This window comes from Miscanthus floridulus, chromosome 8 (assembly GCF_019320115.1).
Source record: "Miscanthus floridulus cultivar M001 chromosome 8, ASM1932011v1, whole genome shotgun sequence".
Lineage (NCBI taxonomy): Eukaryota > Viridiplantae > Streptophyta > Magnoliopsida > Poales > Poaceae > Miscanthus > Miscanthus floridulus.
The window spans coordinates 181114423-181184804 of NC_089587.1; the positions used below are offsets into that span (position 1 = coordinate 181114423).

General features: G+C 46.0%; 5 protein-coding genes and 1 pseudogene across 7 annotated transcripts; 2 read left to right on the forward strand and 4 right to left on the reverse strand.

The window, feature by feature from the left end:
• Nucleotides 1-12154: 12154 nt before the first annotated feature.
• Nucleotides 12155-13683, reverse strand: LOC136470266 (acetylajmalan esterase-like; annotated as a pseudogene).
• Nucleotides 13684-29055: 15372 nt separating this feature from the next.
• Nucleotides 29056-31790, forward strand: LOC136474184 (uncharacterized). Its single transcript, XM_066471782.1, has 4 exons — nt 29056-29233; nt 29323-29395; nt 31300-31389; nt 31496-31790. The coding sequence occupies exons 1-4, from the start codon at nt 29072-29074 to the stop codon at nt 31558-31560; spliced, it is 390 nt and encodes a 129-aa protein (XP_066327879.1). The 5' UTR covers nt 29056-29071; the 3' UTR covers nt 31561-31790.
• Nucleotides 31791-34401: 2611 nt separating this feature from the next.
• Nucleotides 34402-35611, forward strand: LOC136477650 (GDSL esterase/lipase At5g03980-like). The gene has a single exon (XM_066475882.1). It carries the CDS (start codon nt 34403-34405, stop codon nt 35600-35602), a length of 1200 nt encoding a protein of 399 aa, XP_066331979.1. The 5' UTR covers nt 34402; the 3' UTR covers nt 35603-35611.
• A 167-nt stretch (nt 35612-35778) lies between these two features.
• LOC136477649 (CMP-sialic acid transporter 5) lies at nt 35779-40774 on the reverse strand. The gene is made up of 16 exons (XM_066475881.1): nt 40504-40774; nt 40148-40406; nt 39805-39921; nt 39197-39253; nt 39010-39087; nt 38858-38902; nt 38700-38759; nt 38238-38360; nt 38033-38110; nt 37785-37853; nt 37313-37421; nt 37104-37237; nt 36946-37022; nt 36660-36708; nt 36521-36585; nt 35779-36070 (listed from the first exon to the last, which is right to left on the reverse strand). The coding sequence occupies exons 2-15, from the start codon at nt 40316-40318 to the stop codon at nt 36535-36537; spliced, it is 1218 nt and encodes a 405-aa protein (XP_066331978.1). The 5' UTR covers nt 40319-40406; nt 40504-40774; the 3' UTR covers nt 35779-36070; nt 36521-36534.
• A 6466-nt stretch (nt 40775-47240) lies between these two features.
• LOC136474185 (nicotinamidase 1-like) lies at nt 47241-51366 on the reverse strand. 2 transcript variants are annotated; one of them, XM_066471784.1, is made up of 5 exons: nt 51083-51366; nt 50265-50448; nt 49760-49893; nt 49493-49582; nt 47241-48068 (listed from the first exon to the last, which is right to left on the reverse strand). In XM_066471784.1, exons 1-5 carry the CDS (start codon nt 51233-51235, stop codon nt 47994-47996), a joined length of 636 nt encoding a protein of 211 aa, XP_066327881.1. In that variant the 5' UTR covers nt 51236-51366; the 3' UTR covers nt 47241-47993. The 2 variants fall into 2 exon arrangements, with proteins under 2 accessions (XP_066327881.1, XP_066327880.1); XM_066471783.1 differs by having other exon boundaries at nt 49493-49678; nt 51083-51358.
• A 330-nt stretch (nt 51367-51696) lies between these two features.
• LOC136474186 (uncharacterized) lies at nt 51697-55098 on the reverse strand. Of its 2 annotated transcripts, none has more exons than XM_066471786.1 (6): nt 54859-55098; nt 54006-54119; nt 53544-53924; nt 53385-53470; nt 52285-52375; nt 51697-52105 (listed from the first exon to the last, which is right to left on the reverse strand). In XM_066471786.1, the coding sequence occupies exons 2-6, from the start codon at nt 54061-54063 to the stop codon at nt 51975-51977; spliced, it is 747 nt and encodes a 248-aa protein (XP_066327883.1). In that variant the 5' UTR covers nt 54064-54119; nt 54859-55098; the 3' UTR covers nt 51697-51974. The 2 variants fall into 2 exon arrangements, with proteins under 2 accessions (XP_066327883.1, XP_066327882.1); XM_066471785.1 differs by having other exon boundaries at nt 51697-52123.
• Nucleotides 55099-70382: the final 15284 nt, after the last annotated feature.

Genomic DNA, 70382 nt, shown 5'->3' on the forward strand with positions numbered 1-70382 from the left:
CCAATTCTCTCTCTATAATACTACCATTTTTCTCTCTCCCCCATGAAACACTTGGTCTAGTTTTGAATCAAATTTATAATGGAGAATCAACTATGACAGGTGCACCACTATAATCCAAACCTTCTAAAATACCATGTATTGAAATCCTAAACAAAAATCTACTACCACTCTCTCTATCTCTCTCTCAAAACACAAGCATGAAACACTCTCTGTATCTAGCTAGATCTAGTTTTAGATCAAATTGAGAAGTTGTCGGCCCCTCAATTTGAGAGTCCTCAGTGCTTCTGTATTTGCGCCAGGATCACGCACAAATACACACTAATCATAGGGATAGTACACATATATATTATAAAAGGTTCTAAGCATTATTGATATCTAAAATAAGGTCTACAATAGTGGCCCGAAGGGCATTGTCATAGGCTATAGAGTTGGTGTTGGTGGAAAGCTAAGCCCGTGAAACGACATTATTGCTGGTGTCTAAAGCAGGATTATTATGCAACGAAACAGCATCCTATTCCACAGGCAACTAGAGCACGGACAAAACCCTAGCCTCGATGTCACATTCCTATGACCAAATCTCCTAACGGGAACCCTATTCCTCAAGGTGCGTTTCATCTTCGAAGTCATAATCTTCTTCTGTGCCGAGGTCTATGAGTTGACAATGGGTGAGTACATACGTACTCAACAAGTCCCAACCATGGGTAGAAATAGAAGTGTAGTGGTGATTATAATTTAAGGGTGGGTCCTAGCGGAGTATTGCCATTCCCACTATTGTCTGGGTTAATCATCAATTAATTACTAGTTTCATTGCACATAAAAGTAAAGCTAATCATAGTATCCCATCCTAGCATTTGCCCATTCCAAGGACGTGGCTATTCGAATAGATTTAATAAAACTCTACAGAGGTGTACAAATTTCCCCACACGATAGGTGCAACCTCATCCATGATCAGTGGACAAAATAGATCTAACAAGATCTCGTACTCGCTTGGAAAGCTAACCTAGATTTCTATATAATCTCTACCATGGTTTCATAGGGGTTGGAACACAAAACCAGGAAGATACCAAATCCTCCCAAGCGTGATGATACCAAATCATCACAAAAGAAAAACATGGCTAGAACATGGCCAAGAAAATAGTGGCTCGAACAGTGGCCTAAAACCTAAAGCTTAACGTGGAAGATCACATAGCATCCACGCCAACTAGACACGGAAGAAAGCCTACCCCCGTGCTGGCTCCTGATATTCTATTGCCTACATCGGCCTTCCTAGTAGAAACTATACTTCTATCTAACGGGGTATGGGATCAAGCCCACCCATATAGACATGTGGCTATATGAAAAGACTCACTAGGCAAGAGGGACTATGAACCAGTCATTATGTGACCGAGGCGAGTATCTCCCACAGGAACCCTATCCAGGCATTCCTTGTCATGATAAACTACCTCCATAGTTTACCACCACTCGCCCCATGTTGGGGTTTAGTTCAGGTTTAACAAATTTTAAGTTCAATTATTATCCCTAATTCTAATTGTGATGTGGAGCTCATAGAATAATAAGATAACCATTTATCTTAACTATATCGCATCAACCGAGCTCATTTTCTAGGGTGATAGTCTCATAGTCAAGTTTTAGCATTTTAGGGTTTTTAAAGCAAGATGGTAGGGAGCGGAGCTAGGACTTTCCTTCGTCGTCGTCATCTTCCTAGCACGTCTATGAAATTTGGGTCTTCGTCCTCCTAACGATTATTGTCGTCTGTCGGACGTATCGGTCGCATAAGACTGCCACTATCTGCAAAAGAAAAGTGACCCAAGAAAACATAGAACTATATGGTGGCACTAAGTGCATATGATAGGGCTTGATTTTAGATTATTTTTAGAAGTGGTTTCAGGCCAATCGGAGTTATGGTTTAAATGTTATGAATTTTAGAAGTTTACCCTATAGCTAATTAATCTAGATGGAATTTTATATGTATTCTCTAGTGCATGAAAATATGTGCGAACTACATAATTAATTTTCTTATTTCATCTAGTTTATTTACAAATTTTCTAGGAATTTTTCTAACCTAGGAAAATGTATTTATAGCACTTTGTGTACACTAGCCGGGTGTACCCAGCATTTTCTTAAGCATACCCCGCGTTGTGTGTGTTGTGTGTGTGTGACAGGTGGGTCCCATGCTGGCGTCAGCAGTGACAGTGGCGTCGGCGTTAAGGTCGTGGGCCCATGTGTCAGTGAGAGAAGGAGGGAGAAAGAGAAGACGGAAGAGGACGGAGGGGGATGGTGACGTCGTTCCCTTCCGGTCCCATGTGTCATGAAAGACACAGAGAAGAGGGGAAGAGGGAGATGGTGACGGTCGAATGGTGACCGTGTTGGCGATGAAACAATGGAGGGGGAGTAGGGCTTGCCGGAGCGGCTTACGCCGATGGCGTTGGCCCTTAGGAGAGGTGGTTAAGGGGTGGACAGGGTCCGCTAGGGCAAGCTGCGGCCGATGGCGGGGTCGCTGTCGGCAGCGAGTGCCTATGGTGGCGGTGGCGGCTCACCGGGGTGGTTGCGGTGGCGCCGTGCTCTAAACTTGGCCCTAGTGGCCCTATCCTAACTATCTATCTACGTGTACATGAAAAGGGACGAGAGGGGAGTGGAGTGGGGGTGACGGGGTGCTCCAGGGTGGCTTCGTCGATGATGGCCGATGGCCATGGTGGCTCAGTAGAGCAGGCTCACGCGGGCAGCGCTACACAGAGGACTACACTACCTAATACCTAATGCAAAAGAAAAAGGGAAGCTCAGGGGCTCACCGGTCACTCCAATCGGCTAGAGATGTAGCGGAGAGGAAGGAAGGAGTAGGTGTCGCTAATGGCGCCGGCGAACTCCCGAAAGGGGAAAATGAGAAAGGAGGGGAAAGAGGAGGGGAAAGGGGAAGAAGAGAGGGAGATGGGGTGTTCCTGCCCACGACGGAGCTAATGGTGGAGAGGGCGAGGCGAGAGCGTTGTCGGCCAGGCCTGTTTATAGGCCAGCTAGGCCAGTGTCCTGACGGAGAGATATTTCACGCGACCGTCCTTATCCATCACGTGGCCACGCTGTTGACCTCATGTGGTCACATCGCCATGGCTGGCGCTTGCCCGTGCGCATGCCGGAGTTTCCTTGGTGGCTACTCCGGTGGCTCTGCACGGCGGCGACCACGGCGCTATCATTGACGCGTTCATAGTGCGGCAGAAGAGGGAGGAGAGGAGAAGAGAGGGGCGTCGTGGGGTCCCGATGTCGCTGTGCCTCCGCTGACCTTCGCTGGCACTGGGGTGGCGCTGGCGAGCATTGACGATGCGACGGGGCCATGTACGGCTTGCCGGCTCGGGGTGGACGATGAAGCTGACAAGCGAGCCCGGGGCGTCGGTGGTAGCGAAGGGGAGAAGGGGAGAGCGGGCGAGGTCGGGCTGACCTGGGCCGTGGCTTGCTAGGTCGGCTCGTGCGCGGGAGAGAGGAGGGGGGAGAGGAAGGGTTAGGCTACGGCTGCGGGCCGAAAAGGAGGGAGGGGAGGAAATGAGCCCAAGTGGCTTTTTCTATTTTCTAATTCCCTTTTCTATTACCTATCTCTTATATGTATATGTTTGAATGATTTAAAATTCAAATTTGAATGCATGAGTGTGTAAAAGGGTGCCTACCATAAGTTCAACAAGCCAAACAAACATTCACAAACAAAGTTGCACACCTAAGGTTTTATGTTCCTATGTGGTTTTATTTGTAAAAAATTGTTTAGGTTGGTTATATATATTATTTCCTATGCAAATTTTAAAAAGTTCAAAATTTTAGTGGTTTTTAAAACTAGGCCAAATTTTAGGGTGTTACAGAAGCACTAATGCAAAATGAGCTATGAGAGGCATTAATTAACCTTCTTAAGCCACCTCCTCCAAAGAAATGAAGAGCAAAACCCCCCCCCCCCTCTCTCAAAACACAAGCATGAAACTCTCTTTCTCTAGCTAGATCTAGTTTAAGCTCAAAGTGAGAAGCACTAATGCAAAAAGAGCTATGAGAGGCATTAACTAACCTTCTTAAGCCACCTCATCCGAATAAATGAAGAGCAAAACCTCCTCCTTGTATTTTGCGATTTTTGGACCTCCAAGTTCGCCACCAATGGAAGGTGGCTCGGCTGAACAGTGCTGGTCGGGGGAGGAAGAAGCAGTATTTATAGCAGATGTATTAGTGGCGGTTCACATAAAAACGCCACTGAAAATAAGTATCACATGCGGTTCACATAGTTCAACCGCCAATGTAAATGTCTATTTACACTAACCGTTTATGTAAACAAGCCACCAGTGTAAATGGGCTTTACACTGGCAGTTGGCTAATGCAAACCGCCAGTGTAAATAGTCCGTTAACACTGGGCGATTTTCTTACACAAACCGCCAGTGTAAAGGCTTGTACACAGGCGGTCCTTGAGGCTGGCCCACACATTTCTCTCTATTGGCGCCACCTCTTTCTCATCCGCCGGTGAAAAAAAGGTGGCGGCAAGAAAAATCACAAGTGTACCAGTGGTACGTCAGTCATTCCCATTTTCTTTTCCTGTTTAACCGTACAAGTTCCTCTCCATTTCAGATGCACGCTAATCACTGTCCTTATTTGCAGTCCCTAAATGATCTTCATGTTGTTTTAGTTTCCTTTTGCTGCTGAAGAGTGAAGACTGAAAAACTCACACATGTGGGTCTTCCTTTCGAGGCCGTCGGGGTTCAATTTATTTATGTAAATCCTATAGCTACCTCCTGTCGGGCACCTACAGTGCCTTAGTATTACGAACATGGCACTATATATGTTTAAATACGGACTGCAATATGCATATGTGAACTATGAGATCTGTGTGTTTTCTTCTGGCTTAATTATTTATTCATTCGTCATGTTATCTTGCTGATAAATCATACCTACCATCATCTGTTTGCTGGTTTAACCGCACATTGTAATAATGTTTTTTTTACTGTCCTCTGTACTATATACAGAAAAGCCCATCAAAACTGTAGACAAATCCATAGACTGTGATTCAAAATCCAGAGATTAAAAAACAATTATAAGTACATTATGTTGCGGGCACGGCGGAGCGCGCCTACCAACCTAGTTTAAACCACCCATGAAAAAGATCAAGGATATCCCCAAGAGTTCTTAGTCAGCGTGTAAAATTGATGAGTTTTGTCTAACCAAATAAGCTTAAGGCATGTTTGGTCAGAATACTAACAAGATAAAAGACACTTTTGTAGTATCCACATATATAAGTCTGATTACCCAAGTAAACGAGCTAGATTATGCTATCTTTAGTTAATATATGAAGTTACTAAAATATATCTTCTATCGTTTGGTCAGCATCCCGAGCCGCGAGCTCGACCACCCGGGTTTGAACCCGGTGCCCCGTGTATTTCCGCTCAAAATGAGTGCGAATGGGGAAGCTCCCCGGTTCAAAAAAAATCCGGAATAGGATCATACTCCCTCCATTCTTTTTTATAAGACACAACTTGATATGACACGGTACCCCAAATCACACTTTGATCATCTATTTATTTTATTTTATATTATTTGCACTTATTATAAACTTATGATACTTGGATAGTAGATTTAATTACAAATCCAACCATATCAAGTTTGTGTTATAATAATTAAAAAAAATAGTCAAGTTAATAATCAAAGGTTTTAAAGTTTGAATCTTGATATGTGTGCGCGGCTAAAAATGAGATAGTAATAAAAAATATGTAAAAATTACTAACTCATCCTCCAAGCGCAGCAGTCATCGCCGCCACTAGTGAAGGGCTTAGTGAGATTTGTGGTTGCTTTGACAGCTGGTGGCAAGAAGCGGATCTGATTGGGCTCGAAACGTGACCTTTGTGTTAGGAGTACTGGTCCTTGGGCCGTCTCTTGTGTTGGGCCTCGTGTATATGGGCTAGAGCGGTGTGCGTGTGTCGGTGCGACCGTTGAGTATAAACGGCGCCCGCCTCCTCTGTAAATCCCCTTACCCACGGAATCCTGCCCGTGTTTCCGTCTGTTCTTCTCAAATTCTTGCTACGTTTCCCTCCCAAACTCTATTCAATTATCTCGGTTCGTAACATTTGGTAATCGGAGCAGGTTGATTTGGGGGGGGTGGCGGGGCGCGGGGAGGGGGGAATTTCCGAATCCCTGGCGCCGAAGAAGCGTAATCCTCCGAATTATCAGCTTGAGATGGCGGCCTCGGTGGACGAGTTGAAGACGATGTCCACATCTCTGGACAAGTTGAGCTCGCTCGAGTCCTGGCGTATCACCGCGGAAGCATCCATGGAGACGTTGCTGAAGCAGGCCACCGACACGACAGCACGGATCGACGAGACAGCGGCGCGGATCCAACGGTTGGAGTTCCGACCACCGCCCCCGCCTCCTCCAGTGCCGCCCAAGCAGTGGCAGTTTCATGACCCGCCTCCACCGCCGCATCCATCGGTGGCGGGGATCGACCTCAACATCGCGCCTGGCGCTTCGTCAAGTACGGCGCCATCGCGTGTTGACTCGCCCATGGGGCACGGCGCGGGTGGAAGCCTCCTTGGAGCGCTTCCGCCTCGCAACGACCACGGTACGCTCACGGGTCCTGCCTTACAGCTCCATTCATCCGATGAATCATCGCATCACTCCCCTCCATTTCCTAAAATGGACTTTCCCAAATTCGATGGATCTGACCCGCGTCTCTGGCGTGAACAATGCGAGCTGTACTTCAACGTCTACGTCGTGCAAGAGCCGATGAAGACAAGATTCGCGGCGCTCAATTTCAAGGGAGCGGCTGCCGCGTGGCTCCAGACCGTACAGCGCCGAGGACGAATTGTGGAACGGGAGAAGCTTGCGGAGATGGTACTCGCCAAGTTTGACAAGGATCGCTATCAGGTGCTGCTGCGTCAATTGGATGCTCTGAAGCAAACCTCATCTGTGCTTGAGTACCATACTGAGTTCGAGAAGCTGGCACACGGGATTCTGCTGTACAACCCGGTGATTGATGATACTATCCTCGTCACACGGTTCATCAGCTGTCTCCGTGAAGATATCAGGTCTGCAATCTTGCTCCATCGGTCGAGGATGTAGATACTGCGAGTGCGCTTGCTTTGATTCAGGAGCAGGAGGCTGAGAGTTGTCGTGCTAAGACCTCTGGGCGGGATTTCACCAGAGGGGTGCCTCGGGCCAAGCAAGATAGTGCCAAATCTCGTAATACTAAACAGAAGTCTGAGGGTGATGACAAGTTGGCAAGCCTGAAATCTTTCAGACGCCGCAACGTCTTATGTTTCAAGTGTGGCGAGAAATGGAGTCCAGCCCACAAGTGCCCCGCTCATATCTCTCTGCATGTCCTAGAAGAGATACTGGATGCATTGGATATTGTCGATCCACAGGAAGATGACACCAGTGATGAAGACGTGTCTGAATCCACTCAAGAAGTGTTGGCAGTTCAGTCAGTACCTGCAGCTCAGCGTACTAATAGACAAACTCTGAAGTTGTTGGCACAAATTGGCAAACATCAGGTGCTGATTCTTGTTGATTCAGGCAGCGTGGGTACTTTTGTCAGTGAAACCCTGGCTAACCATCTTCAGCTACATACAGTACCATGTGAGGCTACTACTTTTAGAGCTGCTGATGAGGGTGTCATGCTGTGTGATCAGAGGGTGACACATCTCCAGTGGTTTGTCCAGGGCCATACTTTTGAGTCTGATGCCAGAGTGCTACCACTCAAGTGCTATGACCTCATCCTTGGTGAAGATTGGTTAGAGGATTTCAGTCCATTGTTGATTGATTACAAGCTCAAAACTCTGCAATTTTCTGTGGAAGGCAAACCAGTCAAGCTACAAGGAGTGACTGATAATACCAAGGAATGCAAACCTGTCAGTGCTCATAAGCTCAAAGGTCTATTAAAACATGGAGCTGTGTCACATTGTATCCAGATGATTGTACCGGGTGCCTCTTCTGTACATTCAGTGGATTCAGAGCAGTCACAGAATGATTCTGCAGAGAAGATACCTGACAGTGTGGCTGAACTATTAACTAAATATGATGCCTTGTTTGCTGAACCTTCAGGCTTACCACCACCAAGAAGTGCTGATCATAAAATCCCACTCATACCTGGAGCTCAACCTGTGAAAGTCAGACCATATAGATATTCCCCAATCCAGAAAACAGAAATTGAGAAGCAGTTGAAACAAATGCTTTCACAGGGAGTGATCAAACCCAGTACTAGTTCTTTTGCTTCTCCTGTTCTGCTGGTCAGGAAAAAGGATGGTACATGGAGATTTTGTATAGACTATAGGCATTTGAATGCAATCACTGTCAAACACAAACATCCAATGCCTGTAGTAGATGAACTGTTAGATGAGTTGGCTGGCTCTAGATGGTTTACCAAACTGGACTTCAGATCTGGGTATCACCAAATATGTATGGCTGCTGGTGAGGAATACAAAATTGCATTCAGGACACATAATGGGCTATTTGAGTTTCTGGTGATGCCATTTGGGCTTACTAATGCACCAGCTACCTTCCAGAGTTTTATGAATGTCATCTTTGCTGAATTACTAAGGAAGGGGGTTCTTGTATTCATGAATGATATTCTCATATATTCCAAGTCTTTGGATGAGCATGTATCCTTGCTTATGAAGGTGTTTGAAATACTGAAGCAACACCAGTTTTTTATTAAGAAATCTAAATGCTCATTTGCCACCAACACTATGGAATACTTGGGACATGTAATATTTGCAGAGGGTGTGGCAACTGATCAGTCAAAGATTCAGACAGTGAGCATTTGGCCAACTCCAAAAACAGTTAAGCAGTTGAGGGGTTTTTTGGGGCTCACTGGTTATTACAGAAAATTCATCAAGAACTATGGGTTAATAAGCAGGCCACTCACTGACCTTCTGAAGAAAAATGCACAGTTCACTTGGACAACAACAGCTGATGAGGCTTTCAGGACACTCAAGCACCAGTTGATTACAGCTCCTGTGTTGGCAGTCCCAGACTTCTCCAAACAATTTGTTGCTGAAACAGATGCTAGTGACCTTGGCATTGGAGCAGTACTCATGCAGGAGCAACATCCTATAGCTTATTTCAGCAAAGCCTTGGGTCCAAGAAATCAGGCATTATCAGTGTATGAGAAAGAATGTATGGCTATACTGCTTGCAATTGATAAATGGAGATCCTATCTTCAACATCAGCCCTTCATCATTAGGACAGATCATAGGAGTCTGCAGCACCTTACTGAACAAAGATTGGCAACTAAACTGCAACAGAAGGCAATGATTAAGTTGATGGACCTGCAATACACTATTTAGTATAAGAAGGGTACCAACAATGCTGCTGCTGATGCTCTGTCCAGAGTAGACCATGAGGATGAGATCCAAGCTGTCTCTGAATGCATTCCAACCTGGGTGCAAAAGCTCAAGGAAGGCTATGAAGATGATGAGCAAGCCAAACAGTTAGTGAGGGAGTTAGCTCTTGCTCCTGATAGTCACCCTGATTATACATTGCAAAATGGGGTACTGAGATATAAAGGCAGGATTTGGGTTGGAAACAATAGCACAGCTCAAAAGCACATATTAATTGCTCTCCATGACAGTGGTGTGGGAGGCCACTCAGGGATCAGTGCTACTTATGCTAGAGTGAGACAGTTATTTGCTTGGCCAAATTTGAAGCAAACAGTTCAAGATTTTGTCAGACAAGTGTCAAATATGTCAGCAAGTGAAACTGAAAGAATCAAAACCCCTGGACTGTTACAACCATTGCCAATACCTCAACAGGCATGGGAAATTGTCAGCCTTGACTTTGTGGAGGGATTGCCCCAGTCTGATCAGTACAATGCCTTACTTGTGGTCATTGACAAATCTACAAAATATGGCCTACTTCATCTCCATCAAGCACCCATACACTGCCCTGCATATTGCTCAGATCTTTATGAACAATGTGTACAAGCTTCATGGTCTGCCCAAGACAATTATATCAGATAGAGACCCTGTGTTCACTAGTGCAGTTTGGCAACAACTGTTCAAACTGTCAGATACCAAGTTAATGATGAGCTCTTCCTACCATCCGCAGACAAATGGTCAAACTGAACGTCTGAATCAATGTGTTGAAGGGTTCCTTCGATGCACGGTTCACTCCTGTCCTCGGCAGTGGAGTAAGTGGATCTCTGTTGCGGAGTTTTGGTATAATACCTCTGTCCATTCAGCTCTTGGCAAGTCACCCTTTGAAGTGTTATATGGATATACCCCTAGACAACTGGGTGTGGCAAATCTTCAGCTATGCAGTGTGCCGGATTTGGAACAGTGGCTCACTAATCGGGAACTCCTTTCTCAGTTGATCAAGCAGCAGTTGTTGAGAGCACAACAGGCGAATGAAATCGCAGGCTGACAAGCACAGAACTGAGCGGGAATTCAAAGTGGGTGATTCTGTGTTCCTTAAGCTTCAGCCGTTTGTTCAGTCATCGGTTGCCAGCAGATCCAATCACAAATTGTCATTCAGATTCTATGGCCCGTTCAAGATATTACAGCGAGTGGGGCAAGTTGCATACAAGCTGGACTTACCTGCAGGCTCTAAAATCCATCCCGTCGTTCATGTGTCACAGCTCAAGATGCAGGTACCTCCAGCTACTTCAGTAAGTGCCGATTTAGCCTCTGTATGCTCTGATCCTACACAGGCCGGGCTACCTCAAAAGGTCCTCGAGCGCCGCTCCATTCTACGCGGTGCCAAGATTGTTCCATAGCTGCTCATTCAGTGGGATGGATTTCCATCCGAGTTGGCAACCTGGGAGGATGCGTCGCTTATTCCCAGCGGCCTCCAGCTTCAGGAAGTGTGATATGCTGATCAAAGCTTGAGGACAAGCTTTCGCTTAAGCAGGGGGGAATGTTAGGAGTACTGGGCCTTGGGCCGTCTCTTTGTTGGGCCTCGTGTATATGGGCTAGAGCGGTGTATGTGTGTCGGTGCGACCGTCGAGTATAAACGGCGCCCGCCCCCTCTGTAACGAACCATCGAGGAACAGAATTCATAACCGAATCCCAAATCCCCTTACCCACGGAATCCTGCCGTGTTTCCGTCTGTTCTCCTCAATTCTTGCTACGTTTCCCTCCCAAATTCTATTCAGTTATCTCGGTTCGTAACACTTTGCTTATGATGGGCAGAAATTTTACGGTAGGTCAAACTTTAGCTTGGCTTCTATTGGCATAGAATCATACAGGCCCTTGCTTACCAAATGGTCAGACATCAACGCAAGACGTTCAATGTGGGATTTAGGGCAGTCCCAATGGTGCATTGATGATGGTTTCTATCATCATTAAATGACTTGCCACGTAGGCAAAATGCTGATATGGCAACGTAATTAATGAAGAAAGAGAGCAAAAATCATAGAAATGGTTTCTTCATGAAGAAACCAGGTCTACTCTTGACCCAATGCACCAAGAAACCATGAAATTGCCATTGGGGAGAAACCACTAGTTTCTAGGGAGCTCGTGTCACACTCCCATTGGAGGAAAAGATAGAGTTGGAAGAGAGAAAGAGAAAATAGTTATTACTCATAGAAACCATGGGTTGGAAAGCAGTACTTTTTTGGTGCGGTATCCTATGTTATAGAAACTACTAATTTCTTTCATTGGGACTGCCCTTATACGGCTGCTTAGCGGAGCTCCAAGGCAAGGACTCGAAAGTCGAAAAAAAAAGATCCAACGTCGCGTTTGGTTGACGCCTCCGCTCGCCAAGCCGCATCGCAGGCGGCACCAAAACTACGGCGCTCGATGTGGTCGCCACACATTTGGCATGCTCTGGCGCGCAAACTAAACTGGCATGCAGTTGCGAGGCCACGGCAATGCCGGCCGGAGCGATCCAAACGTGCGTCAATTCTGCGGCGCGGTTCGGATGCCAACCAAACGCGGCTCGACCAATCCTGGCACCCTCCATGAGCCCTAACCAAAGCCCTTCGAAATGCGACAAAGGAGAACGAGATTCCAGTTCCGGCAGTCCCGGAACCTGTATATATAGGAGTATCCCGTAACTGCGTTTTGTATTGAAGGACACCAGCATAACATTTGCACCAAACACGACTAGATTATCGAAGCAAACACACACACACACACACGACTAGATTATCGAAGCACGCGCGCGAGCGCGCGCGCACACACACACAAACGGTACACACCACGAACGCATGCCATCAATTCAAGGGCACGCTCGTCGACCCCGTCATCTTCTGCCCCGCCGGCCACTTGATCGGCGGCGGGTACGCGAGCCCCCCCGCGGTAGAGCAGCTCGGCCATCTCCCCGTACGCGTGCTGCGTCGGGTGCACGCCGTCCCAGCTCACGTACCGGTCCCGGTCCGCGCACACGGCCGTCCCGGGCGCCCCGCAGAACCTGCTCTCGTCGAAGCCGTACGCGGCGTCCGCGGCCCCGCAGCACGCCGTGCGCGTCCTCGCCGGGTCGAACCCGCGCGCGCGCGCCTCGCGGAGCACCCAGGCGTACGCCGCGAAGTAGTCCGCGTACGCGACCACGGCGCGCGGGTGCGCCCGCTGAAGCGCCGCGACGGCGCCCCGCAGCCGCGCGTTGTACAGCTCCGCGAACGCGTTGAGGACGGCCAGGCAGCCGTCCGCGTCGTACGCGGCCGGCTCCGTCACGTTCGCCCCGGCGATGTACACCGGCACGCACCCGATCGGGAAGTTGCCGGCGATCACCACCCGGACCGCGCCCATCTCCAGCAGCTCCTGATCAAGTGAGGTGATTGGGAGTTTGGGACGTACACGAGAATTGGTGAAAAATGTTCGAAAATTTGGAACTTAACAGAGCATCAAGTTTAGTTTTGTAATTGAGATGCGTACGTACCTCTGCTGCGTTCGAAATGGATTGCACGACTGGAGGCACAAGCGCCCCGGCCTGTTGTAGAGTTTCCACTATACGGGTGACGTTGCCGAGGCCATATCCGCTGTCGGGTGGCCGGGTCTGTTGCTGTTGGAAGGCGTAGTTGAAGTCGTTTCCACCAATCTCCAGCATCACCAGTGAGCTCGCTAGCTTCCTTCGGATCTCTATATATGCATGGATCGGATCACAGGAATTGACGGATGTGACGCATGCAAACCGTTACTACAAAAAGAGCTGATCAATGACGTGCCTTGACTGGAGTTCGTGGCGAAGGCCATGAAGTCCTTGAACCACGCGAGCTGGACGTCGAGGGAGCTGTTGGTGATGGTGATGGTGACCCCTCTCTCGGCGAGCGTCGTCGTGTCGAGCGCGGTGGCTCCGGCGACGGCGAAGTTCATGCCGTGCGTGAAGTCCGCCGCCTTGTCGAGGTATGGGTTGAGGAGAGGAAGGCCAACATATTTCGCTGCACATACGATCGAATCATTGAAATCACGATAGTATCATGCAACAAAAAAAAAAAGACCAAACCAAACCGGCCGGCGGCGTACCTAGGAAATCGATCATGAGGTATCCGTTGGAGCAGCGGCCGGTCGGGCCGTGCAAATCGATGCCGTAGGGAAGCCTGCCGATGTAGCGCAGCATGCCGGTGGCGCCTTCGCGGATGAGGTTGCCCGTGTCCGTTATCGAGTCCCCGAAGTTGTAGATGGCCGTGATGCCGTCCACCATCGTGTCCACCACCGCGTCTCCACGCCAGCAGGAGGAGGAGCACGCGACGAGGAGGAAGAGGAACGCCACCACGAGCACGCGTCGACGCAGGAGAAGACGAGCCATGGCCACTCTATCGTCTCGTCGGTCACAGGAGGCTCACAACGCAACGGTGCAGGTGACTTAAGTACCCGGCCCGGCCGGACGCTAACGTAAGCGATTGTGTTTAATTCGGTTCCAAGAATTGGGCGAGAACTTAATTGCCATTCCTCTAGCTTAACATCTCGCGCAAAATCCCGTTTACCTTTTGTTTCCTTTTTTCCTTGAATTCCCGAAATCAGGAGGTATTCCATCCCTACATTTGAGGGGATCAAGGTACCAAGATTGTAAAGATTCCGGCCATTGTTTCATCGTTTGGTTGTACCGGAGCCCGGACCAGTCGTTTGAAGACTGCGACTGTAATGCGATGCACTGCACGCTGTTAGATTGATCTCTAATACCAAACTGGGCCCAACGGTCTAGTTGGGCCTTTAATCTGCGCCCTGATCGGGGGCGCCCAGCCCACTATGGCTGGAGGGTCACACTGCGCTATATATAGAGGTGGGGGCCGGCGGCTCTGAGTACGAGGTTCGCCTGAGCCGAGCTCCCCACCGAAACCTAAACCCTAATCCCGATCAGAGAGGGGCGCAGCCAGTGACGGGAAGCCACCAGCCACGCCGCCCCGCCCCACCGACGTCGATGACTTCATTGACCTCTTCCCCGAACGTCGCTGCCCGTGCGTAGACTTCATCGACGAACAAGATGGCGGCTTCTGGACCATCTCCCTCTGCGGTGTCAGGTTCGACACGTTCTTCTTCTATTCCTCTCTGTCTCTCTACTCTCGATATCACATTCACAGTAGAGAGAACCCACTAGACTTAACCCTAGATGATCCTTTCGATCTCAACAATGGTATCGGAGCTCGGTCTTCTAGGGCTTTTAGATCTAGATCGGGTGAATGAAAAACGAATCGGGTTAATTCTAACCCTAACCCTAATCCCCAATCGGCAAAGAACCGAGAAGAACATAGCAAGATCTAAAGACAGAGAAGGGGAAAGGGGAAAGGGCAGGGAGGCGGCTCGTCGGAGCTAGACTGACGGCTGCCGATAGCTAACCCTAATCGGGTGAAGTACAAAGAAGAGAACGGGTGTCGGTTTTTTGGAAAGGATCTCAAAGCCGAACACTAACCCATGAAATCATCTCAGGGAAGAAGAACAGTAACCCTAACCCTAACCCCAACCCCAAATCGGTTCAACTCCGAAAAGAAAAGAAAGAAAATCCAAAAGAGAAGAAGGGGAAAGGGGAAGAGCTAGCAAGGCAGCTTACCTAACGAAACCCTATCCCTAACTCACGATGAGAAAGGGGAAGAGAGTGAACAGACAAGGGTCAGGAGCTCCTACCTAGGGTTCGCTCGCTCCATCTCCACCGCCAAACGTCACGAGGACACCGCGCGCAAAGTCAACCTCGGCCGCCGAGGCTGGAGAAGCGCCGCCGCACGATCTCCGCCTCGGGCTCAGGCCAAAGGGCACCACCGTGGTGCCGCTTGACGGTGCCGCGTGTGGCTCCGACCGCACGCCTGCACCGGCGAGGGGTGCCACGGTGGAGCCACCATCCCTGCGTCGCATTCGCTTTGAGCTCTCGGCTGCGCTCTATCGCTCGCTGGACTGAGAGAGAGAAAGGGCGAAGAGAAGTGAGCTAGGGTTTTGGGAGCCGGCGTCGCGTCGTCGTTTTTAATCCTCCGAAGCGTGTGCTCGGCCGTCCGATCTGCATCGACGGTGCAGAATCCACGGGCCGGAGACTGGCCCAGGCGGGCACGAGCGGGCAAGCCGCTTTCCCGGCCCAGGCCCAGGTTGTGGCCTGGGAGGGAGCCGTGCGCGCGCACGGCAGGCTGGGCCGATTTCTTGGTCGAGCCGAAGGAACAGTGTTGATTTGAGTCCATTTTTCCTTTTCTTTTTCTAGTAAATCGTTATTTCCTTGAAAATGATTAATGGCTCAAAGAAAATTAGTAAAAGAGAATTTCTCTGTGGGTAAAATTCACAAATTAAGTTTAAGTTTTTCGCTGCTAAAGAAATAGTTTATTCTCTAGTTATTTTGAACCAACGTGATATTTAATTGGAGAAAAAGGGATTTTGAGATGATTATGATGTTGCTATTTTCTGACAATATCGTGTATTTTTAATGATTTTATGCATTATTTTTATTTTTGCCCAACGGTGATGTAGATTTAATATATAAACAGTTGTATGTTTAATTTTGATCAACATTGAATCAAGGCATGCAATTATTGTTATTATTTATGTTCTCACTCTATATGAATTGTATTTTTAGGCGGATACAACTTGATGGGTTGTATCAAAGAGATCTCCACTCTCAAAGGTGACAACTACACGGAGTGAAAAAAAAAGATTGACCTAGCCTTCATCTTGGCTGAGGTGGACTGGGTAGTCATCTCACCATGTCTCACTAAGCCTGTGGCACCGATGAGGGAGACAAACGAGGCTAATGCCGCTTGAGCAACTAGAGAGAGGGATTTTGAATCCTAAAAGATGTCCTATGACCTTGAGCATAGGAAGTGGGTCACTGCCAACAAGAAATATTTGGCTGTGATAAAGAACACGATTGAGCCTACAATTATGGGCTCAATCACAGACTGTGACACGGTCACCGAGTACCTCGATAGAATAAATAGTCAGTTCGCTGGCTCTTCAAAGACATATGCTATCCAGCTGATAAAGCAGCTGGTGACAGAGAGGTACTCTGGAAATGGTGGCATAAGAGAGTACATACTAAGGATGAGTAATTTGGCATCCAAGCTAAAAACCAATGGATCTGGCTCTCAAGGAAGAGTTTCTTATCCATCTGATTTTTACTTCCTTGCCAAAGAAATTTGACATTTTTGTTGTCAACTACAACATACAGCTCGAGAAATAGAACTTAAAGAGGCTCATGGCTATGTGTGTGCAAGAGGAGGAGAGAATGAAAGCTGTCAATGGTGACACTATCAATTATGTGAAAGACAACAAGAAAAAGAATAATAATGGTAACTCCTCCTCAAAGTCAAAGGGAAAGGGTCCCATGCTGTATCAGCCTCAGCAGAACAAGTTCATAGTAGAGAAAGACCAGTGTCTCTATTGCAAAAAGACAGGACAATATAAGAAAGATTATCCCGATTACTTAAAGATGATCATGGCAAAGAAAGGCGAGAACATTATTACGTTCATAAATGAATCCCTGTATGTACAGTATTCAAAATCCACTTGGTGGATTGACTCAGGTGCAACTGTTTATGTTGCTAATTCTTTACAGGGATTCCATTCGACGAGGACTACGTAAAGAAGAGAAAGACACATTAAAGTTGCAAATAGAGTCCGAGCAGATATTGAAGCCATTGGCGATCTTTCTCTAGAGCTTACTGATGGCTTTACACTTTTACTTAGAGATATACTTTATGTTCTCCCTTTACAGAGAAACTTGATTAGTATTTCATGCTTGGACAATGATGGATATGATTGCTATTTTGGAAATGGCAAATGTAAGATAACATTTAATAATGCATGTGTTGGTCTTGCTATCTTACAAAATGAGCTTTATTTGTTATCACTACGTGATGATGTGAATGTTGTATGCGATGATGGGAATGTTGCGTGCGACAATGAGAATGTATCCTCGTCTGCGGATGTAGACAGAAAACGAAAGAGAGCTTACAATGCGTCGTCAAAATTATGGCACTGTCATTTAGGCCATATTTCGAGGGGGAGAATAGAAAGACTAGTTAAGAATGATATTCTTCCTCCATTAGAGTTCTCAGATTTAGAACAATGCAGAGAATGCATAAAAGGAAAGTATGTAAAGAAAATTAAGAAAGATGCCAAACGAAGCGCATGAATTTTACAGATTATTCACACAGACATCTATGGTCTATTTTCTGTAAAGAGTATGGATGGTTATGATTCATTCATAACATTTACAGATGATTACTCCCGTTATGGCTACATTTATCCAATCAAAGAAAGAACAGAAGCATTGGATAAATTTAAGATATTTAAGATAGAAGTTAAAAACCAACACAATTTAAAGATTAAGATAGTCAGGTCTGACCGTGGGGGAGAGTACTACGGTCGGCATACCCCATATGGCTAAGTTCCTGGACCTTTTACAAGGTTCTTACAGGAGAATGGCATAGTAGCCCATTATTCTATACCGGGCGAACCTCGACAGAATGGAGTAGCTGAAAGATGCAATCGTACCCTGATGGATATGGTGCGTAGTATGATAAGTTACTCCACCTTACCGTTGAGCTTGTGGATGGAGGCGTTAAAAACCGTCATTTATATTCTCAATAGAGTACCAAGTAAGTCGGTGCCCAAAATACCATATAAGTTGTGAACAGAAAGAGTACCCTCACTAAACCACTTACGTGTGGGAGGGAGTCCTGCTGAGGCTAAAGTATTTAACCCAAACATTGGGAAGCTAGATCCTAAAATAGTAAGTTGCCATTTCATTGGCTACCCAGAAAAGTCAAAAGGTTTTTATTTCTACTGTCCAGACAAACATACAAAGTTTGTGGAAATAAGACACGTTGTCTTCCTAGAGGATGAAATGATGAGGGGGGCATGGTAGCTCAAGAAATTGACCTTGAAGAGAAATGGGTGTATGCGCCTACTCCGATGATTCATGAGCCATTTTTCTCACTACCTGTTGTCGCTGCACCGATAGTGCAAGATACTGTGGTGCCAACACATATTGTTATTCCGCCTGTGGCAACAATGAATGACCCATAATTCGGGGTTTTCCTTACCGTCGTACTTCTAAAGTTTCTCGAGCTTGAAATTCTTGGGCCATATGACTTGGCAAAGGTGTGGAGTAAACTGCTTCAAACCCGGCGAGCCATGGGTAGTGTCATATTCCATACGGCGATAACTTTCGTGGGATGCTCGATCGTTGGCTCTCTAGTTGATGCGAGCGCGCAGATCACGTCCACCGAGGTAATGGCGGAGATCGTTATTACCATCGCGGTGATCTCGATTGCCATCTGGATTAGGCCTGCGACCGTGGTTATCACGACGATTGTCATGGTTGTCTCGGCGGTTATCGTCTCGGACATCGCGGCGGTTGTCGTCCCGACGGCGGTTGTCATCCTGGCCACCATCATGGCCACCGTTTCCGCCTTGACGGTTGTCTGATGGGTCGTTGTTGCGCGAGCCACGTTGGTTGAGTGGTTGTGAGTGACTTGGGTGCTGGCGGCTGTGGCTTGACTTGACTAAGATGGATGGAGCCCGGGCTTGGTTTACAATCTCTGCAGTCTGGGCCATAGCAGCCGTCAGATAGGCTTGTATTTCATCACAAACTGCTTGGGTTTCCGGGGTGTTGGGTAGCCGTTGCATTGTCGCTATGACGACGGCTACGTTGGCGCTTGGAGTCCTGAAGACCTGTTTGTCCCCCACCCTATCAAAAGCATCGTTGAGGTCACGTGGCTAGACCCTTATGCGTCATGCCTCCTGGTCTGCTTCGGCTTCGATTTGTCGGTGATTAAACCGATCAATATTGCGTGCTTCGCGTGCAGTCCTTTCTTGTTCTGTTTCGTCTTGTTCTGTTTCATCAACTGTTGGCGGCTCGTCATTGCTAACAACATGGATCAAATCCCCTCGTCTTGGCAGGAAAGACGGGAATTATGAGAACCCCGGGGCGTGGTCTGGGATATCCAGATCGTATTTGACGCCTTCATCTTCGTGATGTTGAAGCTTGGTGTGGACAGATGCATTAGATGCGATGCCAGACAAGGAGCTAGAGTCGACCTCTTGGACTATGTGGACGGATCCTTCTTGATAATCTTCAATCCGAATCATGTTGACGAAGTTGCGTGGCTTCGGCCGAGGTCGGTGCATAAAACACAGATCCAAGCGGCGTTGTAGGTTATATGCGTAGCTGGAGGCAGCGTTTCATAGGCCGTAGGGCTGGACCTAGTGGTTCTCCATCGAGGCTTCGTACTCGGAGAGCCGAAGACCCGTCGCGAAGGCTGGCCGACGACGAGCGGAGTGCCCTTCAGGAGTAGATATGACCACGAGATCTGTACAAGTCATGCAGGACGACTGGTCTGAGCTGGTCGGATAGATCTATTGTGGGGAGCGGTTACCTGCTTATTAGGTTGACTTTGAATCGTACTTATCAGAGCTAGGGTTTCAGCGAGTTTGGTGCCGACCCGATCGATGGAGTCGAGCAGGTCGGTGTTGTCGATCTGCTTCCCTTTATAGTGGGGAAGCGGATGACGAGTTGTCGGCGTGGCTGAAGATGATGCAGGTGTGGTCGAAGCCAGATGTACCATGGTTGGAGCCGTATCCATCGTGGTCGGAGCCGTATCCACCATGGTCGGAGCCGTATCTACTATGGTCGGAGCCGTAGCTGATGCAAGTGAAGCAATGATCGGCGCAGACTGAATCCACGCCTTCTCCAGGGTCATGACGATGAAGTCATCGGAGCCGGTGGTCTAGGTGATCTGGCCAACGGTGAGGCCGTTCGGCGTAGCCATGGAGCCGGAGATGATGACCATCTTGTTTGCTTAGAGAGCAGTACGCACACCCCCTACCTGGCGCGCCAGTGTCGATGAAATATGGTCGGCAGTCTACCTAGGGGTATGCCCAAGGTAGTAGATTGTCGGCAGACAGATGCGTAAGCCACAAATAAGACGATGACGCAAGACAGACACGAGGTTTTATCCAGGTTCGGCCGCCAAAAAGGCATAATACCTACGTCCTGCGTCTGATTTATATTGTTGTATGTCAATGAGAGATGTTTTTTAGAGGGGTCCCCTGCTCGCCTTATATAGTCCGGGGGGCAGGGTTACAGATCTGGAAACTAATCCTAGCCAGTTACAATTGCCATATGCAGCCGGATAAGGATTCCTATTCTAACCGACTAGGATCTTGCTTGATCGCTAAATCTGTCTTGACTCCTTGCGCGGGACTCCGAACAGGTTGGCCGGGCCGTGCGTCGTCTTTTGGTGGACCGGACACACTGACCGGGCCGGCCCAAACCTAGCTATAAGGGTATAGGGGTTAATACCCCCATAGAACCTGTTCTTCAGGATCCTGTAGAACCTATTGCCACACATGAGGGGGAGCAACAACAGCCTCAAACAGAAGATGTCCCAAATGTGGAGGCCCCTAAAAGGTCTCAAAGAGTTAGAAAATCAACTATTCCTGCTGACTATGAAGTATACAACACTGAGGAATTTTAAATGGAGGATGATCCCACCTCATTTGAAGAAGCCATGAGAAGTGATCATTCATCAAAGTGGCTTGAGGCTATGGAATATGAAATGAAATCTATGAATGCCAATAAAGTTTGGGACTTAGAAATAATTCCTAAAGCAGCCAAAACAGTAGGTTATAAATGGGTCTGCAAAACAAAACTTGACTATCAAGTGAATATAGAGAGATATAAAGCGCGACTTGTGGCAAAAGGCTTTACGCAAAGAGAAAAGATTAATTACAATGAGACCTTTTCTTCAGTCTCATGTAAGGATTCCTTCAGAATCATAATGGCATTAGTGGCACATTACGATTTAGAATTACATCAGATGGATGTAAAGACGACATTTCTCAACGGGGACTTGGAGGAAAATGTTTACATGGCACAACCGAAAGGTTTTGTCATGGAAGGAAAAGAACGAATGGGATGCCGCCTAAAGAAATCAATTTATGGATTAAAACAAGCTTCAAGAGAGTGGTACTTGAAGTTTGATCAGACAATAAAAAATTTTGGGTTTAAAGAGAATATAGAGGACAATTGTGTCTATGCAAAGTTTAAGAATGGGAAGTTTATCTTCCTTGTCATGTATGTGGATGATATCTTACTTGCTAGTAGTGATGTCAGTCTACTACTGGAGATAAAGAAGTTTTTGTCCTCAAATTTTGATATGAAAGATCTTGGTGAAGCTTCATTCGTTCTAGGGATTGAGATTCACCGAGATAGAAGCAAAGGAGTATTAGGACTGTCACAAAAGGCATACATAGAAAAGATCTTAAAGAAATTCAATATGCACAAATGTAGTCCATCACCTGCTCCTATAGTCAAGGGCGATAGATATGGGGATTTTCAATGCCCCAGGAATTAGTATGAGATCGATCAAATGAAAACGGTTCCATATGCTTCAGCTGTCGGAAGCTTGCAATATGCTCAAGTATGTACGCGCCCTGACTTGGCATTTGTTACCGGGTTACTTGGCAGATTCCAGAGCAATCCTAGAACGGAACACTGGAAATTAGTAAAGAAAGTCTTACGTTATTTGCAAGGAACGAAAAGCCTCATGATGACGTATAGAAGATCAAATTCACTCCATATAGTGGGATATTCAGATTCTGATTATGTAGGAGATGGTAGAAAATCTATGTCTGGATATGTATTCACTCTCGTAGGGGAAGCTATTTCATAGAAAAGCTCAAAGCAAACCATCACTACATCGTCCACAATGTATGCCGAGTTTGTAGCGTGTTATGAGGCAGCGGGGCAGGTGAACTGGCTAAAGAAGTTCATACCCGGTTTGAAGGTAGTTGACGACATCTATAGACTACTTAAGTTATACTGCGATAATAATCCAGCAGTACAGTATGCTCACAACAATAAGTCAGGTGGTGCTGCCAAACACATTGACATAAAGTATTTTGTTGTGAAAGATAAAGTCCGGGATCATGTCATAAGTCTTAAGCATATAAGTACCGAAAAGATGCTCGCGGATCCGCTTACAAAAGGCTTACCACCCAACGTGTTCAGAGAACATGTAGCCGGCATGGGTTTAAGGGAAAGCCTATAATTCCTAGACAAAAGAAGGCCCAAAGTTAAGTATCTATTTCAGAACAGAGTGGTGTGTTGTAGTTGTTAAATCTATCGGCAATTGACCGTGACGATAAAACATGCTCTATGCACTAATCTGTAATGGAATGAACAAAAGTAAATGATATAAAATTGAAAGATGGTAGGAGATCAAGGGGGGATTGTTAGATTGATCTCTAATCCCAAACTGGGCCCAATGGCTCAATTGGGCCTTTGATCTGCGCTCTGATCGGGGGCGCCCAGCCCACTATGACTGGAGGGCCCCTGTCACACTGCGCTATATATAGAGGTGGGGGCTGGCGGCTCTGAGGACGAGGTTCGCCTGAGCCGAGCTCCCCACCGAAACCTAAACCCTAATCTTGATCAGAGAGAGGTGCAGCTAGTGACGGGAAGCCACCAGTCGCGCCGTCCTGCTCCACCGACATCGACGACTTCATTAACCTCTTCCCCGAACGTCGCTGCCCGTGCACAGACTTCACCGACGAACGAGATGGCGGCTTCTGGACCATCTCCCTCTACGATGTCAGGTTCAACACGTTCTTCTTCTATTCCTCTCTATCTCTCTACTCTCGATATCGTATTCACAGTAAAGAGAACCCGCTAGACTTAACCTTAGATGATCCTTTCCATCTCAACACACGCTTGAAATGTGACTCCAAGGAGTCCAGTAGTACATATCATTAATTCCTTGATCGCCAGTCACATCTTCACGTCACCTTTGGGATACTCGGGTTGTCGATATGCTGGGCGGGAGTTGGCGAGTGGAACACCGCGACCTCGTGGCGCATGCAGGCGACGACACACCGGTGGCGCGTCGGCCGGGCCTCGTAGAGGTGGCGCCGTGTGGCGGGTGGCGGCGGTGGGGAGAGACCGGAGAATCAAGACTTGCAAGCGCCAGAGCCTTAACTTTGGACATGCCGGCCTCGCCCTCGGTGCAACAAGAAGTCAAGCACGGACGAACGAAGCCTGCAGGTGTCGCCCATCCTTGCCCAGTAAAACTATCCTTCCGACGACTGCCTGCGTTGGATAGTGCCTCAAGCCTACGTACCTAGGTGCTATGTGGTGACCAGCTTTTTTCTTGAAACCACAACTTTTATGAACCACGTTGGGCCTGCTCTAAAATGATCGTTTGAACGAAGCACGCTGCGACTGCGTGCTCCTTTGCCGTCTTGTATCTTTTCATTTGATGTGAAGTATGATGTTGCTTTATACTCTCTTCTTCCCTTTTCAAAAATATCATCTAGATTTACGTGCATGTCAAGCTTTCTTAAGTTTAACAAAATTTATAAAAAAAATATTAGTAACATTTGTATCTCCGAATAAAAGTACTATAAAAATATATTTAATGATCAATCTAATGATACTTATTACGTACTATAAATATTAGTAATTTTTCATATATATATTTGATCAATGTCGTTGAGTATTGTTTGTAAGAATGATGTTTAAAAAGGGACGGAGGGAGTAGGTCATAGATCGTATTATTGGCTAACGAAAAATTGCCCTACGACAATATCCGTTCAAACAAGGTTCACTCTTGTAAAGAAAACACACAAAAAAATGCAGAGTGCATCCTCAAAACATAGAACTAGCATACACGGCACAAAGCAGGGGTGGATCGAAGGCAGCCACTAAAGGCACATGAGACAAGTGATAATGATACAATTAGGTCTGTTCCGACGCCTCGCTCCGCGCGCTCCGCGCGCTCCGCACGCTCCCGCCCAAGCCATGTTGCGCTGAAATATGTGCTGCAAACGTATGTTCCAGTTGTTTTCAGATGTTTCAGAGATATGTTTCAAGTATTTCATTTGGAAGTTGCAAAGATAGATCCGGATATTACACATTGCAATGGCTATATACGTATGTTGTAAGAGCTTGATCAAAATATTTCACCTGTTTCAGACGTATATTCCAAGTGTTTTATCTGGACGTTGCATATTTTGCAATGGCTATGTTGCAAGTGTATGTTCCAAATCTCTCATCTGTCTAAGACGTATGTTGTAATTGTTTCATCTAAGTCTTGCAAAAGTAGATCTAGATATAGGTGTGGAGGAAGCCCAAGCTCTCAGTGGCCATGTTGCTGCCGAGCAGTGCCATATAGAAGGCCGACTGTTGTGCCTCACTGGTGTGGCGAAGATGGATGCCGTTGGACGCAGGGAGCGGTGGGGATGGAATGCCGCGGCGGATCGGGCGGGATGGGCGTGGGGCGCGACGCATCAGGCGGGATAGGGAGCGGGATGGGCGCGGGCGATGGGGCCTACGTCGGGTGCGGGAGAAGGAGCTACGTCCAAACAAACGCTGCGTTTGGACATCTGAGCGCTAGTGTCTCCATTCACGTAGAAGGCTGGTCACCGGCACAGTGGGCTCTCTCTTTCACAAAGTTTAGTGGAGCTCATGTGTTTGCATAAAATGAGTGAAGAATTAATCCCAAAAACACTGCGACCGTTCCAAGTTCCTTGCTACGACGAAACGTTGATTCCAAAGCCGCCGGCCTTCACATTGCCTCTCATGCTCCTCGTGTGTGCATGTACGCCTATTGCCACGGCTAGCCATCGGTGTTTTGTCATGCAACGCAGCATGTCTGTCGACTCTAGACACGCGGAAACAACCACCGTACTAACTGAGCACACCTGCGTTGTAGCCGTTTCCCCGGCCGCACCTCTGCCTCCACCACACCGCGTCTCCACCACGCGTCGGGTGCCGCCATCCATTGTTGCGGTCGCGCGCACCATGTTGCGCTGAAAACGCATGTTGCAAACGTATGTTCCAGTTGTTTCAGATGTTTCAGAGGTACGTTGTAAGTGTTTCATATGGATGTTGCAAAGGTAGATCCGGATGTTGCACATGTTGCAATGGCTATAAACCTATGTTGCAATAGTTTGTTCAAAATGTTTGATCCATTTCAGACGTATATTATAAGTGTTTTATTTGGATGTTACATATATTGCAATGGCTATGTTGCAAGTGTATGTTCCAAATGTTTCATCTATTTTAGACGTATGTTGCAATTGTTTCATCTGAGTGTTGCAAAAGTAGATCTGGATGTAGGTGTGGAGAAAGATTTTTTTTTCTTTTTAACCTTTTTTTAAAAACAGTTTTTGAAATTAACACGGTTGCTTTTTTTATTTCCGAATCTAACCTGTTTGGCCACACCTTAGTCCCTGACGCGGCCAAAACACGTTGCCGTGCCGTGCCATATGCATCGGCGCAGAGGTAGTTCTAGTCAAGATGTAGCCCCACAAAGTATCTTCATTTGACACCGTACAAAAAAATCATTTTTCCAAGGCGATAAGAGCTTGTACATGATTAATATGCTGCTGAAAATTTATATTATTTTTTAGCATCTTTATGACCTCAAATGAAAAAAAAACTCAAAACTATAAAGTTGTAGATTCCAACTACAGCTACAACTTACATATAGAAAGTATCTCCATTTGACACTAGATAAGAAAGATATGATTTTACAAAGATGACAAATGCTTATATATGATTAATTAATATACTGCTGAACATTTGTTTTTTTTAGCATCTTAACGATCTCAAATTAAAAAACCTCAAGACTAGAAAGTCGTCGAGAGCTATAATTTTTATATAAACACCATTTTTATCCAAGCCGTATGAAAAAAGATACAATTTTTCTAGTTTGCGCTTGCCATGGCAGTCCGGCGGCACTACAGTGCTGTGAGCCAACAGGAGTGGCGCGGCAAGCTTTTTCAGCTGGGAATCGCTGTCCACTATGGCAGATCGTGACGCGCCGATGCACGTGGCGCGACAGCGTGTTTTGGCCATGCCAGGGACTTAGGCGCGACCAAACGGGCTAATTCAAAAATGAAGAAGAAATAGTGTTAATTTTAAAATTATTTTAAGAAAAGGTTAAAATTAAAAAAATCTAGAGGAAGCCCAAGCCCTCGGTGGTCGTGCTGCAGCCCGAGCGGTGACACGTAAAAGGCCGGCTGCTGCGGCTCCCTCGTGTGGCGAAGATGGAGGCCGCGGATGCGGGAGCGGCGGGGACAGGATCCTGCAGTGGATCGGGCGAGATGCGCGCGGCGCATCCGGGATGGGGAGCGGGATGGGCATGGGCGAGAGAGCTGCGTCGGGTGCGGGAGCTTCGTCCGGACGGACGCCACGTCCGGAGCGACATTGGTGCGGGCATGGGAGCTGCATTGAGCTCGAGCAAGGGAGCTACGTCCGGACGGACGCCGCATCCGGATGTCTAGACGCTAGTGTCTCCATTCACATAGAAGGTTGGTCACCGGCACACTGGACTCTCTTTCGCAAAGTTTGGTAAAATTCATGTGGTTGCATAAAATCAGTGAAGAATTAATCCAAAAACACTGCAACTGTTCCAAGTTCCTTGCTACGACCGAATCGTTGGATCCAAAACCGGCGGCCTTTACATCGCCTCTCACTCTCCTCGTGTGTACGTGTACCCCTATTGCTGCGACTCCCTGAACAGTAGCCATCGGTGTCGTGGCATACAATACAACATGTGTGTCGACTCCAGACAAGCGGAAACAACCACTGTACCGACTGGGCGCGCCCACGTTGTAGCTGTTTCCCTGGCTGCGCGGGGCACCTCCACGCGTGAGTTCGACCCGTCGCCCACGCTATGTTGCGCTGAAAACGCGTGTTACAAATGTATGTTCTAGTTGTTTCAGATATTTCAGAGATATGTTGCAAGTGTTTCATATGGATATTGCAAAGGTACATCCAGATGTTGCACATGTTGCACATGTTGCAATGACTATACACGTATGTTGCAAGAGTTTGTTCAAAATATTTATCTGTTTTAGACGTATGTTGTAAGTGTTTTATCTAGATGTCGTATATGTTGTAATGGTTGTGTTGCAAGTGTATATCCCAAATGTTTTATCGGTTTCAGACGTATGTTACAATTCTTTTTTATCTGAGTGTTGTAAAAGTATATCTGGATGTTGGTGTGGAGGAAGCTCAGGCCTTCGGTCGTCGTGTGGCTGCCCGAGCAGTGACACGAAGAAGGCCGGCTGCTACGGCACCCAGGTGTGACGAAGATGGAGGCCACGGCCGTGGCCGCGGGAGGGACGGGATGCCACGGCGGATCGAGCAGGCTGGGCAGCGGGATGGGCACAGGCGCGGCACATCGGGCGGATTGGGGAGCGTGAATATGGGCGCCGGCGAGGGAACTGCGCCGGGCATGCGCGAGGGAGCTTCGTCCGAACGAACGCAATGTCCAGAGTGGGATTGGCGCTGGTGAGGGAGTTGCGTCGGGCGCGGGCAAGGGAAATGCTACGTTCGGACGCTAGTGTCTCCAGAAGACAAATCATGAGTTATAAACCTATACTAGTTAATGGACAGTTTATATAGCATTCTCAATAATCTATAGGGGTGAGGGTCCGCTGATCCTAATAATGACTATGTAGCTTTGACCCTAGCACAAGCATTAGTCGCGAGACAAAATTGCGCAACATTAGAGAAATATAGAACACAAAATTCGGAACACCCTACCTATCCAGACATTAAGGTCTTGTTTGAATGTATATGTATTCATCTCAATCCACATGTGTTGAAGTGGATTGGAGCGTAATTGAACTAAATTATATTATATTTTACTCCAACACACGTGGATTGATGTAGATACACATGCATCAAACCACCAACGAAGGACGCTTGTCGATCTTCAACTTCAAGTACGCGGGAACTCCACCGGCGCTAGTGACGCGAAGCCCTTGTGCTAGAGCAGGTCGGTCATGACGCTGTTGGCATGCTGCGTCAGGTGCACGCCGTCCCAGCTAATGCGCTCGTCGGGCCTCGCGCACATCGACGCGGAATATTCCCGACGCGCCTGGCGCGCCGCACATCTGGTCCATGTCGAAGTTGTAGGCGCCGCCGTCAGCACCGCAGCACGCCTTGGTGCGCGCCCCCTCGTCCAACCCCGTCTTGCCGGCATCCCTCAGCATCCGCACGTACGCGTAGAAGTAGTCGGCGTAGGAGATGGTCGCGGACGTGTAGGATCGGCGCAGCTCTCGGATGCCCTGCTGCAGCAGCACGTTGTGCATCTGGGCGAACAGGTTCAGCGCCGCCAGGCAGCCGTTGGCGTCGTAGGCTGCCGGCTCCGTCTGACAGGGAGTCGCCGAAGTTGTATATGGCAGTGATGCCGTCCACCACCGCCTTCTCTTCCACTGTCGACGACTTCGCCGTCTGTTCCGGCGCCGGCCTTGCATGGCACGGGCAGACGACGAGCAGCATCGCCACTAAAGCGGCGAGCAGGATGCGAGCCATGGTCGCCATGTCAGTATCTCACGTACTGCAAGTGCGCGCGGTGTTCGTTTTGGAGGCCAGCAGGCGCCTTTTATGAGCGCGCCGTGAGCCCCATTTGCTTGCCGGGTTCGGACTAGGAAACGCGGGAGCATGTCCGAGCCGGGGAGAGCTGACGCGCATGTCCGAGCAAACCGAGTCGGAGTCGCCACGTCACCACGCCTTTCTCGCACGAATCTCCAGGCGACCAGGGGTGAGGGGTTAGGAGAAAGCCGCGTGTCCTTGCACGGATCTTGAGGCAGGGTGGGGGAAGCCTCAAGGGTTAAAGCCCAGGCCGAAGGGTTTGCTCATCTTCCTCTCTCTCCCCTCCTCTCCCGCGGCGGCGCGTGCGAGACCCATCCGCCGCCACGCCATGGCCAAGTACAACGTGGTGCAGAAGAACAAGCGCCAGTGGAAGCAGGACCGCAAGCGCGCCGCGCATGGGGAGCCCGGCACCGGCAAGCTCAAGCAGCGGACCGCGCCCGTCTCCATGTCCGGCAAGCGGAAGCGCAAGCTCGAGCGCCGCCTCAACCGGGTAAGTCTGGTGGCTTTTCTTAGCTGGGAGGTCTTTGGTGCGATGGTTTGGCCTCTCTGATGTGTTTTTTTTGGGTTATTGCTGTGCAGGAGCAGAAAGAGGCTGCGATGATTAAGGCGCTGGAGAACAATATGGGGGATGTCGACATGGTCTCTGCTGAAGGTGAGAGATTCTAGGGCCGATTGCTTGTTTGGATTCAGTTAGGTCGGTTTTTGGAGAATTGGTGTAGTGGTGATTGCAAAGGATTGTGTGGTTCGTGTATTTGTAGGATAATTAGTGGCTCTGTAAAGATTTGTAGCAGTCCTGTTTCGATCGAAAGTTACACTTGAGGGATAACTGAATGTGGTGACCGTTTGAGTGTGTAAACTTGACCCTCCATTTGGTGAGCAAATTAGATATTTGGTGACCATTCTCATATTCCTGGCTATTGCATCCTTGGTCATGAAAAAAAAAGTTGATTGTGCTGTTGACTATTTACATTGCCTTATGCTTGTTGATGTTTCATTTTGGCATTTGGAAACGAGTTGTGATTTGGGCCGTATGCAACTGTGATGCTTGTCTTAGGTCACAGGGTCGCAGCTTCACCAAGTCACCAATAACTCCGATGCCCTGCAATCTTTCCCATGCTGTTGTAACATAATACTGGTTATACCAGCAGAGTACCTGATTTAATGCTATTATATATAAATGTAGCACTGATTGCACTGATGCAACAGTAGTTAGTTGGAGTTGAGACTACAGGACTGATGGCAACATGAGGCACTGTTAATCATGGTGTTAGCTCCACCTATTTATGTTAAGCTTGTCCTTCTAGTAGATTCAAAGACTGGAAAATGTAGATTTCTGTTTAGTATAGTGTTGCAGATCAGGAAAGTAAGGTGTTTTAGTGTATTGTGCTCAAAGTACTCTAGATTTGCATCTATAGGGGAAGTTAGCCTTCTTTGTGTTTGTAACTTTTATTGTCCATTCACATTATAACAGAGAGTATCTATAAAAACATACTGTACCAAACAAAGCTATTCCTGTTTATTGTGATGAAATATATTTCAAGACAGCAACTGCCGCTATCCTTTCAAAACAGCTTCTAGTGTTGCATTGTCTGTACTCTGTAGACAGGCTAATCAAATAAGAGAAGCTAAATTATTGGCCGCTAAAGTGTTGTGAAAACTTGAAAGGATGGAATATACCCAAAGACTTAGCCTTAGATAGGAGTGCTTGGAAGACAGCTATTCACGTGCCTGAACCTTGATTGCTTCTGTTGGGTTTCAACTCTAGCCTACCCCAACTTGTTTGGGACTTAAAGGCTTTGTTGTTGTTGTTGTTGTTGTAAAGTGTTGTGAAAAATATGCCTACCCATGCTAATATATCTATTAGTACCTATTGTAGTTTAACTTTTATTGCTGAAGCTTTCGAAGGCTTTGCACCATTATGCAAACAAAGTTAAAACATATGGTTGAACTGTTTGATCTTCTCCAAGAAAAGGGAAGGGAGATGATGCAGATTCTTGGGTTCAGGAGATATGCTCGATTTTTGTGTATATCTATTATTTTAATTGGCAGAGCTATAAACATAAGAGACATGCTTAATATGAATACCGATGAAGAGCTGCCCATCTAATCTCATAGTGGAACTATTTGTACGATCTAATGTCTGCAATAAATTTTAGTCGGCATTTTTGTAGAAAGTTTCATTTGCCTCTCATTTGTGTCAGATCTATTAGCTTGCTCACAATGTTTTCAAGTTCCCAACATTGTTTGATCAGGGCTGTGACCATGTGGTACTTTTTTATTTTCACAAAAAAATGCAGCTGTTCTATGCTACAGCTATTTGTAGACTTCTAACTTGGGTACCTGGTCTTAGGTTGACCCACTTACGACCTACCTATAGGGAATTCTATTGCTTTCTATTGTTTCTGTCATGCTATTTCAGTGTGTTGCTTGATGTTATTTCCACTTGTGTTTAGCTAGGCAACTTTTTTTCCCTTTGAACCTTGTGTTAACTTTCCTAAATATTTATCTGATGATTACTGCAACATCATTTCTTACTTTGGTATTTTTTGTTGACAGAGTCTTCGGAAGCTGCAACGGGCAAGTCTCAAGTGAAGTTCAGTGTGAAGAAAAGCTCAAGAATACAGATCAAGAGATTAAAGGGAAAAGGTATCCTGTTGTTCAAATTGTAAATGGTAACACATTCAAACTTCATTTCCTTCTTGGAAATGATAGTATTACTTGAGGCATGTAATCATGGTGATTCACTCTGCAGGCAGGAAGAAAGCCAAAAATGCAAAACCACCTGCGAAGGAGAAAGTTGATGCCATGATAGAATGATGGACAAGACTTAATCACTAGAATGATGATATGAGCCTTTGTATGTTTGCTCAGAGCTTGCAGCAAGGATTGCAGGGACTGACCTCACGGAACACTGGAGCGTGAACTGCCTTTTGCCTCTACTGCCTGAATGTTCAGTAGAAGCTACTTAGGTCTGGTGTTAATGTATCGAACTTCAAACATGAACCTACCTTTAATAGTGTAATATACATGTTTTTGTTCATGTTGCATACTGCGTTTGTGGATATATTTTGTTGTGAATTTGCGTCTGTCAGATTCTACAGTAAGCAGCTATCGTAGTCTTATACTCTTATATGTTACTCCCTAGCATGGGACGGTAATTGTTGTAGTCAGGCATAGCCGATCTGCAGTGATACATAACTACCTGTAAAACTCAACATTATTCCAGGTTTGGGCAGACAAGAGCGTTCCTCGCTGTCATTGACATTCTTCTGTTGCTCGGTGCTCAAGTACGTGCTGATCTATTTGGCTGAACCTGTTAATAGAACACAGAGGGATAGCTTTATGGCGTGCGAATTGATAGTCAAAGCCATTTCATGCACGAGTCAAGACTCTGTCGCGTGATGGAAGTTTGCTGGCTGCTGTGGTCCGTTGCATGTCAGTAGTCTGTTCGCTGATAAGATTACCAAGTGAATCCTGTGTGACCGTGTGAACTTTGGTCTGAATAATTCTGTGTAAAACGATCTTTCTTCTGTAATTCTAGCATCAGTTTAGCTGAAAAGATTGCCTAGTGAATTGAAAGCAACCCCCCTGTGCTCTTACAGTCTTACCGCTACATCCAAATTTGCCAACAAAAAAAGAAACTTTGCATGTTCAGTTATGAAACAAATACTGCAATGCTCAGTACTTAAGCACATTGCCTGACAGCAGATTTTTAATTCATTGTTACGTCATTACATGACACACACAAAAAACATTAGAGATAGGTCCAACATAACTACCGAGCACACCAATCCACTTTCTATGTTCTACAACCTACAGCTGCCGATCTTTCATCAAAAAAAATAAAATTTACAGCTGCCGTGCTCCTGCTTCAGCTCGCCGCGCGCTGCCTACGCGTCGACCTTTAGGACGAGCCCGAGCTGCCGCATGAGGCTGGGATGGCCATACTCCGCGATGCCGAGACGCTGCAGGTCCCGCGGGTGGATGCGCTCGTCGGGCAGCGCCGTCCTCTCTATCTCCAACAGTTGTCGGCGAAGGTTCGCCCTGTAGAGCAGACCGGGCATGTAGACAGCCTTGGGCGCGGCACGCTGGACGCCTTGGACCTTCTTTGCTTCGGTACTCTGCTGCACCACTTGTGCCGGCTCCGACGGTGGCTGCGCAGACGTGGCAATGATCTGCTCGGGAGGAACTTGAGCTGGGCGGTCAACACACTCGTCGCCGTCGGAATCGCTTTCACTAGCAGAGTCGCTGTCCGAGTCTGAATCACCGCTGCTGCTTGAGCTCGGCCCCTTGCCGGTTTCGACGATGGGTGACAGGCCGCAGATGTCGATGTACTCTTCGTCCTCCTGCTCCAGAACGACTTCGCCTTTGCTCTCCACGGCGAGCTTGTGGTCCTTGCTCTCCTCGGCGAACTTGTCGAGCCGCGTCTTCAACTCGAACAGCACGGAGTCTTCCACAGAGTCAATGTTTATCTCGATCTCACCATGGCTATCCGCATCGCCGAACTGCTTCTGCAAGAACTCAACAATGTTCCCCGGCAGTTCCCCAGAAAGCGAGGACAGGCGACAAGCAAGCTGATTCCTCTCTTCTTGCGACATCCGTGGCGCCGGTATCTGCTTCTGCTTCTGCTCCACCAGAGTTGAAATCTTCCTCTTCTTCACCGAAGGCGCATTGAAATCTTCATCCATTGGCTTCGCTCGCTGGTTGGAGGCCAAGAATCGATCTTTCTTGCCGGCAGTTGGCGCACTGCCCTTGCATGCACCACGCTGGGATATAAGCTCTGCTTTCTTTAGGAGACCGCGCAAGGCATCGAGCTCAGACGCCAGGCGCTTCCGTAGGAGCTCCTGGGATGACATCTTGCCGCCGACGGTTAAGACCTCCATGCCGGCGGCGGTCAAGACGCTGTTGCCGTTACGGATCATCTTGTGAGGCAAGCCGACGAGTCTCGTGCCGGCGCGACGCCGACACGAGGACGCTTCTTCCCGGACGCGCGCTCACTGGCATCAGAAGGGGCAGTTGCGGCGCAACGAGCGACGGCGCCGGTGAAAGGGCGAACGGCAGGCGAAGGGGCGAACATGATCCGCCGCAAAGCAAGCAAACGGGCTCTAGGCGCTACCTAGCCGGTGGCGAATCTCAGCCGCCGCCTGCCGAAGGGATGGAGGGAAAGCAGTTGATGGATAGGTGTTGGATGGGATCGAGAGAAAGATGGCGGATACGATACTTATGGCCCGGCAATTCGAGTCGAACTCTTAGGATCGCCGGAGAATTAAGAAAATTGAGGCAACTTGGAGTCGGAGTCGGAGACGAAAGCGAAGCTTCTGAATCGACTGCTCTGCATCTGGTTCCGTCTCTATTTGGGTTCACCGGTATTAAATGCTCGCGAACTGGCCATGTTATTTATCGCCCGGCAATTTGAGTCGGACTCGTTGGATCGCCGAAGAATTAAAAAAATTATTAAAGGAACTTGCTGTCGGAGACGAAAAACAAGGTTCGGAATTGACTGCTCTGCATCTGGTTCCGTCTCTGTCAGTTGACAGACAGGAATCCTAGTCCGAAAGGCTCGCGATCGTCTTCAGGCGCCCTCCATAAAAACGCACCCGCTGGCCTGCAGCTTCTTTCTCGACACCAACAAAGCAACGAACCACTTGCAGTACGTTGCATGGCGACCATGGCTCGCATCCTGCTCGCCGCGTTCTTGGCGCTGCTTGTCGTCGTTAGCCCGTGCCACGCAAGGCCGGCGCCACAACAGGCAGCCAAAGAGAAGGCGGCGGTGGACGGCATCACTGCCATCTACAACTTCGGCGACTCCCTATCGGACACCGGGAACCTGCTCCGCGAAGGCGCCACGGGCATGCTGCAGCACACCACGGGTCTTCCCTACGGGTCTGCCATCGGCGGCGCCACCGGGCGATGCTCCGACGGGTACCTCATGATAGACTATCTGGCTAAGGATCTCGGCTTGCCGCTGCTGAACCCGTACCTCGACAAGGGCGCCGACTTCTCTTACGGCGTCAACTTCGCCGTGGCCGGTGCCACGGCCCTCGACGCGGCGGCCCTCGCCAGGAAAGGGGTCTCCGTCCCTCACACCAACAGCTCACTGGGCGTCCAGCTCCAGCGGTTCAAGGACTTCATGAGCACCAACACCCAGTCCCCGCAGGAGATCCGCGAGAAGCTTGCTCATTCGCTGGTCATGGTGGGGGAGATCGGCGGCAACGACTACAACTACGCCTTCTCGGCGAACAAGCCGGCGGCCGGCGGCGCGCGCAACATGTACAACTTGGGCCGCATGGCGACCGGCGTGGCCGAGGCGATGGGGCTCGTCCCGGACGTAGTGCGGTCCGTCACGAGCGCGGCAAGGGAGCTCCTCGACATGGGCGCGACGCGGGTAGTGATTCCGGGGAACTTCCCGCTCGGGTGCGTGCCGAGCTACATGGCGGCGGTGAACGAGACGGAGCCGGCAGCCTACGACGCCAACGGCTGCCTGGCGGCGCTGAACCTGTTCGCCCAGATGCACAACGTGCTGCTGCAGCAGGGCATCCGAGAGCTGCGCCGATCCTACACGTCCGCGACCATCTCCTACGCCGACTACTTCTACGCGTACGTGCGGATGCTGAGGGACGCCGGCAAGACGGGGTTCGACGAGGGGGCGCGGACCGAGGCGTGCTGCGGTGCTGGCGGCGGCGCCTACAACTTCGACATGGACCGGATGTGCGGCGCGCCAGGCGCGTCGGTGTGCGCGAGGCCGGACGAGCGCATTAGCTGGGACGGCGTGCACCTGACGCAGCGCGCCAACAGCGTCATGAGCGACTTGCTCTACCACAGGGGCTTCGCGTCCCCAGCGCCGGTGGAATTCCCGTGAAAATCGAGATTCAGCTTACATGGATGTTCCCATTTCATCAGTATGTCCAAAGAGACTTCGTGGTTACGCAAAAGTCAAACACTGAACACGGTTGGAGAATCAAGTAACAATGTAGTGATAATAGTAAAACAATTAATCAATAGTATAAAGAAAAGGTTCCATACAAAAAAGATCCCTATTGAATGTTCTGTTACAAGTATCGTATCTGGAAAATTTTCTGTTACAAGTATCGTATCTGGAAAATCCCTATTGAATTATATGCCTATCAAAATGTATGCTGCTCTGTCACTCCCATCGGCCACTAATGGCCGGCCACCGGCCTCATCCCAAAAATGAAAGAAGAAAATGGAGAACACGTTGGTACTTCTTTCTTTCTTTTGGCTTTACAGTGTACAATAGTTTATTCAACTCACAATGCTACATGAAATCTGCTGCTCACACGGCAAAAATGCTGTCTTCCTATCCTACCTGCAGAACAGAAAGAACCGGTGTTCATGTGCTTGTGAGAGAGAAATATTCCAGGAAACTTGTCTCGCTTAGTATATTGCACATAGAAATATAGAACCCATGTGGAAATCAAAATCTTATATTTTAGCCCACAGCTGCCAACCTATGTCGAGCTAGTACAGCTAACCAGATTATTTTCATCTTCAAGCATATATCCAAAACAATGTGAGCCTATGGATCAGCATTCAGTGCCTCTACCATCAATTTGCAACAATCTGTTTTCTTAAATTGCTATAGAAAATGAACTGTCACAGACAAATATCCACTAAAAAATCACGATTTATCTTGTGTAAAATATCTATAATCATACACCTTACTGAATTGGCAAACTCCGTGCATATAGCTATTTACCATGTCAAACTGTCAACTGGGCAACACAGTAGAAATATGGCTACAAGAATCTATGTATACCTCAAGAAACTAGTTCATGTAGGCAACAGTGGTTGCCTCTCATCAGTTCCAATCCGATGGCTCGCCTGAAATGAAAGCCAAATTAGATGTAGCCTCTAAAATGACACATCTATTCTAAAATGGAAAATGAGATACTCACATCATCAGCGGCACCAGCAGTCATATTTACAAAAGAAGATTCAGATGACCTGTGAAAAATAAGCACCACATGAGGCCACATGTCAAAAGAAACTTAATAAACAGCTTGCTATTTCTACAACAACATTAACAGGCATCCCAAAGCACATGCCAAAGCTATAAAAGTCTAGATGGAGATCATGGACACAGTGCAAAACAGCACTTCTTCAAAGGCCAATGCTAAGTGAAACCTAAATCAAGTATTGAAGTAATTTGTTAATAACATTCGAAGCGAGATAAAAACTTACCGGTGATTTTGGGTATCTTCCAACTCTATTAAGTCAGCTGGTTTGTCATCTTTGGCTTTAGCAAGTGGAGAGAAGAACTAAGGAGAAACGACAGTAAGATACATGAAATACAACAATGGTTGTTCAACAAAAAAAGTAATAAAAAAAGGTCAGTTTACCTGGTGCATTGAAATAAACACCACTGATATGCCCAGGAGAAAATTAATGGTCAAGGTATGCCCCAAGAATGCAGCAGAAGCTAGGCCAGTAAATATTGTGGCAACAGTTGACGAATACTTCTTCAAAATTGTGTCTGCAGTGTATTTCAGTTAGACAATAGATGTGATAACTGCAATAATAATAAAGAGCAAATGTCAAAAACCATTACCTGCATACTTAAAGAAGAATGAAGATAGAATGCCTTGTGCAGCATTGTTACATATGAGAAACATTGTGGCCCTTGAATGTCCTCGAAGAATATTAAAACTTTCTGGCCCTGCAAAAAGACAGGACAATGTAATCATCATAAACATAAGGCAGACAACATACCTATCGTGTTTGCCTCAGGAAAAGGGACATTCACATTCCCCCCGCCCCCCCTACTAATCATTAGTAAATACTTTAAATTCTAATGTTCTACACAAAATCAGTCAGCTTTTATGAGCTATGCAGTTCGTTATGCATATCCCTTTTTGTTGGTACAACTTGTTAAGCATGAGGGTACCACCATACAAAATTATTTTTTCTCATTGCCATCCAGAGTGTGGACAGATAAATACAGCTAGTGGCCTAGTGCACTAGAAATGCAGCTGCCATCATCTATCAATGTAAAACCGAACTTCAAATGAAGGTGCACACCATTGGAATAAGGCAGTCCCGAGAATGCCAAGGAAGTTGAATATTGCTCCATATCCGTACAGAAACAAGTTCTACAATTAAATGGAAAAATCATTAACAGAAATATGGGGCACTATGATAAAACAAATAGCAAGATAAGCAAGTCAAACACTTTCAATATGAAGTTGGAAAACAAAAACAAAACTACAATGGACCATACAAGCTACTCTAGAGGAACTCAAGGGCAAAGGTAAACTAACTAATACTTTACCTGGAGATAAATGCTAGTGTCATATTGGCTTTTCAAGGCATATTCATTGTAGACAGAAGCCATTGAAGGAACAGTTACCTACAATTCATAGTAGTAAATAAATATATAACTTAATTTGCAAGTCTACTTTTTTATCGATAACTTATAAAAAGAAGTGTACATGAGGGGAAAGCAAATGAGAACAGATGGTCTAGCAGCAACTTACAAAAATCAATGTATATATGTAGGCAATAGCAGTGACAGGAAGACCAAATGCCGTATTGCCTGCGGGTACAGTTCGGAGTTGATTGATGCTGATTCCAATAAGCAATAGAGCAAGAGCTTCCCACTGTCAATATTAAAAAAAAAAAGGTGGGAGAAAGGCCAACATAGCTTGAAGTCAACACTGTTGCACCTGACAAAAACATTCTTAAAAGGAAGTACAGCATTTGATAGTTCATTTTATGCTTATATATGTGGAAAAGGCCCATCAGCTCTTAAAATTCATGTTGGGCTTCATTTCTAGCCTACCCCAACTTTTTAGTTCCAACATGAGCCCCCAACAAAAGCGAAAAGAAAGTGAGAAAGAAAAGACATAGTCTAAAAGCACAAATTATTTAGTACACAATACTCCCAATCTTTAAGATAAACATAAATTATTTCAAGATAATGTCAATGTTACCCTTACCTGAATAACTGAGAATCTCCTTCTCATTATAAATTTCAGAAGAACAGCTATAACCAGTACCTAGAGAAGTTTAGACCACAGGTACTTTTAGATGTGTGCACACAATGACACAAAGTATAGCTAAAGCAGCATAGCTGAGCAGTACAAGAAAAGTGTACCTTCAGGTTACTTAGCATTTTTACAGTCGCAGGATTGAAGTACAACTGCACAGTTGGCTCAATATGTCAAGGTTGTCACAATATCACAAGGCAATATCAATATTTACCCATAAAAATTACAATACTCTGCCAGTAAACAAGGCAAACATTACCTGCATTATGAATTTTAGGTAATTGTTGATGGCATATAGAAGAGCAGGAACTGCTAGAAGTACATTATTACGGGCTGCCTACAAAACCAAATAGTGAATGATCAAATAATCAGACAATGTAGCAAAAAATAAATACAGAGCAACAGTACATATCAAAGTACAATATATCTTGTGGTAGATAAATCACCTGTATGAAGGTTGAACGTGCCAAAAGTGGCTTTTCTCCAACCTTTTGCTTTCTAGACTGTCACATTGGAACAACAAAGCAAAAAAAGGTTAACAGATAAGAAATTATGAACATAATACTACTTACAACAAACTAAAGAGAAAACACTGCAGAGTAACTGTAATTCGGTACATCCACCAGACACCATGAAAATCCGAAGTGTGGAGGAATACTAACAAAATCCTAAGCTAATCTGCGCACACGGAAAACAGCTTACTTGGACTGACCAAGCAAGAGTGCCACTCCACATTTTAGAAGGCATTAACTGCTAGGAAAGATAGCTTCATGTTTTGTTGGACAAACCCTTTTTTCCCATTTCCTTTTGCGTGTAAACACTTAGTCCTCTGATCCTTACCCCAGAACCACAAATCATAAGAGTTCTCAAAAAAAAATTTTTGAAAGATCATAAGAGTTCTCAGTGGGCTGCTTATTAGGAGATCATAGATGTTATCAGACTAACATGTGAAAATAGCTCACGCAAAATGGATCACTCTTCATTTCTAAAGTCACTTCGAGTCAGAATGCTTGCAAAAAGGGAAAACATCAGCAAGAAAGTAACAAGAACAAACCTGAATTATGAGCATCACAATAGCAAAGATGACTTTCATAACCTCCGTCAGAAAGTTAACACTGATGGGACTGAACTGAAACTTCCCATCAACCTTTGACATGAACACTAGGATGGGCTGCATAAACCAAGTCAAACATTAGCATAACGCCCCAAGGCCAATCATTTGCTATTCAGGTGAACGTAACACTACAGCAAAGGGCCATGTCAAGCATGCGAGGCATCAGTACTAGTAAAAGCATTACTTCTGTACCAAATCCGTGAGGCCATTTCACTCAAACATTGATCGTGCAAAAGTCTCCCGCGCTTGGGACTGAATATGAAGCGTTTAGGCGCGCACACACCTGGAGACCAACAAGGATGCAGTCACCGACGACGAGGAAGACGTTGAGCGCGCGGAACTTGGACGACATCTTGCTGCGGTGCTTGTCGTATGCCCTGGACACGCTCCGGGGGCTCGGCACCACCACCCGGGAGCGGCAAACGCTGCATTCCACCACCCCGTTCCGCTGCATCTCGGCAGGCCGCCAGCTACGCAGGCCACGCCTCCGCCGAGATGCCGCTCAGTCCCCGCGGCCTCCGAGAGATCACGAGAGCATCCACCTACAGCGACCACGCCATTTTCAGCAAATCAGCGGCAATACATCGGAGAGGACTGCCTAAGCGAGCAGATCCGAGGGGTTCAGCTCGGCCTCTGTACCTCGTGATAGGCGTAGCGGTGTCGGTGCGGATCTTGCAGATCTGGCCCGGCCTGGGCACCGCGCTCACGGCGAACAGGGCTTGGTCCGGCTGGGTTTCGGGGGGGTTTCTGTCGAGAGCACGATGGTTTGATCCAGCGAGCGGAGCGCAGGAGCCCTTGGGAAGCTGCCTCCGGGATCTCGAATTCGGGCAGGAGTCGGGGACGCGGGGAGGAGAGAAAAGCCAGAAAGGGGTGAAGGGGAGAAGAGAGGAAGGTGGGCTTAGGAAGAGGGGACGCGACAGGAAGGCGGGTGTTTCGGTCTATTTATATTTCCACGTATCACAAATTTGTGTGTTTTTCGGGTAAACACGAAATCTCGCTCGAGTGTTTTTCTCTTCTTCTATTTTTTATTTGATCTACAGTATATACCAGTCGCTCGGGCTTTTTTTTTCAGAAATACAACGGTTGATCCAATGGTCGATTCTTTTCTTTCTCTTCCCTTCCTCTCTTCTTAAACTATGGCGGGCTTAGAAGGGGCTCAGAGAGGCATGCCAACCAGACGGTAGGGACGACGAGAGGGCAACAGTTAGGGTTCCGGTGGCATAGGAGATGGTCGGGGCGGGGGCAGGGGCATCCATGGCCATGGCGGCGGCGGGAGGGAAGGAGGAGGTTGCCTCACGCGGTAGGGTCTCGACGGGGCGGTGGGCGGCGGCGGCGTGTCGGGAGAAGGAAGAAGACGGTGAAGAAAAAAAATTGAGTGTCCTCATGAGCCAAAACACCTTTTTTTCCTTTTTTGATAAAGGGTTACTCCAATGTTTCTGGTGCTCTGATTTTTTGGTGATTTGATTGACGTGTGCTGTCACTCACTCACGTTTAGTCTTTCTCAGCCCGGATTAATTTTGTTTTACAGACTACCTCTTTGGCCATTTTAGTTTGTTCGTGTTTAAACTTTTGAACTAAATGCGGGATAACAAAACAAGAGGCATTGTCACATAAATGGAAAGAATATGAGGTAAGAGGAGACATTACAGATACTGTATAAAATTCAAGTGTTGGGCACTAAATCCATTTGTTTTATGTTACTGTTCAAGGTGAAAACAACCAGGAGAGTGAGATTAGCCGATGTTGCCTACACAAATATGACCAAAGTCACTAAAATACATTAGGCGAAATAGCCATCTTCGTCCCCAAACTATTGCCGAAGGCTCACTTTGGTCCCTCAACTTTCAAAACGTCCAGTTTAGTCCTTAGACAATTCATCTGCGGGTCGATCTCGCCCATCCCCATCAAGTAATCGCCACGTGTCCAGGACTACATGCCAAAAGTCATTGCTGCCCCTCGCCCATCCTTTTAGAAACCGCCCAAGCTTCACGGCGTCCCGTCCACCGTTTCCTCCCTGTTTCCCCTCTTCTCTCGATCTCGTCCATCCAGTGCCTCAGGTTCCGCGAGAGGAGCCGCCCAGTCTCACGGGAGGAAGAGCCACGAGAGGAGCAGAGCAGTGTGGGGTAGGCGCAGCACTAAAGGGGGTGAGGCGCGCCCCTTCTACTAGTGGAGGCGGACACCTGCTCATACGTGACCACGACGCGGAAAGAGGAGTGGACATGCTCCATGGTAAGATGAAAGTGGCACCTAGCTGGTTTTGTGATTTGATTTGTTTTCCTGGTAGAATGTTTCAATTTGACCATATAGTGGATCTTTAGGGCTGCAAAACAATGTCTGAATTTGAGGTACTGGAAGTTCAATTTCATTTTAATGGGGAATTTGTTCTTGATGCGTCCAAGATGTTGTATTGAAATGGGGATTCTGGGGTGTCCCACATAGAGAAGGACAAGATATCTATCCCTAAACTTGAAGGCCACCTATTGGATCACACAACTTTTCCTAGATCTGTTAGGATGTACTGGTTGCCATATGGTGCAGATTTGAATAGTGAAATGAAGTTACTTGTAGATGACAAGTCATGTTTGGACATGATTAATGAGCTAGGAACTGGTAGGGCTGTGGATATATACACCGAACCAATTAGTGTTGGTGGGAATGAAGAAACCGAAACACAATATGCAGATGAGGATGTATTTGCCCTATTTGAAGATGACAATATCATGGATTTGGATCATGCAGAACCTGTTGTCAAGGAACAAACTGTTCAGGATGCTAACATGCTGCGTCTGGAAGGTCCAACCCAATGTCAGGATGGTCTGAATGAAGAAGAATAAGAAGAAGAAGAAGAAGAAGAAGAAGAAGAATCAGAATCAGAATCAGAGAGTGGATGTCATGCAACAAGTTTCACAACTGATGAAGATGATGAATTTAGGAAGATAAGAACTAAATACAACGACTTTATGTCGGAAGTAAAGAAGAGAGGAGATATTCCATTGGTCAACCCAATTGAGGTGGATGTCATACACTGCGCGCGTTGATCCTAACAGTAGTGATCAGCCCTTAGAAGGTGGAGATGGTGTTCCATACTTTGATTCATATGGAGATGCATCATATGATGAGGATAGCGATGGTGTAGTTACAAGAAGGAAGTGCAGGTTCCCAATATTTGATAGTTCTGCTGAGACTCCCCAGTTCTGTGTTGACATGTGCTTTAGAGGAAGGGATGAATTGAAGGATGCAATAGAGAGGTATGCACTAAAGATAAAGACAAATATCAAATATGTAAAGAATGACCTGAAAAGAATTAGGGTTGTTTGTAGGTGGAAAGGTTGCCCTTGGCTTCTATATGCTTCACATAACTCAAGGTCAGATTGGTTTCAGATTAGAACTTATATTCCCAGTCATGCTTGTTGTCCTGAGCTTAAAAATAAAAGGTTATCTACAAGTATGATATGTGACAAGTATGAGAGTACTATCAAGGCTAATCCATCTTGGAAGGCTAGAGCAATGAAGGAGACAGTACAATAGGACATGGGAGTGGATGTGTCAATAACAATGATTAAGAGAGCAAAGGCACGGGTAGTGAAGAAAATAATGGATACTCAGACTGGTGAGTACTCCAAGTTGTTTCGCTATGCTCTTGAGCTACAGCGTAGTAATCCCATAACTAGTGTGCATGTTGTCCTTGACCCAGAGGAAGAGGACCATGTGTTTCAAAGGTTCTACATATGTTTTGATACATGTAGAAGAGGATTCTTAGATGGATGCAAGAGGGTAGTTGGGCTTGATGGTTGTTTCCTGAAGGGGCCATTGAAAGGTGAATTGTTGTCAGCTATTGGCAGGGATGCCAATAACTAGATTTACCCAATTGCATGGTCTGTATTGCATAGCAGCAAGAACATGCTGGGTCATCTAATCATCCCGCCACCAATGCAAGTCAGAGTACCCTGCTGGCAATTGAACCTGCACAGTCGAAGCAAACTAAAGGAAAATCCATAGCGGTATCATCAACTCAGAGTAAGATGCTTGAGGGTTCATCATTTATACAAGTTAGTAATATTGACGGCATGTCCATGGTACAACCTAAGTAAATTGTATGTTTGCCTAAATCAGCTTTGTTATTTATAGTCTGGCCATAAGAGAAGACTGATATCTTTTGGAGAGAGTGCTCAAGCATCTATAAAGTCAAGTGCTCAAGCGTCCGTGAAGGCATCTGCTGGAGGGAGTGCTTCTGTTGTCATTGAGACCAACGCTGGGACTGCTGGCTCATTTGCAAAGGCAACAATCAATGTGCAAGGAGGGCGTGCATCTGCAAACATCCAGTCCTCATCACTTGGACGTGGAGCAGCAGCAGGACAAAGCAACTCTTCTTAGAAAAAGCATCAACACGTCTGGTGCATTCAAAGAAAAAGATGTAATTTGAAGGCAATAATATTAATGCCTTTGTATCACGCAATCCTTAGTTTGTGAACACTTGAATTTGTTGTGTCAAAAACCTGAGCACCAGACATGAGACATGACAGACATGTTAAATTTGTTTGTGGACATGAGACATGACAGACATGTTAAATTTGTTTCTACATCCATTCCAATGGTTACACAATGAACCATAGGCCACAAGCAATTACAATGCTAAAAACAATTAAGATTACAATGCAGTCTTGTTGCTCTCTAATTGTTCGTTTCAATTTACAAATTTCTTGTTTTGCTCTCTGTCAATCAGCATACATATCATCCCATTGTTCAGCTGATTGTTGGTACAGCTCTGACACACTGTGCCTCATCGAAACTAAGTCTTGAATCACCTTTTTTGCTCTACCTTCAAATTCTTCATCTATCCAATCCTGGAAAGCACAGAGTTCCTCAACTTGCGCCTGCCCCACATTGCTCTGCTCCTCTCACGGCTCTTCCTCCCATGAGACTGGGCGGCTCCTCTCGCGGAACCTGAGGCATCGGATGGATGAGATCGAGAGAAGAGGGGAAACGGGGAGGAAATGGTGGACGGGACGCTGTGAAGCCTGGGCGGCTTCCAAAAGGATGGGCGAGGGGCAGCAATGACTTTTGGCATGTAGTCCTGGACACATAGCTATTACTTGATGGGGATGGACGAGATCGACCCGCAAATGAATTGTTTAAGGACTAAACTAGACTTTTTGAAAGTTGAGGGGAAATGCCATGTTTGCCTTTTTCTGATCCGGACAATGACGTAGCATATTTCTCGTTAGAGGCATCGTCATGAGGTTCTCTCTTCTCGTCCCGGAGGATCTCATTTGAAAAAACTAGCACCGGTTTTATGGTTAGAGACTTTGTTGTGGCAAACACCCGCTCCTCCTGGTGTTTCTATGGTGCACAATAGCACAAGGTGGTTATTATAATATTAGTTGCTGATGCAACAATGGTAGAGCCATGCTTTTTGTTTCCAATCGATTATTTTTCAAGAACATTCAATACACGTGTTTCTACCCCCTACAACCTACACTCCTCTTCCCCCACCTATACAAAATGCATACATTAATTAATGATTCAGCTTATAACGCTCAAACCTTAGCTATTGACACTAATGTGTTGTTTCTATAACAAGCATATACCATTCCACCATGATTGCATTATCAACTATAACATCTTTTATATGCATCTACACCCTAAAACAAGCATTGACAACCAGAGGGGTAACACATGGAAGCTTGATGGTCTCCCCAACCCATTTGGATGCATCATCACCACTATCAAAGTTACCATTATTACATATTCCCCGTAGGAAAGATTGAGGCTCCGAGGAACAAATCCTCTTATATACCCATTTGCTGGATCAATGCATGGAAGTATTTGTTTCAGAGTTGGATTATTATTGGATGGTAGTATCCCAAAAAGGCAAACTTCCCAACTTGAAAGTTCACCGTTTCTACGTGGAAGTCTACAAAATAATTCAAACCAAAAGAGGTGACATGGCAGGATGGTTCATGACTTTTTTCGTCAATAAGATGTTGATGTAATGTTGTGAATACATTTACATGATGATGAAGCTGACTTTTTAGTTTGGCATCTTGATGCAAAGGGCAAATTTTATGTTAAATCAGCCCACAAACTATATCTAAGTGAGTTGGAATAGGAAGAAGGTCTGCAAGGTCATTCTGGTGGGGACAATGGTAATTTTAAATGGAAACAAATATGGGAATACCAAGTCCTATATAAGATGAAGCATTCATTTGGAGGTTGGCCCATAGTAGTTTACCACCACGACAAAATTTAAAAAGGGGATGAAGCTTGAAACTATCTGTACAATGTGTCACCGATTAGATGAGGATGGACAGTTATCTGTTCCTCAAGTGCAAGTGTGCGCGCTAGGTTTGGCGTAGCCTTCAGCTTGAAGAGAAGCGGAATCAACTCTTGGATTTTTCTTTGGCACAACATGTCCTAGTGGAAATACAGAAACTAAATGAGACTTGCAAACTGAAATGTTGACATTATCATGGTTTTGGTGGACTACTCGGTACAAGGTCTCTCAAGGAGGAGTATTTATATTGGATAAAGTGGTTTGCTTGATTAGAGATCTAGTGAGAAGTTTCACCGACTACCTAAAGCCAAAACAACCAAAATAAAAGTCTTGTTCTTTTTTGTCGTATGCGGAGGCGACTAGAGGGAGATTCCCCAAAATAAATGTTGGTGGTTCCTTCAGTAAGCAATGTGGAAATGATGGTTGGGGAGTTATTGCTAGAGATTGTGATGGGTATCTAAGAATGATGGTAGCACGTAAATTGCATAACCTTTAGGATCCCCTCCATGTAGAGGCTATGGCCATCACAAATGCTTTGAAGATTGTTGATGTTCTTGGTATGGGAAAAATCATCGTAAAGATAGATTGTATAAATTTGAGAAACTCTTCAATAGAAGAGGAGATGGATTATTAAATAGGCTAGAATGTTGCTTTCTCTTCATAACTTCCACATGTACCATGTAACATATTGCCCAAGAGAATGTAATCGTGTTGCGCACCAATTAGCTAAGCTTGGTTCTTCTCTAGAGTCATCCGAAAGCTGTTATGTTTGGCTTAAGGATTTCCCGAGGATTGTGTCAGATCATGTAGCCAACGAGTCTGTTGGGTTGCATGGTTAATGGATTTGTGTTCTTTAAAAAAAACAGCTGTCATGGATGTATATGTATCCTCTGTTGTTCTATTCCTCTCTGCCTATTCATGTATTCCTTTTTTTCATATCTCTATATATAGGTATGGCTTTGTTATATTAACTATTTGACTATTCCTTTGTTTCCTCATTAGTTTATTAGTAGCAAGTGCGTGTTTTATACCTGTAGGCCAATGTCGTTAAGTTTTATTTTAAACTTAGATGATTCAATGTTACAAAGGAGAAAAGGTGAACTGTACTAATAGTGCTCCATCCATCCTAAATTATAAGATATTTTGACTTTTTCTAGATCTATAGTTTTTGCTATGCACTTAAACATATAGTATCTATAGATACATAGTTACAACGATGTACCTGAAAAAACTAATATGTCTTACAATTTGGAACGGCTGAGTAATATATAGTGCAAAAATATCTTTTCATATATTCTATTCCGTAGTATACTCGGAAATACTCTCATCAATATTGTCAACCAAGTTATTAGTAATATAAAGCTCCCTTCAACCAACATTTTTCTTTTTGCCAAGACTAGAGAAAGTTTTATACCCCCCCTATTCTAAATTATAAGGCTTTTGGCTTTTTAGATACATTTTATATGTATCTATAAATGGTGTATATCTAAGTGCATAGCAAAAGCTAAGTATCTAGAAAATCAAAACATCTTATAATTTAAAATGAAGGAAGTATTTTATTAAATGCAAATATACAGTCCCAGAATCGAACATTAGCTACCCGTGAGAAAACACGGTGCATATTAAAATGGCGCATGTTTGGCAGGACAGAGTAACTTAGGAAATATGTACAAGCTAACCACAAAATGAGCACATCTTTACATATTCAATATAGTTGTCGCTAGCATTATATAGTATCTCAACAACTTTATGCTAAGATGCATATATATCTGATTTTGTTACAATGGAAGGATGAGAGGACTGAGGAAACTCTAGCAACATCACTACGACGAGGGCAAGTTTTTTGATTCAAGGTTCAAATAACCACCCTGTCAACTACCTTTGCACCCCTTCCTTTGGCCATATAGAGTCCAATATGATGCATCAGATCCTGCAATATTGAATGGTAAGTTGATTGTAAGGTTCTCCCTTCAGCATCTCTTAGAGAGCAGCCAGTTTATGTCGAGCAATGTTCTACTGGTTCCAAAAGAATGTTATTTGCAACTGATGATTGTGTAAACTTAACACAGGAGCAATATCTTTTAACCCCTTAGGTTTCCCAAGAATCATGCATGTGTGTGTGTGTGTGTGTGTTTTGAGGGAACAGGAGGGGCAGGGCCTACTGATTTAAATAAATTTGTTCATTTGGAAACGAAATGGTTCCCTTTATTTTTTGTATGTGCAAACTTTCCTTGCTGTTGGCATGAAATAAACTTTGTAAAGGTGCTGTATTTGGGGGGGAAAAAAGCTCAGCCAACAACCACCCTATTATGTAAATGGATTGAGCAGTATCATCTTGAAAATTTCTAGGTTTAGTTTTTCTCCAAGGATAATTTTTCATTCATTCTTCTATATATAAAAATGTGATTGTGGCCATCTGAAGATTCCCATAGTGTACAACAACAACAACAACAACAACAACAACAAAGCCTTTAAGTCCCAAACAAGTTGGGATAGGCTAGAGTTGAAACCCAACAGAAGCAATCAAGGTTCAGGCACGTGAATAGCTGTCTTCCAAGCACTCCTATCTAAGGCTAAGTCTTTGGGTATATTCCATCCTTTCAAGTCTCCTTTTATTGCCTCTACCCAAGTCAACTTCGGTCTTCCTCTGCCTCTCTTCACGTTACTATCCTGACTTAGGATTCCACTACGCACCGGTGCATCTGGAGGTCTCCGTTGCACATGTCCAAACCATCTCAACCGGTGTTGGACAAGCTTTTCTTCAATTGGCGCTACCCCTAATCTCTCACGTATATCATCGTTCCGGACTCGATCCCTTCTTGTATGACCGCAAATCCAACGCAACATACGCATTTCCGCGACACTTAGCTGTTGAATATGTCGTCTTTTCGTAGGCCAACATTCTGCACCATACAACATAGCAGGTCTAATCGCCGTCCTATAAAACTTGCCTTTTAGCTTCTATGGTACCCTTTTGTCACATAGTACACCAGACGCTTGCCGCCACTTCATCCACCCTGCTTTGATTCTATGGCTAATATCTTCATCAATATCCCCGTCCCTCTGTAGCATTGATCCTAAATATCGAAAGGTATCCTTTCTAGGCACTACTTGACCTTCCAAACTAACATCTTTCTCCTCCCGAGTAGTAGTGCCGAAGTCACATCTTATATACTCAGTTTTAGTTCTACTAAGTCTAAAACCTTTGGACTCCAAAGTCTCCCGCCATAACTCCAGTTTTTGATTCACTCCTGTCCGGCTTTCATCAACTAGCACTACATCGTCCACGAAAAGCATTCCCATAGTGTACGGTTTGATTTTTTTTTTAATGTATGGACATCAGTGATTCGGTACCTGTGGATGGGCAAGAGCTCCTTTGATATTCATAGCAATCTCAACAGGAAGGTCATATGTAGCACACCCCTCTGAATAAATCACGACATCCTGTAATGGAGGCACTCGGTCAATATTTCGAGCAGCCAGAGTTGAGCTTGCAAAATCCAAAACACAGATGTCCGTGCATATCCCGAGTACCAAGACCTGCATCGAACCCATGCCCCCAAGTCATACACAATAGGATAGAGTCTATCTCTGAAATCCTTCTGTATTAAGACAACTCACAGTTTTGATCTGATATTTTCCAACCCAGTCAACAAAAACACTAGACCCGTCCTTCTCTATGCAGCTGATGTACCCATCAATACAACTTTTCCTCTTTATAGTCACATTTGGCTCCTTTTCCAACCACTCCAGATCTGCACATTGCAAAATGAAACGGGTCACACAGAAAATCAATCATATTTCATTGTTCTTCTCATGTATTGTCAGTATAAATCATTAAGGATGTGTTTGGTTTGAGGAATTAGGTGGTCCATCATCTTCTCACTCTTCACTTTTTTGTTTGGTTTGTTGAATAAAATGGATTGATTCTCCACCACCTCTTCCATCTCAAGCTAGTAATTAGTACAAGCATAAGAACAAGGTGATTCCACCAAAATTCATCGGATGAACTCATGACGCACCACCTCATTTGGGACGGGTTTGGTTCCTAAAGCCAAACACACTCTACAGGAAATAAAAACTAAGCACCAAGTTGGGCAACAATTCTGAAATATTTAGCACCAACCTGGAACGAAGTTCTCCTCCCCAGTACCAATGATACAATGTGGGGGATACGGCGGTTCTGGCTTATCTGGATAATGGGTATCCAGGAATGCAAAGATGGGCAAGTTTCTATCACAGAACAGCTTAGAGAGCCTAGCGGCCTCTTCCACCATCTTACTGATCTGCTTATTTGGCGCAACAGGAGCCTGTGAATGAAAAAGAATAAATTACTCGGTCAGTCTAAAATAGTCTGTATGAAACAACAATCAAACCTACTGACAGCACGACGCATGAACCCAAAAAGGAGACGGAAATTTGCGAAATCGCAAGGAGAAACGAAGAGGACATGCTAATATAACGATGACAGCCCGTGTTTTACGCTAGAATAATAAATAATAACAACAAAACAGTCTCATAGGATCAGCATAAATTTCAGGTCTATCTAAGATGGAGGTCAACGGGGCATTACTTGTACAGCTGTACTGTGCATATCCAAACACTGGTCGAGAGTTTTTTTTTTATACTGATGAGCAGGAAACAGACTAAAAAAATAGGTAGAGGGAAGAGCAAGGAAAAATACAACGATACAATCGAGGAGGATAAATCCAGTAGTGAGCGATCACTTCTGTCCCTATCGCAGATCCCTACAAGATCGCTGCACTGCTTACCCTTTCTTGCCATGAAACCGAACGATTTTAGTGTTGCGATCAAGCGAGGAACAGAACAGAATCGAAGCTTTCCCAATCCCACGCGAGCTTAAACAATCATCGAGGAAAAAGAAAAAAGGCGCGAACACGCGAGAACCTAGAGACGGCGGTGAGTAAAGAGGAGGAGGCTCACGAGGTTCCCGGCGCTGACAGTGCAGAAGCCGTTGCAGAGGTCGACGAGGACGAGCCCCACACCGCGCGGCGGGAGGACGAGCTCCCCGTCGGTCTGGAACGGGATCTGCGACCGGAGCAGGTCCACGGCTGCGGCGTCGGCCTCCGTCCCCATTCTCCTCGCGCCGGCGACTGGCTCGAACGCTCGGTAGGCTCTAGTTGACCTCTCAAGTGCACGGCGAGGTCAGTGTGAGGAAGGCCGAAGGCAGCAGCCGAGGAGGAGGGCTAAATAATTTTTCGCGTCCACACCGTGCGGGCGGCGGACGAACCACGCGCTCCTGTCCTCTCGTGCACGCACTGTAGTATACACAACTTCGATTTGACCTTTTGGCCAATCGAAGACCTGCCGTAGTAGATTCGCGAATCCACTACTGGCCCAAACCACTACTGATGTGATTTAGTCCTTTGATTCTACAAGTTTCACCAGTGTGTTTCGACGAACCAACCCGACGACCCCGCTTCGTCTCGTGCCGTGCAGGCTTTGGCAGATAAGATTAGTGCCAAGAATTTCACTCTATTTAGGACCATATTATGGTTATCTGAAGCACTGCCAACTCATATCATGATTCATGATAATATATAGAGTTCATTCATAGATTTGTTTTGTTGAAAATGATAGAATTGTACCACCCGCAGTTCCACAAACCCATCACCATCATCAAGCATAACATACAGGAAGCGCGAACTGGTGTACCAGTACTGAAACTGTGAAATCCTACACATCACCAGTATCCCACCAGAACATAGCTGGGGAAAAACATCAGGTTCATTGTTCAAGACCTAGTAGCATTCTAGACTAGACGGCTCCAGAGCAAGCAGCCAGCAGAGCTTTCTGTCCACCTGGCACAGATTCTTCAATACACTCCCAGTAGCGGGATGGCTGGCTCGTCATCTCTCAGCTCAAAAACAACTTTACTGTTCTCCTCCAAAGAAGGGTACTGGTCAAGCTCATCAAGACAGTCTTCAGCAATCTTTGCTTTATCATCTGCATGGAAGTCACAAGCTACATGCAATCAGAACAGAAATATCACCGTGATAAAGAACTGAAATATTTGAGAAAACACAAAAGAGAAAAAAAGCAGCTGCAGGATAGCAACACTTAGCAAGTACAGCAGGTAAAACGTGATTGACAACACATTTGTCAGAGATAAGGGAGAAACCTACCTGCTGAACTTGGGAGACGCCAACTGATGTCCGGGAGAATCTCAGGTTCCAGCTCCAGCACATTTGGTTCATTAAAAAACTCAGCAACCTCCTGAATCATAAAGAGACACATGAATTATGTTTCTGGTATGACAGTGCAAGGGAGAAAAAAGAGAGGAAACGGGAAAAAAAAGCTGTGGTCTAGAAATCATCTTTCTAGTATTATCTGCTACTTGCTTCGATGTCTACACTTTACAATGGGAATTAATTGCATATGTATAACAAGAGCAAATCAAATAACTGGATGCGAATTCATGTTGTTGGTGTAAATGATGCATCAATAGCAGGACATAATCCAAAATGCATAGGCGCATACAGATGACAAGATGGCTAAGAAAACAATATGAACCAACTGTTATTGAACTTCTACACGTGCTACATTTCAGATTTTTATTGACCATACCCCTACATGGGAGACCTGTTATCTTCCTAAAATAAACCTACAATGGGACAAGATGCTATGCCTTGTGAAACAATACGTTATTCATAGATAGCCAGCTTCCTTCAGTACTATTGGCATTGGGAAAATTCCAATATCCAGAAATGGGATGATTATTAAAGGTGTTTTAAATTTCGGATATATTTTCTTATAATAAGCAAATGCTGTAAGCAGAAAGCCAGATTCAGAATTCCAAGAGTGACTATCTCACAAACATAGCTTTGTCGAAACTATAAGGTACTGGAGCAACCAAACAAGATCAAGCTTGTCAGTAGATAACACAATATAAACTTTTGTGATATAGTAGTTTCCCGTTACTACCAGAAAGCTAGGTGATTAATCATTTTACTGCTTTACCCCATGACTCCAGCGGACTAGTGACAACTTCTATCAGTTAACAAGGAGAACTACACAATCAAGTAACACATAATTTCCCCATTCTAATATCTCATTCTTAATAATAACAAGTTCTGCTTGCTTAATTATGAGCTTGCATGGGACTGTGACAATCATACAGAAATGGAGTCATGATTTTGTAAAATAAATCCCTGATAACATACTTCAACCTTATGAACAACCTGCACGAATTTTGAAAAGTATTGTGTGATACTGGGCCACATACCTTAGCTGGAAACTTTAGTGAATCAAATACTGTATCTGACCAACCACACAGGGCTGAGTTTACCGCTACCACTTTCTTCTTGACACCTAAATAGCATGCATAATTAGACACATACTATAGATATGACACATATTGAAGAACCAAGAAGAGCGATCATACGTTTGTCTAGCAGATCCTTATCCAACTTCTGAGAATCATTTTGTGTCGAGTGAAATCCCTCCACCCCATCCTTAGCCCACTCATGGCACATTTTGATCTCTGCATCAGTTAAAATTTTCAGCGGGTTCTTAAGAGCTTCTGACCTCTGTTTCTGGGTGGACTTCTCTTTCAGGATGGGCTTGTCCTTCAAAGCAGTGCCTTTAATAGTGTTGGTCACATTACTACGAGGCTTCTGCCGGGACTTCTCTTTCAGGGTGGAAGTGTCCTTCAAACCAGTGCCTTTAGAAACGTTGGACAAATCATGAAGAGCTCTCCTCCCTTGCTTGCCAGTATTCTCGGATGGCTTCAGCCCTTTGGCCCTTAGTCCATCAGCCATCTTACCTGAACATGCAGATAAAAAATGTATCTATTTCAGGAAAATTCCTTTTCACAAATTAGTTTTTGATAAAAATGCAATCTCACCTCTATTTATCTGTTGGTTCTCATCAAACAAAACAGGTACTGGAGTTGGTAAGGCCATGATGGAACAAAAAGCTTCTTGTTTCTACCTTGAAAGCCTGGCTAATATCCAATTGACTGTAAAGAGAAACTAATCAGAACACAGAAACAATAAATGGTGACTTCTATACGGTATTTTTGTTGTACAGGAACTGAACAAGATCTGAAATAAGTTCTGGGGGTGCTAATTTAATATGGATTCGAAGTATCACTAAACGGAAAACATACTAAACTGGATCAGAACAAGGGGAAGAAGTTGCATTTCATTTTACAGAGGCTGCTTTTGAAATTTCATGTAGCAAAATTACATAACATGAACGATTTACAAAGAGGAGACAGTGTCTAGATAGGATCCTGGTGATGTAACTGTGCAACCTTTCTTTGCGCACCTATGTGATAGCACTTTCCACTGAGATGACATTGACGGAAGCACCACTAAATTAGTGAACCCAAGAACATCAAAACGCACATATCCTCTACTACCAAGTCAACCAAGATCTAACTGGGATTTTAGATAAGCATCAGATCTGCTTATGCCAACAAATCAACAAAGAAAGAATTTTCGAATCCCTCGCACCCCTAACTGATGGATTGTGAATCCCACTGAGACCTTGGGCGCGCTCAAGAAGGGCTAAGGCGATAAGCTAGGAACAGCGAACAAATCCACATTTGCGGCATCCCAAGAATGGCCGCATCTAGACCAAACGGGCCGAAGTACTGTAGGAACGTTAGGGTTTCGCTTCATTGGTTCACATCACAGCGAACGAGGGGGGAAAAAGGAATGGGAGGGAGAGAGAGAGAGAGAGCTAGGGTTTACCAGCACAGGAGAAAACAGGTCGATCTCCACTGCGGGTCCAGCAGCAAGGAGAACGAGGACGCGGAGAGGAACTCGCGACGGCGTGCTCCGGTGGAGTCGACGGCGAAGGTTGAACGGGACGAGGGAGGGTTTCTCCTTGTTCCTCTCTTGCCTAGACCAAGAACTCGGCGTGCGTGGTAGTTGCCGGAAGATTCGCAATCGGAGAGGGGGGCGGAAAAGCTTTTCTGGTACGCTCTGCGACTGCGAGGAGGGGAAAAGGGGAAGGGGAGCGCTCGCTCCCTGCGCAACGGTCGGATTTTGGATCGGGTCTGCCAGAAAATCCCGTTGCATTACTTTGGGCCGTTCTGGACTGTACACAATCCCCGCTGGGCCCAGTTTCTCCGTATGGGCTAACATTGGGCCGGCCCAAGTCAGCACGTGATAAACCCTAATCAGGAACCCACGTGCCCGTGCGCATATATATCCACTCGACCGCCCGTGTAGCTCCTCGCCCGCGCCGCCGGCCTCGGTTCGCCGAGTTTGAGATTGTTTCTCCGTTTCCATTAGTTTCTTGTGTTTTTTTTATCAATCTCGGTTGGTCGAGGGCTTCCTCTTGGTTGCGTTGCTTTTCCTAGAGCCTCCCAATCGGTTTTATTTTGTTCTGGTTTCTCGTTGATTTGGACAAACTCGTGTGTGGTTCGCAAGATCAGCTTCTTGTTTGGACCTCGAACTTGAACCCGGTCCAGGCAATCGGCAATCATCCTGCCATCTTGCGAGATTGAATCCGAGTCAGCTTAAACTCACCTGGATCTGACACCGTGATTTTCTGGGCCCTTTCGGCTGGCACACGTCTTCTCCTGTCCAAAGAAGAACTGTTCGTCTTTGGGTACTTAGCTAATTGGGTTGTTTCGTTGATGTTCTGGTGAGAGCACAGCAAACGCACTCTGTCCCAAAACCTTACCGTGTTTTGTGGCAATTTCTTCGTTTGCGAGAGGGATTTTTCCAAGATCTCGTCCGCGAGTGAGGTTTCCTCTGATCTCGTGGAGGAATTGTGGAAACATTGATTCCTCTGTTCTTCTCTTATTCATTCTTATATCAATTCTGTTTCTGACATTTGAGTTTTATCTGTTTCTGACGTTTGAGCTTTGTTGAGTAAAAGTATATGCATCTCTACTGTGTTGGTGTGTTGGTTGATGATGGCACCCGAGATCATTATACTCTCCTTGTGTTGGTTGATGATGGCACCCGACATCATTATACTCTCCTTAATTGACTGACGTTTATTGAAAAACAATTAAATTAAATCAATTAACATCAGCTAAAAATTGTTTAAATTTTAAATGGTTCATCTGAAATTTTGACTTAAAAGCTTAAGCAGAAGCAATTTGGAACTGAAAACGGGGCGTGCAATTGCTATGCGTAACCATCATCAGGGACACAGTGATTTTTGCCGTCATCAGGGACAATGTTTACGATTCGTCGGGCATTTTGATCGAGTCTGTCAAATTCTTTTTTTTAAGAATTACACAGATAATATGCCCGCACACTCATCCCTCATTCCTATGAATACGTAAATGGTATCTCTATGAGTACCTTCGAAAAAATGAGCCAGCATATCTCGAGATTCATGAAGTCACCACCGGCAACCTTCGAAGAACTGAGTCAGCATATCTCGAGATTCACGAAGTCATCATTGACGTCTCACTTGTCAAATTCGTCAGGCATGAAATGAATATTTACAATTCCTGTCAAATTTGGTTGAAATATGCTTCCCAAAACGAACCGGTGGTGAGTTATATTTCCGCTACATCCAAATAGCGATTACCAAAAAAAAAAAGGCAACTTCTTACTGGCAAGTGGCAGCTCGCCGCGAGCACCTCATGCCCCCGCGGCTTCGGCAAGTGTTTGAGATGTCAGATGTTCGACCGCAACCACGAGGGCCGCAAACACGCCATTTGCGACGGTTGCATGGAGATGGACGAGATGTCGATATCATTGAGGCGGTGCGATGCCCTCAGCAAGGATACGGACTTGCGCGAGGTGCTTAAAAGTGTTCGACAAGTTCATCAATCATCACCATGGACGAGCCGCGCACCGTGCTGCCGTTCTGGCACCTTTTTAGGGGTAAAGCACGGTCGAGAGCTAGACGATTGCCACCGCATGATACGGTGGGGCAAAGCACGACCGAGAGCTGGACGATTGCCACCGCATGATACGGTGTCTTCTAGCGAAGTGTTTGTTTTGGAAATCAATTTATTTTAGATGAAATGATACGTCGTGAGTTTATTTTTTCAATTTAGTAAAATGACTCTGTTTATTATAGTTGTAAGAAAGTATACTCCCAAAGTCAGTACTTACTAAGTCACCTGAAATTTTTAACTGGGTATAAAGGAGATGATCACTGACACACTTTAGATTAAATTTCAAATTTAAACACACACACATATATATATAAGTTGCCAAAACTGTTTTGTAAATCAAAAACCTTTCTTTTAATTACACATATGGCAAATAATATTGAATCTTGCTACGATGTCATCTATCACAGAACCGACCAATTTATAAGAGCACAAGTACAATGGCAACTGTGACAGAACCGTCCAATTCATACAAGCTCAAGTACGGCCGTTCCCGTTTGACACGTTGACGCGCACATACTTTCACTTATATAAACCAGGTAGTCCGCCGAGTGTCCAAAAGACCTTGGTAAATCAACATCACAATCAAGATCGCACAATTAAGCAAATACACATCATATACACGGAGTTGCAGCGGAAATAATGTTTACAATGAGTTCACAAATAATAATACAAGTTTGGGTTTCAAAATCGATTAGTGAAAACAACAAAGTTTTCAAATGATTACAATAATATAAGTTCCAAATACATTGCTAGCATTCGTGACATTCTCTGACAAAAGCATATAGATAAGAACACTATATAGAGTCGCCGAGCCCACCGATGGTTAGCCACCATCTTTAGCAGGCCGAGAATTTCACCTGCAATATGGTGGGATAAACCCTGAATACTCGAATATACTCAGCTAGACTTATATGTCATAAACCAAAAATAAAGTGACACCAAGGATCATGCAGGGCTATATAAGTGGAGCCAGCTTGACAACATTTTGCATAAAAGCCACTAGTTGAGCTATACATTTTATAATTCGGTAACCAAGTTAATTATAGCTATTCATATCTAGATTAGCAACTAACATATGCCAAACATGTGGTATATCATTTAGTAGCATAACAATATTAATCATAGCCGGTGTAAGATTTTCATATTCATCAGAATGATCATATTCCATAATCCAATTACTACGATGAAGGGCTCCGTCAAATTTCTCACTATCCGGGAGAGACGGCGATTCGAATCGATTGCAACCAGCTGGGCAGTATTCCTAATACAAACCTAGGTAGATCAGATCAATGATCACCTTAGGTCACCTTTGATACAACTCAGGTCCAATTCACGGGTTCGATCAGTGCCGCACAATCAGGGACACTACCGGATGCCAGGTCGATTAGGACTCTAACCTACCCTTGGCCTCATATTGGCTTCCCACACATCCTTACTACCTCCAGTGTGCGTACTCTAACAGAACGAGGCCCGGCCTAAGTTGAGCTACTCGGCTTCGCGGTCAAAACGAGTTATCCGACCAGCTAAGTGAGGTATACGTTCAAAATGACAAGAGGGCCTCCAACGATGCGGTCCTTAATCATCATAGACGGAATCACATGAGTCAACCTACACATAGACTCCGTCCGGCCTCCAGTTACATTATCTCATGGTTCTTTTCCACGTTAGTAAATATAGCCAACCGTGCTCTAGTATCCACCTATATATCGCAGGTGACTGGAAATCACCTGACTTCTACCGAGCTAAGCATGGCTAAGCATATACTTGATCCTAGACCTACACAGGGTTTAAGGTATATTTCTAGATAAGAAAGTTATATGCATCAAGTGTTTCCAATCAACTCCTATTGTAAGGGACCGTGACGCATAAGAGGGGGTGAATTAGGCAACTTAAAACTCTAACTCTAAACTGCCGAGTCCGGTCATCATCGACCGTGAAAGGATCAAGATGCCCAAGAGGGGGGGTGAATTGGGCTAATTCGAAATTCTCTTGCAATAAACAAATCCTACGGATAGCCCAATTAACCCCTTGTGCCTAGAAAGGTGTTTCTATTAAACTAATGCACAACGAACTCACAACCTATATTTCAACCTTACTCTAGCAAGCAATTCTATGGATGTAAAACAAGTATTGAATTGCTCAAAGTAAATACTCAAAGTAGGTGCTCAAAGTAAATAGGGAGAGAAAGGAACGCGGCGATGTTTTGCCGAGGTATCGAAGAGTCGCCACTCTCCACTAGTCCTCGTTGGAGCACCCGCGCAAGGGTGTAGCTCCCCCTTGATCCGCGCAAGGATCAAGTGCTCTTTACGGGTTGATTCTTCGACACTCCGTCGCGGCGAATCACCCAAAGCCGCTCACAACTTTGAGTCGGGTCACCCACAAGCTCCGCCGGGTGAACACCAAGCTCTCAATCACCACCAAGCCGTCTAGGTGATGGCGATCACCAAGAGTAACAAGCACGAACTCTCACTTGACCACGCGAAGCCTAATGAGACGATGGATGCACACTTTGCTACTCTTGATTTGCTAGTGAGGCTACTCTCTTGGATTCTCAAATCACAAACACCTCACTAGGACCTTGCTCTTCTTGGCACTCACAAACGTGTTTCTCAGCTGTTGGAATGAGCAAAAGTCACTCCACTCACGAGTGGAGCTTCTATTTATAAGGCAGCCTGAAAAACTATCCGTTATGAGCTTCTGCGGGGTGACCGGACGCTCCGGTCGTGATGACCGGACGCTCCGGTCAGTTCTACCCGCGAACCAGTATTTAAAGAGTCGACCGGACGCTGGCAGGGTCCGGTCAGCACTGACCGGACGCGTCCGGTCGCATAAAACCCTTACTGGAACCTTACTGGACTCGACCGGACGCTGAACCCTCAGGGTCCGGTCGCACTGACCGGACGCGTCCGGTCACACTTTTCCAAGTCTAGACCCTTACTGGAGTCGACCGGACGCTAGCTCTCAGTGTCCGGTCACACGACCCTCCAGCGTCCGGTCACAACAGACTTAACCACCTCAGTCAAACGAACTGACCGGACCCTGCGGCCAGCGTCCGGTCGCACCGGAGCCAGCGTCCGGTCAGTGTTTGACCCTCCATTCACTTTCAACTTTCGAACATATGTGAATGAAGTTTGCTCCAAAGGATCTTAGGCATTCATAGGAGCTACCTAGAGCTAGTTTTAACAAGTGTGCACCACACCTAACTCACTAGACTCAACTAGGTCAAGCTACCCGTTCATACCCCCCTTCATAGTACGGCCAAAGGAAAAACAAAGTCCTAAACTACTCTAAGTGTCTCTCCAACTCCAATCGACACTTAGAACTAGTTATCCTTAACCTTGTCGTCCATCCTCTGAAAACCGAAACGATTTCCATCGTAGGGGCATGACAACCTCGATTGCCCAATCGATCTCCATTACCATGACCTAACTTAATTACCTCTGCAAAACACACGTTAGTCATAGTAATCTTGTATTGACATTAATCACCGAAATCCAACTAGGGGCCTAGATGCTTTCAATCTCCCCCTTTTTGGTGATTGATGACAATACCACCTCGAGTATGTTATGGAGTGAGGTTTTTGACGGGCTTGGTTCATATAAGCTTTTGTCAATAAGAACAAAAGAGTTAGTCAAGCTTATATGACCCAAGCCAACACAATGTACTCAAAGGATATGAATTAAGCATGAGTACTAATTACAAAGCTCATTTGCTTCGAAGTAAAAACGCGGAAGCAAACGCAAATGAGCATAATCACAAGTGATATGACATATAGAAAAGCGAAGTAGAAATCACACATGTCAAATATCACAACCACGTAGATAGCACTATCACATATATATAATAGTATGCATAAAAGTAAACACACGAATGCATAAGTAATAGTGTATCATACAAATAAAACTCCAAATGTATATAAAAAGCTAATACTAGATAACTAGCTCCCCCTAAAACTCGCTCCCCCTAAGTCTACATACTCAAACCCTCTCCCCCTTTGGCGTCAAACACCAAAACCTAAGGGTCGGACGGCGGGGCTGCAGCGGACGAGTCGGGCGCTGAAGTACGTGGAGCAAGATGGAACTGGGCGCCATCATCATCAGATCCTGAGCTCTGAACTGACTGACCCTCTGAAGCAGGAAGTGTCGCTGAAGCGGTCTGGGTCTGAGCTGGGGCTGGTGCTGCCTGTGACGCTGCAAGTAAGTCTGTCGTAGGATCTGACGAGGCGACAGACGAGGGGAGCCTCTGAGTGGTCATGATAGCTGGAGCTGCTGTAGACGGACCGGCAGTATACATGTGAGGCGGAGTAGGCATGCCGGTCAACTCGCTGAATGATGCTCCAAGACTCCTGGAGACTGACGACTCAGGCACGAACAGCGAGGAAGACTGCTCTGGTGTAAAGCCCGTCTGAAAGGGCGTGAACTGCGGGGCAACACCCGGTGAGGCTAACCACTGGGACACCTGTACTGGAGGTGACGTGAACTGAACTGGAGGCTGTCCCTGACTCTGAAGCCCGATGGGCTGTACTGCTGGAGTCGTCGAAGTGGTAGGAGGCTGTGCAAGCTGGGGCGAAGGCTGTGGCATTGGGACCCCAATAGCTGTCACTACATGCTGCATGAATCCCATGAGCTGCTGCTGCATTAGTAGCTGCTGGTGCTGAAGGAGCTGCTGCTGCCGCTGGAACTCGTCCTGACGAGCCTGAAACTGTGCGAAGTTGGCAGCTGTCTCCTGTGCCTGTCGTGTCTGATCCTGCTGCATCCGCTCAAGAATAGCAATGAGAGCGGGGTCTGTCTGTGGAGCAGGTGGAGCAGAACTGGAGCTACCGGCCTCTGCATCGTGTCTGCGTGGAGGCATCTGAGGTATAGGCTGGTAGTCGTCGTCGGAGCTATCACTGTACTCGCTCACCTCCTGCTGTGCCTCTAGCTCCGCCTCCTCAGTAGCTGCAATCCCTCTGATGATCTCATCCTGCTGAGCTGCAGACTCTGGCACGTCGGGGCGACGGCTAGGCTGACTGGGTGCCTGAGGAGTGGCGTGTCTGATCCGCTGTGACAGGTTGTAAGCTGGGAACTCTGTGGTGGCACCTGTATACTCATCCATCATGCCAGGGGGCTTATCCATCACAACTCTGCGAATAAGGAAGGTGATCCAGTGAGCATAGGGAAGCTGCCTGCGACCCTTGAATCCCTCAGCTATAGTATCCTCCATCTCAGAAAGGAGGAGGTCCCAGATGTCAAACACTGTCATCTGCATGATGGCATTGAGAAGCCAGAGCTGTAAGCGAGTCAGGCCCTCCCTGTATCCCAACCTGGGAAGCAGTGTCCTCCTGATGATGGCCTCTAGTATCCTCGCTGTAGGAGTCAAGTCACTGGGGTTCCTGCTCGACCCCTCACCAAACGGCTCCTTGAAGCAATGCCGCACTAAGTCTGTAGGGGGCACCAACCCTCCATGGGGACGCCTGGGAGGTCCCTGCTGTCCATAGCAAACCTCATGCATCTTTATGGGTTGCTCCTGTAGTCTCAGTATCTCCCTGGCTCTGCCACTAGTCACTCTATGGTCTTTGCCGTTGAAGGCAAAGTGAATGAATCTGTGATGAGGATCAACATAGAGCGAGGCATAAAACTGACGGACCCAAGATGGTACATATATCCCCGTCCGTCCAATCAGATCTGACAATCCTGGCAAGTATGACAAGTATTGCCGAATGCTCTCTCCGGCTGCTGCCACAATAGACTCTATCTGACAGACCCTCTGTGATCTGAACACTGCCCCACTGTTAAGATATGCATTGTAGAAATCCTCATGCAGTGGCGTGTAGAACCCCTCAGCTGCTCTCTCATCCCTCCTCGGAGGAAACCAGATCTCAAACTCAACAAACCGCAGCTGCTGAACCTGCCTGGCTGTAGCGGCCCTCAAGTCGAGGTGTACCACTGGAGGCGGACCCTCTGGTCTGGGCGGGGGACGTGAACCCCTGCGCCGTGTAACTGGCCTCGGTGGAACTGCAGCACTGGTACGACTCGAGCGGCGTAGCTGAGGTGCCGGCTCAGTCTCCTGACTCTCCTGAGTCTCCTGGGCTGGCTGAGGCTCTGCTGGTGGGGGCTGCTGCTGTGCTGATGGACCCTCCTCAATGGCAACCCGTCGTCCTGCCAATGTGGCAGTCCCAGCTGGACTACCATGACGACGCTCAGCCTCCTCAATCGCAGCTCTGACTGCGGGTGAAACTGGCTGATCTGCAATAACAACTCCGCTGCGGGTACCACCTCTCTCGGCACGCTCTGCGGCCTCTGCAACAGCTGCTGCTCTCGTTGTCTCGGCGTCGGGGTACTTGCGCTTCTTGGATGTTACTTGCTTGGTTGACTTGCCCTTGGATCCGGCTGGCTGACGAGGCGGGGGCCTCCGATCATCATCGCCTGGGCCACCACCAACATTCTTGGTGCGAGCCATCTGAGCTGACAAGATGGTGAACTGCCGCTGATGAAGATCAACTGTCAATACTGCTGCTTTCGAGGCTTGGCCTCGATCCTTACTCGCGAGCTTGGCTCCGAGTTTGCTGCCAACTGCCAGACGAAACACAACGGAACCGACTCGCTGCACGATAGAATAGATGGATATACAAATAAATACCATATATCTAATAGTTGCGAAATCCTAATAGAGAAAGCAATGTAGATGCGAAATTGAATCGTATGGCTTTCTACCTGACGAACCGCGAACCGAGAAGAGGTAAGTTGTCACGCGGGGGATTCTCGGGACCGGGCTAGGGTTATGTCAAATGCCCTGAATGCAATGGGGAATCAGTGCGATTAGAGTTTGATCTAGGTCACAATTTGAGATCAATATTGAAGCACAAGATTTTGCCTTACCAACCAGTGAGAGGATCGGGCAAGAGCGGCGAAGATTGGCAGCCTCGGCACCGATGGGGCAGCGAGCTTGGGTGCGAGGTGACCGGCGAGGTGCTGAGCAGAGGCAAGGCAGGGCCGGAGCTCGGCGGCGCTTGGCTGCTACGGGCAGGTGGTGGCGCGGGATAGCGGCGCGGGGCTCGGTGGCGCGCTAGGCGAAGGCACGACGGCGGGCGCGGGTGCAGGCTGACCGGAGTAGGTGCCGCGCGGCTGGGCTGCGACGGTGACTCGGGCTAGGGCACGGCGGCGCGGGCGCGAGGTAAGGCGCGAAGAGGCGGCGGCGCAACGGTGCGGCGGCGAGTTGGGCGCGGGTCACGGGTTAGGTCAGGGAAGAAAAGATTGAAGGCCCGTTAATATAATCCCCCAAGAACGTGACAGAGAAGGAAACGGGAAAAGAGTCCTTAAGACGCGCGAGATCCACTGACCGGACGCTCCGGTGGTAGCGACCGGACGCTACCACCCAGCGTCCGGTCGATTCCAGAGAGGTCCAAATCCTCTGGAATCGCGACCGGACGCGTCCGGTGGTCCTTGACCGGACGCAGTCAGGGTCCGGTCAGTACAACTTTGTCATCCTCCGATCGACCGGACGCAGAACCCTTCCTGACCGGACGCACAGACGCAGCGTCCGGTCACTCCTTCAACAGCAGTTCACCTCCTGTGAACTGACCGGACGCTGGACAGCAGCGTCCGGTGCAGCGTCCGGTGCACCTTTTCCATCAATTCTTCAACATACCTTCGCGCTACCTGTTCCCAATCAAGTCCCAACTTGAATAAGATCCAAATAAACACCAATTGGGACTGATGTGAGTGACCTCTCTCAAACCCTCATATTTTTCAAAATATTTTGCCTTAGGCTATAATTCTTTTTAAGAAAGTAGGCAACAAGAGGGCAAATGGAACAAAACGACAAAACAACATTCATGCATATGTAATGCTTGTAAGTAAATCTAGTTGCTTGTCAAGTTTGATCCAAGATTAAGCTTCTTCACACGCTTTTCGGCGGTTATCTTAACCATGTTAGACAAGCCCTATATGCATTGCCACAAATTAAACATGTTGTATTTTACAATGAATGCAAGGGACAACACAAGCTCAATTTTTTGTGAAGTTACTAAAATCAAGTACATTGAGCTCGTTCCGCAATCTACAAAATGTAGCTTCATCTAGCGGTTTAGTGAAGATATCCGCTAATTGATCTTCGGATCTTACACCTTCTAGTGATATATCATTTTTGGCTACATGATCTCTTAGAAAGTGATGGCGGATATCTATATGCTTGGTGCGAGAGTGTTGAACCGGATTATTTGCAAGTTTTACCGCACTTTCATTGTCGCACAAAAGAGGTACTTTCTCTAGAACTACTCCATAGTCTAGTAAAGTTTGTTTCATGTATAATATTTGTGCACAACAAGCACCCGCGGCAATGTATTCCGCTTCGGCGGTGGACAAAGCCACACTATTTTGTTTCTTGGAGGACCAAGACACAAGAGATCTACCAAGCAAATGGCACCCTCCGGATGTGCTCTTTCTATCAACTTTGCATCCGGCGTAGTCCGAATCGGAATAGCCAATTAATTCAAATAAAGCTCCTTTGGGATACCAAAGGCCAATGCTTGGTGTGTGCTTAAGATACCTAAGGATTCTTTTTACGGCAATTAAATGTGTTTCCTTAGGACTAGCTTGAAATCTAGCACACATACACACACTAAACATGATGTCGGGCCTAGATGCGGTTAAGTATAACAAGCTACCAATCATAGAACGGTAGAGAGTTTGATCAACCGAGTTACCTCCCTCATCTAGGTCGAGATGTCCATTTGTAGGCATTGGGGTCTTGATTGGCTTACATTCATCCATCTTGAATCTCTTGAGAAGATCTTTTGTGTATTTCTCTTGAGAGATGAAGATGCCTTCTTTCATTTGCTTGACTTGAAAACCAAGAAAGAATGTAAGCTCACCAATCATTGACATCTCGAACTCCTTAGACATCAATTCACCAAATTCTTTGCATGAGTCTTCATTTGATGATCCAAAGATGATATCATCAACATATACTTGACAAATGAAGATATGCCCATCAAGCTTCTTGGTGAATAGTGTGGTGTCGACCTTCCCAATGGTGAAGCCCTTCTCAATGAGGAAGTCCCGAAGGCGCTCATACCAAGCTCTTGGGGCTTGCTTAAGCCCATATAGTGCCTTGGACAACCTATAAACATGATTAGGATATCTAGGGTCTTCAAACCCGGGAGGTTGATCAACATAGACTAGTTCATTAATAAAGCCATTTAAGAATGCACTTTTCACATCCATTTGATATAGTTTCATTTCATGATGTGATGCATATGCAAGAAGGATACGGATGGCTTCTAATCTTGCAACCGGTGCAAAGGTTTCTCCAAAATCTAAACCTTCAACTTGAGAGAACCCCTTTGCTACTAGTCTTGCCTTGTTCCTCACAACAACACCTTGATCATCTTGCTTGTTGCGGAACACCCACTTCGTTCCAATGACTCTTGCATCTTTTGGTCGCTCTTCAAGATTCCAAACTTCATTGCGAGTGAAGTTGTTCAACTCTTCATGCATGGCATTTATCCAATCCGGATCTTTAAGAGCATCTTCTACCTTGGTAGGCTCATAGCAAGAGACAAAAGAGTGATGAGCAATAAATGAAGTAAGTTTTTGAGATCGAGTCATCACCCCCTTTGTTGGACTCCCTATGATGAGATCTTGTGGATGATCTTGTAGGAGAGGTGTATTTCTTCTATTGACCACTTGAGGAGGAGGTTGTGGAGCATCAACATCTTGTGCTTGTACCACCATTTGCTCATGGGAGATATGAGTATCTTCATTTTCTACTCTCCCAACTTTTTCACCATCTTGTGGTACATTTGATGAAGAAGGTTGGTTAATGACTTGTACATCATCTTCATCATCTTTTGGCTTGATGTCTCCCACCGGAATGTTCTTCATAACCTCCCTCAATGGTTCATCACCTACATCATCAAGATTCTCATGTGCTCCTTGGGAGCCGTTAGATTCATCAAATTCCACATCATATGTTTCTTCAACCAAGCCGGTGGCATGATTAAATACTCTATATGCTTTGGACTTCAATGAGTAACCAACAAGAAAACCTATGTCACAACGCCTTTGAAACTTCCCTAGGTGTTGCCGCTTCTTGTAGATGTAGCACTTGCAACCAAACACCCTAAAGAAGGAGACGTCCGGCTTCTTCCCATTGAGCAACTCATATGGTGTCTTGACAAGGAACTTTTGAAGAAATAGGCGGTTGGATGCATAACATGCGGTGTTGATTGCTTCCGCCCATAGAGCTTCGGGGGTGTTGTACTCATCTAGCATTGTCCTTGCAAGAGTGATCAAAGTCCGGTTCTTCCTCTCAACTACACCATTTTGTTGAGGAGTATAGGTTGCGGAGACTTCATGTTTGATTCCAACTTCATCACAATAAGCTTCTATATTTGTGTTGTCAAACTCTTTGCCATTGTCACTTCTTATCTTCTTTAGCTTCACTTCAAATTCATTTTGAGCTCTCTTGGCAAACTTCTTGAAACAAGATGCAACTTCGGATTTGTCATGAAGGAAGAACACCCATGTATATCTTGAATAGTCATCCACAATCACAAGACAATAGAGATTTCCTCCCAAACTCTTGTATGTTGTTGGTCCAAATAAATCCATGTGTAGGAGTTCTAGCACTCTTGTGGTTGACATGAAAGCTTTGGTTGGATGAGTGTTTGCAACTTGCTTGCCGGCTTGACATGCACTACAAAGCTTGTCCTTCTCAAACTTCACATCCTTCAATCCTCTTACCAAATCATTCTTCATAAGCTTCTTGAGTGAGCTCATCCCAACATGAGCAAGTCTTCTATGCCATAGCCACCCAAGTGTTGTTTTGGTGAATAGGCAAGTTTTCAAGTTTGCATCTTTGGAGGTGAAGTCAACTAGATATAAGTTGTTGTATCTAAATCCATTGAATATCACTTGATTGTCATCTACTTTGGATACAACAACCTCCTTTTCGGTGAATAAGCATTGAAATCCAAGATCACACAATTGCCCAACGGATAGCAAGTTGAAGCTCAATGAAGCAACATAGAGTACATTGGAAATGGAATGATCATTTGATATTGCCACTTTGCCCAATCCTTTAACCTTGCCCTTTGAATTATCTCCAAATGTTATTTTCTCTTGTCCATCTACCTTTTCATCTAGTGAGGTGAACATACGAGGATCACCGGTCATATGTTGAGTGCAACCACTATCAATAACCCAATGACTTCCACCGGTCTTGTAGTTCACCTACACACAAGAGATTCAAGCTTTAGGGATCCAAGCTTGTTGAGGGCCCTTCACCTTCTCAACAAGTGACTTAGCCACCCAAATTTTCTTAGGCCTACTCTTGTTGGGGGGACCTAAGAACATGACTTTCATCTTTCCACTTGAATCTTTTCTAAGCATGTAGTGAGCATTGAAGGCAAAGGGTCTAGCATGCTTGGGCAAGGGTTGTGGTGGTGGAGTTTGACACTCATGAGCAAAGTGGCCTTCTTGTCCACACTCAAAACATCTCTTTGGCTTTGGCTTTGGCTTTGATTGTTGGTGTTGAGCTTGAGCCTTCTTCTTCTCTACACTTGCCATATATCCAATGCCACTTCTATCCATCTTCATGACGGTATTCATGAGTAGCTCACTTTGGAGATGCTTGCCTCTAGCAAACTTGCTCAATCCCACCTTGAGATGCTCTTTCTCCATCTTGAGCTTCTTATTCTCTTCCTTGAGAATATCATTGTTCTTCTCCTCCTTGAGTTTCTTGATTTCTTCTTTTAGCTTCTCATTCTCAAGGATCACCTCTTTGTCATGATCAAGAGTTTCTAGCACAATGGTGTTGTGACTTTTCATCTCTTCAAGATCTTTCATGAGCTTCTCATTTTCACTCTTGAGCTTGACAAACTCATCATAGTCATTGCACTCAACCACTTGCTTGCCCTTGCTACTAGATCCATGCTCAATGCTTTCATCAATTAAATCATCACATGAGGTAGCTATATCAATCTTAACAACATGGTTAGTAGCATCATGTGGCTCATTTGGTAAGAATTCTTGTGCAATAATAAGAGTATCATAATTGATCTTTAGAGTTGTATATTCATCTTTTAGCTTATTGTGACTAGTGATAAGCTCATTGTGCACCCACTCAAGTTTATCATTTTTATCTTTAAGCTCTTTCTTAGAAGATTTGAGCTCCTTAAGTTTGGATGATATGGAATCATTTGTTTCTTTGAGCTCATCATTAGTCTTTTCTAATGTATCACACTTAGCTAAGAGTGAATCATTTTTAGCATCAAGTTTTTCATTTGTAGCTCTACTCTTTCTAATGATCTTTGTATATTTTCTTAGTATTTTGACAAGATCATCATATGTAGGTGAGTCATCATCATCGCTATCACTATCATCATCACTAGCATGTTCATCATCACTACTATCATCACTCTTAGTTACCTTGCGTTCACCTTTGGCCATAAGGCATAGGTGTGTAGAGGATGATGGCGATGGTGGTGGTGAAGATGCAAGATCAATAGCAATGGCGGCCACCTTTTCATCGTCACTCTCATCATCGGATGATCCACTTGATGAATCAATGTCCGTGAGCCAATCACCGACAATGTAGGCCTTGCCACTCTTCTTCTTCTTGTAGAAGTCCCTCTTTTTGCCATCTCTCTTCTTGTATGGCTTGTTCTTCTTCTTTTCATCTTCATCACTTGAATCATCTTTCTTGCCCTTGTTCTTGAACTTGTCTTTCTTGGGCTTTGTGCATTGATGAGCTAGATGGCCAAGTTCGCCACAATTGTAGCAATCCATCTCGGAGATTGGCTTTCTTCTTGAGCTTGTGAAGAACTTCTTCTTCTTGCCATCAAACTTGATGCCACTCTTATTTAGCCTTTTTAGCATCTTGGTGGTCTTCTTCACCATGAGGGCAAGACTTTCTTCATCATCTTCATCACTTGAGCTCTCATACTCAAGTTTTGCTTTGCCCTTGTCTTGGCTAGCTTTGAATGCTAAGTCCTTCTCTTTCTTCTTTGTAGAGGATGAGCCGTCTTGTGGTGTGATGTGCATGTACATCTCATGAGCATTGATCTTTCCCAAGATTTGTGTCGGTGTAGCGGTGGAAAGATCACCTTGATGTAGCACGGTCACAATGTGCCCATATTTGTCAATGGGGAGGACACTCAAGATTCTTCTCACAACGTCGGATGGTGACATTTGAGTAAGTCCAAGCCCATTGACTTCCTCTACAAGAACATTTAGTCGAGAATACATCTCATTAGCACTTTCTTTGGGAAACATCTCAAAAGAATTTAGCTTTTTAATCACAAGATGATAGCGTTCCTCACGCTCACTCTTGGTTCCCTCATGGAGCGCACAAACGTCCGACCATAGAGCATGGGCGTCTTTGTGGTTCCTTACACGATTGAACACCTCTTTGCAAAGGCCT

What these genes read in the sequence shown, in the direction of transcription:
- LOC136477650 (XM_066475882.1), top strand. Translation starts at nt 34,403, where the DNA reads ATGGCGACCATGGCTCGCATCCTGCTCGCCGCGTTCTTGGCGCTGCTT.
- LOC136474184 (XM_066471782.1), top strand. Translation starts at nt 29,072, where the DNA reads ATGGCCAAGTACAACGTGGTGCAGAAGAACAAGCGCCAGTGGAAGCAG. An exon ending in CGACATGGTCTCTGCTGAAG is followed by an intron (nt 29,396 to 31,299) that starts GTGAGAGATTCT and finishes TTTTGTTGACAG; the next exon opens with AGTCTTCGGAAGCTGCAACG. An exon ending in CAAGAGATTAAAGGGAAAAG is followed by an intron (nt 31,390 to 31,495) that starts GTATCCTGTTGT and finishes TTCACTCTGCAG; the next exon opens with GCAGGAAGAAAGCCAAAAAT.
- LOC136474185 (XM_066471783.1), bottom strand. Translation starts at nt 51,235, where the DNA reads ATGGGGACGGAGGCCGACGCCGCAGCCGTGGACCTGCTCCGGTCGCAG. An exon ending in CTGTCAGCGCCGGGAACCTC is followed by an intron (nt 50,449 to 51,082) that starts GTGAGCCTCCTC and finishes TTTCATTCACAG; the next exon opens with GCTCCTGTTGCGCCAAATAA. An exon ending in GGAGGAGAACTTCGTTCCAG is followed by an intron (nt 49,894 to 50,264) that starts GTTGGTGCTAAA and finishes TGCAATGTGCAG; the next exon opens with ATCTGGAGTGGTTGGAAAAG.
- LOC136474186 (XM_066471785.1), bottom strand. Translation starts at nt 54,063, where the DNA reads ATGGCCTTACCAACTCCAGTACCTGTTTTGTTTGATGAGAACCAACAG. An exon ending in TAAGGATCTGCTAGACAAAC is followed by an intron (nt 53,471 to 53,543) that starts GTATGATCGCTC and finishes CATGCTATTTAG; the next exon opens with GTGTCAAGAAGAAAGTGGTA. An exon ending in GCGTCTCCCAAGTTCAGCAG is followed by an intron (nt 52,124 to 52,284) that starts GTAGGTTTCTCC and finishes GATTGCATGTAG; the next exon opens with CTTGTGACTTCCATGCAGAT.
- LOC136477649 (XM_066475881.1), bottom strand. Translation starts at nt 40,318, where the DNA reads ATGCAGCGGAACGGGGTGGTGGAATGCAGCGTTTGCCGCTCCCGGGTG. An exon ending in TTGTGATGCTCATAATTCAG is followed by an intron (nt 39,254 to 39,804) that starts GTTTGTTCTTGT and finishes CCAATGTGACAG; the next exon opens with TCTAGAAAGCAAAAGGTTGG. An exon ending in TGTTTATTTCAATGCACCAG is followed by an intron (nt 37,023 to 37,103) that starts GTAAACTGACCT and finishes GTTTCTCCTTAG; the next exon opens with TTCTTCTCTCCACTTGCTAA.